Below are 70393 nucleotides of genomic sequence, written 5' to 3' on the forward strand. Positions count from 1 at the left end.
CTCAACAAATAATTTGTATGTTAGAGTAGTAACAGCTTTAACTAGCAAGAGGTACACATGGGGCCACATGTTGGGCCTTAGGTCCGGGGTCCTCCCAGAAAGGGTGGAACACAGCCTTTTCTGCACTCTGGCTGAAAGGATGGATTTGCAAACACATTGCCTCCTTGTACAAGATGCTTCTATTTTGATTCTTGTCATTGCTGAAAAAACATCAGGCTCAAAACAGTTCAGTTACTCATGGCTAGTTGGGTGACCCAGGACAGATTTAAAAGCATTTAAATTCTGGGAATTCCCTGGTGGTCCAGTGGTTAGGACTCTGCTTCCACTGCAGGAGGCAGAGGTTCAATCCCTGCTTGGGGAACTAAGATCCCACATGCCGTGTGTGGCACAACCAAAATAAATTTTTTTAAATTCTGATTTCTCAGTTTAAAAACAAGGGTAGAATGTAAAAGCATTCTATCTTGCAGAATAGAAATACATATAGAATATGCCCAGGGAAGCACGGGGCAAACAGTAGACAATAAATGGTAGCTATTTTTGTCACCACAGTCTAACACTGCTATAATGACTTCTTTGGGCCTGCAACAATATTTTCTCCTCTGGATGGCAGCAGCAACTTGCTGAGATGCCTTTAGACTAACAGGAGGAAAAGAATTTTAGAGCGGGAAAGGCTCAATGATTTAGTACTCAAAATTTCAGCTTGGAGATGATGAAACGGGGGTCCAGCAACAGCTAGCTAGTGACAATATTAGAACCCAAAGACTACTGTAGATTTTGTGTAAAAAGGATTTTATTCTTGGTTCGATTTGAGGGACAAAAGAAATGTTCCTGAGCATAAAATTGAGCTCTTGAAAAAGCCTGCTGAAAGAATGTTTATTGCTTTTAAACGTTGTATTAAAGGAAGTACAACCTATTTTCACCATTTTTCTTTGTATTTATCAAACAATTTCAAGGTAAAGAGATAAGATTTTGAGAGGTAGAGTCTTAGATTCAACAAACATGGCACGAGCCCTGCCACTGACCTTAAGCTGAGGCTGATTACACACCCTCTCTGAATCTATTTCCTTATCTATGAAATGAAAATTGTACCTGCTTTGCAAGGATTCTCATGAGGAATAAAAATAGTATACGTAATGTACCTAGCACAGTGCCTGGAACACAGCAGGTTCTCAATACCATTATTATTAGCCAACGTTTATTGCTTGCTAGTCTCGTTGCTAAGGACTCGACCTGAACTATCTCATTTTATATTTACAGTAACCCTATGAGTTAGGTAATGTTATTGATCCTCATTTTTCCAGACTGTTAGATAGCTAATAAGTGGTAGAGCTAGAATTCACACTCCGGTAGTCTGACACCAGTCTGTGGGCCTAACCACTTTGGTACCCTACCTCTATTGCAAATGTTTTTATCCTTGATCAAGGAATTTAATATATTAGCCTTTTGTGCTCAGAAATGTAGAAGTAGGAGCACATGTTAATTGAGTGCCCATCATATGCATGCACTAGGCTAGACAATTTCAAAAAGATTTTCCCATTTTAGTTACTATTTAATCACTGTCTTTATTACCTCTAAGAATTCATAAAGTTTTCTAGAGCCCTACAGATAGAAGCTGCTTTATTTTATAGTATAATAGTGCAGCTCTCGTTTCCCAGGATTTTTTAATTGCAGCTCTTTTTCCGGAAGGTTATCGCATTGTTATTTATGGAAGAAACATTAATGAGATGCTAGGTTGGCAGATGATACAAAAGATGTGGTACCTTTGCTTAGGAACTTTTATTTTACCAAGTTAATAATGGTCAGACATTAACTTATCGAAGAAGTCAAAATACTGTTTCCACAAGCAGGCATTTTTGTGTGCAGGATACTTTTTTTTGGCAGTACGTGGGCCTCTCACTGTTGTGGCCTCTCCCGCTGCGGAGCACAGGCTCTGGACGCGCAGGCTCACAGCCATGGCTCACAGGCCTAGCCGCTCTGCGGCATGTGGGGTCTTCCCGGACCAGGGCATGAACCCGTGTCCCCTGCATCAGCAGGCGAACTCTCAACCACTGCGCCACCAGGGAAGCCCCAGGACACTTTTTAAAAAAATATTTTATTTGTTTATTTATTTGGTTACGCCAGGTCTTAGTTGTGGCAGGCGAGCTCCTTAGTTGCAACTCACTGGCCAGGGTACTCTTTTTTTTTAAGTTTGATTGGGAGGGAGTGACAGTGGGGGGATTATCAGAGAAGAACAGCTTTGAGGAAAGGCTGTTGTAAAGATTCTGTAATGTAGCTCTCATAAGTACATAGAATCTAAAATCTTAGAATTGGAAAGAACTTAGAGATCATTTAGTCTAACTTTGGACTCATTTTACAGAAAAGAAAACCACACCTAGAGAGAGGAAATGTCTTGCCCAAGGATAGAACTCAGGTTTCTTAACTCCCTAATGATAATAAATTATTAATTATAAATAACCGTATATAACTTGTTTGATAGGACGTTTAGGTAGCAAACTATAGAAGAGTCATGTCGGTATCTTTCTTGGGCAGTTTTAGAATCCCCACTCTGTGTCTGATCCCTCTAATCCAGTATAGTATGTGTATGTCACAGACTGGGCCTGGCAATGAGGAAACAGCATTCATTTTCAATCTTGGTTCTTAGCATAATTTGATATATAACACTACAGTCGATTGTACCCTGGAAAGCTTAAAAGGATGGTATTCCAAGAATTGGTATTAGTGTGAAAAACTAAGTGTTTTGCTCCTCTTTTACTTTTTCACACATGGTTCCTGGGAGCAAAATAGGGGAGATTCACTCTGGTGGAGGGGGGACACTCTGAGTGGAGGGAAGAGCATACTCAAATGCCTAGAGGTTTGAGACCTCATAGGGTGTAATGGGCCCTTTGGGAGAGTCAGACCCGCTGTAGCCCATACACTTTGGACTTTAGCTTGAAGGCAACGGGGAGCTATTGAAGGATTTAGAGCAGGTTTACAGCAGCATTTAAAGCATGAATATAGTTGCTTTTAAGTAATTTTTTGTCACACAATAACATATGGATACATGCTTATATAAATTCAAATACTAAATCTAAAGCCAGCTTCTCCTTCAACACCCCTTCTATTCCCAGTTTCCCCTCAGAGGTAACCACTACTCTGTTTGGTATGTATATGTGTATAAGAGAGAGAGCTAGGATTATTTTGCACATGTGTTTTGAAACAAATATTATCCTGTCAAAAGATAAATTTGAGGAAAAGAGCTTGGGTTTGGGCAATTTTGAGAACCAGCTGGCCACCTGTTTACTTTGCTCGGTGTTCACAGAGTATTTTGTGAACATTCCAGTTTGTAAAGTGAGATTCTCACACAGGGACTGGTGCTGTGGGAACCATCTAGCAGACCCCAACCATGACAGCTGCAGACCCTCCCAGCCATATCCACCAGGTCTGCCTGCACTGTGGCCTGCCCTGGGTTAAAAGTTTGCTTCCTGCAGTTGTGCAGTTACAGGACAGCTGGAATTCACAGATACTAAATGTTTCTTGTTCAGATTAGGGAATGGACAATGTGCTTGCTATGTGTTATGGACCAGCTGAAGATCCAAACATGACCATGGGTTCCTTTTCTAAGGGAAACAAAACATTCATTATTTTGGGTTTGATTCTTTTAATAAAAGTATACATATAACAAAACATATCTACATAGCGAAATAGTTTTCCATTATCAACAGTCAAGTTAAAAATTATTATTACCAAACTAACAGAATAAGGACTTCTAATACATTTGGGCACATCCATAGTTCATGTCTCTTCAGGGCTGATACTCAAGTGAGGTCTGAAGTATGGGATATAAGGAATACAGCTTTAGGAATACAAGCAGATAAATTTCTTTATTTGCTAATTAGTTCATTCAGTACACATTTAGTACTTATTATGAACCAGATCATAATAGCTAAGGCACTGGTTAAATCACTCCGTTCACTTTGCTCTAAATTAAAGCTCCCAGCCCACTGGGGGAGACAGATAAACAATGTAATGAGTACCCATAATGGATTTTACATAGATACAACCAGTGATTTGCCAGGTATTCCATTCATTAAACCTCTCCAAGTTTTTTAGAAAAAGTCCCAAAGTTAAAAATCTTCCACAAAAACATTCCCTGTATAGCAGCTATGTGGTGCTTATAATAGAAGACCATTTTCTGTTACTGACTCAAAATTCCGAAAAGGTGATTTGGGGGAAAAAAAGGCGGATATGTTACTGTGCTCTTGGGAAATTCGTTTGGGATTTGTCCAAGTTCTAGACTGGGAACCAGGGCTCCTGAGCAGGAGGGCAGAAGTCATGATTTAGGATGCAGTTTACTTGGATTCTCCCCTGACCTTAATCCCCAAAACAGTTGTCAGGGTAAAGGCAAAGGCCTTTAATAGGGTACAGGTTTTCCCTAACACAGATGAGGGAGAGGCATTTTCAGCAGGATCTTGTTGAAGGATCATTAAAAAACTTCCAACAAGGAGATTTACATGTTATTCAACCTTTTCATACCTCCAAATATTTTACTGAAAAGGAGAGTCGTGACCTCTGCAACATCTTAAGAAAAATGATTATAAATAGATTAATATTCTCTATTCCTTTAAAGGAAAGTGATGAAGGAGCTGGAGGCTCAGTGGGAGCTGTTCCCGGAAATCCTCAGGACCTCAGCACAAGTCAGGGAAGGGAGGTGGGGGCGTTACAGTGGAGGATTAGGGAGGGCGTCTGTAGCTGTGCCAAAGGAAAAAAATCTTGCCAAGAAAAGAGAGTATACAAAGCCCTGTTCATCAAAGCCTGTAACCCAAAGGGATCCCCACAAAGCTTTACACGGCGGAGAGAAAAGGTCGGCATCTGCTTCCTCCAAGAGGGCGCGAACTGCAGGCGGAGGCAGATCTCAAGGGTCAGGCGCCCCTTTCTTCCAGTCCCACGACCTCTCCCTAGGTGCTCACGTCACATGGGTGACCTAGAACTGACCCAGAGGCTCCTCGGACCTCCTCCCTGCGCCCGCCGCTACCGCCAGAGCCGATGCCGACTCCGCACCCGGCAGGATGTACAATAGAGCGCCAGAGTCTCACCCTGTGGTCCAACCCGCCCCGTCGCCATGGTGACCGCCGGAGTCACGCAGCTCCACCCCTTCCTCGCTGCGTGGCCCCGCCCCTCCGAACGCGGAAACGCGAGGCTTGAGCCAGCTGCGCGAACGATTCGGGAGGAGGGAGGGCGGTGGCCGAGGCTCGCTTGGCTGCGCTCCCCGCCCCTCGGAGGCCGGCCCTCCAGCGCGCCCCAAAGGTCCACAGCGCTTGCGGGTACTGAGCGCTCAAGCCGCCGGCCCCGACCCAGGCCCAGCAGCTTCCCAGGCCCGCACCCGTAGTGGAGGGAAGAGCCGCCTTGGGGAGGAGGGAAAGGGGCCTGGGGGCGGCCACGGCAGGTGAGGGGTGAGCGAGGCCCTGGGAAGCGGGGGATGTGGGTGTGTGACGCGTTTGTGGCTGCAGGTGAGTATGGTTTGTAGTGTGCGCGGCTGCCTCTGTCGGTGTGACTTTGTGAGTGTGGCCCCGAGTGGGTCGGTTCATGTGACCATGCACGTGATTGCATGTCCCTGTGTGTGTCTGAGGTCGAGCCTGAGTTTATGGGGGTGATTGGTGTGCCTGTGCCCCTGCCTTTGTGTAGCTGTCATCAGTGGGCCTGGGAGAAGGTGGAGGTCTGTGTGTGGGTCGCCTGGGGTGGGCAGTGGGGCGCTTGACCTGGGCATACAACTGTAATACCATTTGGGGGCTACAGTGCTGCAGCCCAGGAACATATTTGTCCTGCAAACTTTTAAGAACTCTGAGCAGACTAGTTATTTTGGAGATTGCACCTCAGCCTGAAAGTGATAAATGCCTTTGTCATTGCTGAGTACGGGCCAGGTGTGAGGCTTGTGAAGGAGGCATGAGGAAAGTAGCAGGGCTAGGCTGTCTCACTTTTCCTAGGGAGTCATAAGTTCTGCATTTGTGCTGCTTCTTTGTCTCCACCTACAATGTTCCAGCTCCTGTTGGCACAAAGCTTCAAGAGACTGAGGGGTGATAGAATAGCTGTGTGCAAATTTTCAAAAGCTTTTATACTAAGACAGAGTATAAGATGAGGTGTCACCGTCAAAATGTCAAGTAGTCAGCTTTTCCTCCCATGAGGTTTAGAAGATAATGGAATAAGTTTCTGAAGAAAGGAGGGGTAAATCTTCCCCTGAGGAAACTTAAAAAAAAAATAGCTCTGTACTGGTGTGGTGAGGTATGGAGGCTTGCATTAAAAAGCCAATGGCATTGCCCAGAGACTCTCAGGTTCTAATATTTCGTTATTGCTGGTGTTAATAATAATCACAGATTGTCCATACGAAGATCATATGATTGGGATAAAGGATAAAAACACCTCTGACTAGTTAAACTGGTTAGATGACTTAAACATTTGTGAAGGCAATTTCACTGATTGTAAATTGGCAGGGTCTGTTGAAACCCTGAGGGATAAGTGGACTGTAAACTGGCTGGTTCTGCTGAAACCCTGAGGGATAAGTGCATGCAATGCTTGGTGCACACTCACAACGAGCAGTTTAATTGTCGAGCAGTACAAGGGCCAGAGAGGCCCCAGTGTCCAGAGCACTCCCTGAGGAGGGGTTTCCTTAGGCAAGATTAAGGCAAAATTCCTGCAGCCCTTTTCCCAGCAACATGAACAGGTGCTTTTGTTTTTGTGAAGAATTGTGAGAGATCAAATCAGCATTGAGTTCGTGGTCCACATTCTTTCTTATTTAATACTGACCAGTTGAGTTACAGTCTCAGTGAACTTTTTTTTTTTTTTTTTTTTTTTTTTTGCCCTATGCAGAATGTTCCCCTTGTGACTTGGAAAAGTATTCCCCTGAAGTGGATGAAAGAGAGCTGGGAGAACAAACTTCCTTTTCATACCACTCACAGCTGCTTTCCCTTTGCAGCAGTTTTTTTTTTTTTTTTTTCACTTAAACGTCAGTTGGTCAGATGCAACATTTGGTATCTATCTTAGCTTTCATGTACTGCCAAACTAGCACAAGTGTTAAAATCACTTGCCTCTACAAAAATTTAGTCACAGTTGGGTGGAATCTCTCCATCCAGCAAAATTAGTTATAAAACATTATACTGTTAGGTGGTAGTGGATAATACTGAGGACTGCGGTGAGGAACATCTTTCTACTTACTGCTGAGGGAAGAAGTGGATGACAGTGAATGTGTGTGCCTGTGAATGATGTGTGTATATGTATTTGTATGGTAGTTTGGTTTGTAGATTGCAACTGATTCAAACTATGAATACTTTATTTTATCCCAAGTTTGGTGAATCTAGAAGCATACTTTCTGGCTTTAATTAGCTAAAGTGTTTTATAAATCTGTTGAGTAGGTTTTTTTTCTAAACATGTTTTTGATATTTCCTCCTGTCGAATAGTGATTGTTTATAGTATTGCAATACTAGAAAATGTCTCCATTAGGCAATATTTAGATGATAGAGAAATATTTCAAGTCTGTCTAGGTAGAAAATATTCTGGAATTAACTATATGGGCTAGTTGCTTTCAATTAAAAGCAGTGACCAGCTCAGAGAAAGGCTGTAGTTCAAATGGCTTCAATTTTTAACATGTTAATATTTGTTAAGAGAAAATGAATATGCAAAGAATGATTTTCTTTATTTCAGTATGAATAAGAAATACATCTGTGCACACTGATTTTCAGCATAAGACTGGCTGATAATTTTCTTGATATTTTAGAGCCACTTAAGATTTTAATAAACTTTTCTAAGTACCATCCTAGCCTTGAGAGAAGAGACCATTATTACAGTGTCAAGGTTGTAAACCTAGTTTAATATTGGATGTCTACATTTACCATCTCCTAGGGGTTCAGTTTAGTAACCCCCAAGGTTAGAGGTAGCAGTTGAGATTGCTCAGTGCCCTGCGTACTTGAGGGAGAAGATTTGGAGGGCCAAGGAGGAAGATTCGTTGGTTTTAGAATCCCCAGCTCCTGACCAGTCCAGAGAAGCAGCCCCTCTAAAATGGCAGTTCAGAGTCATCGCAGGAGTTAAGTCCTAGGGTCTCAAACTCATCCTAGCCCTGCTAGGAAAATCCAGGCTTGTGCTGGGGTAGAGGACATGATGCAAACAAGCATTTGAATCCTTCCAAACTGATGGGTGGAAGTTCTCCATTGGGCAATAAGAATCTGCAACGAGGAACTATAATTTTCAGGTTCCTGTTACAACACAACACAGATCCCTGAGCAAAGAGGGGTAGCCTTTAAGTTGAAGATGCCCAGCTAATGGAAAGCTCGTAGGTACCCGGGTTATGGGTTAAAAGGGACTCTAGGATTGCCTAGTTTGGCCTGCTTAGGATGTAGTCATTTATTTAGTCAACAGATAATGCCTGCTCTGTACCAAGCACTGTCCAACGCTTTGGAGAGAGAGTGGTGAAATAGTCACAGATGAGAAAACAGACCCAAAAGGGTCAGTGACTTTTCCAACGTCACAGAGCTATAAAAGCTGGAAATCACTAATCTCACAACAGAAGACCACACATTTTTTCTAAAGGCACATGTTTTGTTTTGTTGCTAGTTATTGTGCCTTCAGGTCTATTCTGGTATCTTATCATGGATCTCTCAGAGTACATTATATCACTTTTAACCACATCCATATGAACAGCAAGTTTTCCTGTATTTTACATTAAAAACTATGTGTGAGTTTCTGAAGCTATGTTCCCCTAGAGTGAGATTTACGGCATTTTATGAATTTATGAGGAAGCAGGCTTACATTAGCTCCTCTTTCTAGTATGGACTGTTCTCTAGAATTTTATCAGACAGGAATATCTTTATTAGCATAGATTCTTAAGATCTTGTCAAAAGATAGGTTATGCTACTGCATTTGGAATCATTTAACTAGGACAGACAGTCAGGTGTCAGAAAAGGCTGTCCGGTGTCTGGTCCTGGTTTTGCAATAGCCGTGGGATCTTGGGTAAGTCATTAGAATTTTTTAGACCAGATTCTTCTTCTGGAGGAACTAAGAGGGTTGGAATAATTCTCTCTTGGGGCCCTTCCTGCTCCATGATTATAGGTTTTCACCAGATTGTTTTCTGTAGTTTAAGTATATGCCGACAAGGTGAAATAGCCCATTTCCTCAGTTTTATCCTTTAAAGTATTGTTGGTAGAGCTAGACCAGACTCTACATTTAGTGCTGATGTAAACATGAATTCTTGACATGAAACATCACATGCTTTTATTTCAGGGTTAACCTCCATTTCAGCTAATCATGGGAGAGATTAAAGTCTCTCCTGATTATAACTGGTTTAGAAGTACAGTCCCCCTTAAAAAGGTATGTATGGTTTTACTACACCTCTTATTTGCAAAATCTTGTAATTGTTTTTATGTGTGATTTAGGTGTTATGTCTTAGTAGTGTTCGAGAGTAAAGGTTATTGCCAAGTATTGTGACTGGGTTGGAGAGCCTAAAGTTCACCCCTTCCCTGTCGAGTACAATCAGCTTTTGGGACTCATTCAAGAGTAAAAGTGAGAATAACTGTACTCATTATTTTATAATTGTTTTTACATATTCAAGCAAGCAGGAATATGTGTACTCCTCTGTATAGTTTAGTAGAAAGCTGACAGCAACTGCAGCTGTACAGTAAGTGCAGTTAGATTCTATTAGAAAGCATTTTCCTGTTCCTCAGATTTAAGATTTACAGTGAGTCACATTATAGGTCCTCTGTTTGCCATGATATATACTCATTCTGCCATAGTCATCTTTTGGAAACTTTATATGCCTGGGATGTCTAAAAACGCTAAACACTTATATTGAAGTTTGTTGACTCTGAGTCCCAAGTTAATCCCAAATGTTTGGGGATCACACTAGACAAAAGTTGTGTCAGAATAAAATCTTTGCTGATCCCCTTGCAGAAATATTAGAGTACTATGATCTGAAGAACATCTATGTCTCTGTTGTAATTATTTTGTCAGGATAGATAGCTGTGGAAGTATCATGCAAGTTTGAACTGATAACAGAATTACACTTCATATAGAAATTTGAGATACAGTCTCCATGTATAGACAGAATACCTGCTATATACCTGGCACTGTTGTAGGAAGTCCCCAAATATCTTATTTAATTCTTTCAACAGTTTAACAGAGTGGATAGTGGTGTGCCCACTTAGCAGATGGGAAAACTGAGGTTCATGGAGGTTAACATGTTAAATTCACACAGTCCAGTTGAGTTTAAATTTAAATCAAGTTAATCTGGCTTCAAAGCCAGAACTGGGCTTCCCTGGTGGCACAGCGGTTAAGAATCCGCCTGCCAGTGCAGGGGACACGGGTTCGATCCCTGGTCCAGGAAGATCCCATGTGCCGCTGAGCAACTAAGCCTGTGCGCCACAACTACTGAGCCTGCGTGCCACAACTACTGAGGCCCGTGCGCCTAGAGTCCATGCTCCGCAACAAGAGTAGCCACGGCAATGAGAAGCCCGCGCACCACAATAAAGAGTAGCCCCTGCTCTCCGCAACTAGAGAAAGCCCGCAGTCAGCAACAAAGACCCAACGCAGCCAAAAATTAATTAACTTCTTTAAAAAAAGAAAAAATTCCTTAAAAAAAAAAGCCAGAACTAATTGGCAGCTTACCAAAGGGAACCCGCCTTTCTTCTTGCTACCCCAGGAACTACTGCTCATGCTAGGAGAATTGCCCCCAGAGTCCCTCTGCCTTGTCCCATCCCCTCAAGTAATTCATGTGAGCTCCTCTTGATGGACTCACTCAGCAAGCTAATCACCAGACCCAAAACAACACAAACTTACCTAAATATTCTTGGAAGTAGTAGTTTCATTGATGTAATTTTCTCCTTTGGTCAGTTTGGCCCACAAGACATGAAAAGTTTGCTTGAAATTTCATAGTGCTAGATTTTCATTTCAGAGATCTGAATATCTTATCTCATATGAATTTTATTATTATAAGGTTGGAATTTACCGCATACCACCATCAGAGGTTACTGAGATTTTTTTTACTACAATCATAGCAAAAAGAAACAGGAAAAGCAAAAAATGTGAGTGGCAAATACAAAGGGCAAAAACATAATCATGAGATATACTGTCACCCGGGGAAGTCCAGAAGGTGTTGGTTAGGGCCCTCTGGGCTTTGCCCTGCCCTGTTTGTCTGCTCCCAGTGATGCCGGTGACCACATTGACACCATGGGCCCCACAGCACTGCCAGTTAGGAGCTCTCAGAAAATAGAACCTTGAACTTTTTAATGTAAAAAGGATAAGCGTTGATTTGCATTGGCAGAAGTTCAAGCAGTTAATGTACTTTTCCAAATACCAAAAAGTCAGCCAAAGAGAACAGAAATTAAACTATCATGCAGTGCATACTGTAGCTAACACTCTTGACACTGTTGAACACTCAATATCTGCCAACCTCTGTGCTAAACACCTGATTTGTCTCAGCTCATGTAATGCTCATCTGTGTCCCTTTTTGGATCAAGAACCACTAAATCAGGAAGGTTTCTGATGACCTTCCTCCTTCTTACCCCCTTTTCCCCCAAAAGCCAGTTTTTCCCTGAGCCCATTCCCCACATTGACTGAATAGTTTGAAACATTCTCTGGGGACAGTGATGCTTATACCTGCCTCGTCCCTTCTCTCTAGCAGAGGTCTCCCCTTCAGAGGCTTGGTCTAGATCAGGCTCCTGAAGCATCTCTTTGAGAGGTCCCATCTCTACCCAGTTTCTCCCTGGAGGCTGGAGTCGTTTCTTCCCCTCACTTCCCCTGGTCACACACTGACCCTGCTGATCCCAGCCCGCCCTCTGGGCCAGCACCCAAGAATGACTCTGCAAATTGTCCTCCTCCTATGTGCACACACACATGCGCACATGCACGTGTGCGTGCGTGCATACACATACACACACACACACACACACACATACACACACAGGCAGAAGTATGGGGAAGAAATCAGATGCCATGTACAGAGTTTACTGTTTAATGGTAAACAATAAATTTCATATAATCATGGCTGGGGAGGAAAATTCAAAACTGATAGAAAAAACAGCTCTTGGGAGAAGTATAAAGCAGTTCCATGGACTATGTCAGCACTGAAGAAGGAAATGGAGACAAAGCCGTTTTTTATATGTGCTAGTCTGGTGTGATCCCCTCATTAGCTTGTAACAACCAAGGCAGTAGTATTAAAATTGTCAGTGAAATTATAGTGCTGAAATAACTATATAAAACCCAATCCATGAGGTTTTTCATTTTGTTTCTTATCATTTTCCCTCCAGATTATTGTGGATGATGATGACAGTAAGATCTGGTCGCTCTACGATGCAGGCCCCAGAAATATCAGGTGTCCTCTCATATTTCTCCCTCCCGTCAGCGGAACTGCTGATGTATTTTTCCGGCAGATTTTGGCTTTGACTGGATGGGGTTACCGGGTTATAGCTGTAAGTATTATTGATTCAGGATTGAAATTAAGTCCACATTTTCTAGTCTGTGTGTGCATGTGCGCTTCTGTTTCTGATTAACTGTAGTAATAGGCGTGTTTTTTATTGAGGTAAGATACTGTTTTCCTTTGTTAAAATGTGAAAGGGAGTTTTTTGAAGGAAGGTGGTGTGGTTCACCAACATACAGAGGCTCAGAGGGGACAAACCTCTATTGGAAGCCTTCTCTACCCTCAGCTTGAACATGCATTTTCTGAATAAGCCTGACCAGCAGGAAGCATTGTCCTTGTTTATAGTTAAGGAGACTGAGGTCCGGACCGTTTTAGTGATCACCGAGGGTCACACAGCCAGTAGGCCATGGAGGGAGAGCCCAGCTCAGTCTTCTGACTCCATTTACCTTCCCCTTTTATTACATTACTGCTTCATGGGCAGCAGAGGGATCAGCTGACATCCAGGGGACGGAAAGCTTGCTTTAATGTGAGTCTTTGATAGGTGAGGTGAAGCTCATTAATTAGTTCATATCCTTCGCATTTGTTTTTTTGTTTCTAATCACTGAGTTACGGATAACTGATAACTGAGTTACTGATAACTGAGTTACTGATAACTCAGTTATCACTGTGTTCGGTCCAAATCTAGTTTCGCATTGATCATTCTCTAAGCTTCCTCTCTGGGAGGTGGGCGTAGGTGGGAAGGCACTGTTTGTTTTTTTGTTTTTGTTTTGGCCACACAGCGGCGTGGCAGCGAGATCTTAGTTCCCTGACCAGAGATTGAACCCATGCCCCGTGCAGCAGAAGCGCAGAGTCCTAACCACTGGACTGCCAGGGAATTCCCAGGAAGGCACTGTTGCTCACAATGGAGTGTTTGGTGTGCCTCGATCGGATCAGGATAATGGACGTTGGTTTCCTAACTTCCCCTGGAAGGAGAGGCTCTGGCTTTGGAGCCAGCAGTTGTTTCTGGGACCTGGAATGTTAACATGTAAACATTACGAAGTACTGCTGTTAGTATACATTTTATTTACTGCCTAGAAGAGAGAAAACGTGGACCAGATCTCTTCTCTTGGTTGATAACTGAAAATTCCAATGGGGTTACCACTAATTGGGGTCATAAAAGATAAATCCAATTCCTCTTCATCCAGGCAGCCCTTCTCTTTCTTGAAAAAACTAGTTATTATCGGTGGCCTACTGCCTTCCGCCCCCAGGTCTTTTCTTCTCCAGCTAAATTTCTGCAGATTCTTTAACCATTCCTCCTATTGTGTGTTTGAATCCCTGCAACATAATCCTCCCTTGTTCTGGGTTTTCAGTAATCCCTCTCAGTGGACAGCATTGCAGGAGAGCAGAGTGGTAACTGCCCTCATTCCAGTCCACTGCAGCCTAAGTCCTGACACTTTCTGTCCTTGTGGTCCCTGTTGATCAGCCAGGGAGGGGGAACCTGAGCAGCCCCTGGGTGTCTGTCTCACTTTAGAGTGCTGTCCAAAGTGAACAGTGTGGTTATCACTCTAAACTGACAGGGCACATAGCCTTGCCTTCTGGCTGGATATTTCTTCTTGCTTCTTGATGTAGGCTTTTGCTATTTATTAGCTAGATAATGAATCAAGAAAAAGGCCAGCAATGTCTTCAAAATTACTTTGTCCTTCTTAAGATTTGATCAGAATGCCCAACCCCAGGAGGTTCTGAAATTTACTAGGTATTTGTTAAATACCTAGCAGTTAAAATGCATGGATCCTCTTTTCATTTACATATTTATTGAGATAATTATAGATTCACATGCAGTAAGAAATAATAGAGAGATATCCCTTATATACTTTGCCCAGTTTCTCCCAATAGTAACATTTTATAAAACTGTAGTAGGATATCTCAACCAAGACATTGATGTTAATGTAATCCACCAGCCTTGTTCAGATTTCCCAGTTTTACTCGTACTCAGTTGTGTGTGTGTGTGTATTAATTTTTATTTTATATTATAGTTGATTTACAATGTTGTGTTAGTTTCAGGTGTACAGCAAAGTGATTCAGTTATACATATATATATATCCATTATTTTTCAGATTGTTTTCCCATATAGATTATTAGAGAATATTGAGTAGAGTTTCCTGAGCTATACAGTAGGTTCTTGTTGATTATCTATTTTATATATAGTAACACTACTATATATATATTTTAATCCCAAACTTCTAATTCATCCCTCCCCCTACCATTTGCCCTTTGGTAACAGTAAGTTTGTTTTCGAAGTCTGTGAGTCTGTTTCTGTTTTGTAAATAAGTTCATTTGTATCTTTTTTTTTTTTTTGCGGTGCGCGGGCCTCCCACTGTTGTGGCCTCTCCCGTTGCGGGGCACAGGCTCCGGATGCGCAGGCTCAGCAGCCATGGCTCACAGGCCTAGCTGCTCCGCGGCATGTGGGATCTTCCCGGACCGGGGCACAAACCCGTATCCCCTGCATCGGCAGGCAGACTCTCAACCACTGCGCCACCAGGGAAGCCCCTGTATCATTTTTTTAACTTCCACATATAAGTGTTATCCTATGATATTTGTCTTTCTGTGTCTGACTTACTTCACTTAGTATGATAATCTCTAGGTCCGTCCATGGTGCTGCAAATGGCATTATTTCGTTCATTTTTATGGCTGAGTAGTATTCCATTGTATATATGTACCACATCTTCTTTATCCATTCCTCTCGATGGACATTTAGGTTGCTTCCATGTCTTGGCTGTTGTGAACAGTGCTGCACTGAACATTGGAGTGCATGTATCGTTTTGAATTATGATTTTTTCTGGATATATGCCCAGGAGTGAGATTGCTGGATAAAATGGTAGTTCTTAGTTTTTTTTTTGTTTGTTTGTTTGTTTTTGTGGTATGCAGGCCTCTCACTGTTGTGGCCTCTCCCGTTACGGAGCACAGGCTCCAGACGCGCAGGCTCAGCGGCCATGGCTCACAGGCCCAGCCGTTCCGCGGCATGTGGAATCTTCCTGTACCAGGGCACGAACCCACGTCCCCTGCATCGGCAGGCGGACTCTCAACCACTGTGCCACCAGGGAAGCCTGGTAGTTCTTAGTTTTTTAAGGAACTTCCATACTGTTCTCCACAGTAGTTGTACCAATTTAAATTCCCACCAACAGTGTAGGAGAGTTCTCTTTTCTCCACACCCTCTTTAGCATTTATTGTTTGTAGACTTTTTGATGATGGCCATTCTGACTCATGTGAGGTGATACCTCATTGTAGTTTTGATTTGCATTTCTCTAATAATTAGCAGTGTTGAGCATCTCTTCATGTGCTTTTTGGCTAACTGTATGTCTTCTTTGGAGAAATGTCTATTCAGGTCTTCTGCCCATTTTTCAATCAGGTTGTTTGTTTTTTGATATTGAGCTGCATGAGCTGTTTGTATATTTTGGAGATTAATCCCTTGTCAGTTGCTTCGTTTGCAAATATTTTCTCCCATTCTGTGGGTTGTCTTTTCATTTTGTTTATGGTTTCCTTTGCTGTGCAAAAGCTTTTAAGTTTAATTAGGTCCCATTTGTTTATTTTTATTTTCATTACTCTAGATGGTGGATCCAAAAAGATATTGCTGTGATTTATGTCAGAGTGTTCTGCCTATGTTTTCCTCTGAGAGTTTTACAGTATCCAGTCTTCATTTAGGTCTTTGATCTATTTTGAGTTTATTTTTGTGTATGGTGTTAGAGAATGTTCTAGTTTCATTCTTTTACATGTAGCTGTCCAGTTTTCCCAGCACCATTTCTCCATTGTATATTCTTGTCTCCTTTGTCATAGATTAATTGACTATAGGCACGTGGGTTTATTTCTGGGCTTTCTATCCTGTTCCACTGATCTATATTTCTGTTTTTGTGCCAGTACCATACTGTTTTGATTATTGTAGCTTTGTAGTATAGTCTGAAATCAGGGAGACTGGTTCCTCCAGCTCCATTTTTCTTTCTCAGGATTGCTTTGGCTATTCGGGTCTTTTGTGTTTCCTTACAAATTTTAAAATTTTTTTGTTCTAGTTCTGTGAAACATGCCATTGGTAATTTAATAGGGATTGCATTGAATCTGTAGATTGCCTTGAGTAGTATAGTCATTTTGACAATATTGATTCTTCCAATCCAAGAACATAGTCTATCTTTCAATTTGTTTGTGTCACCTTCAGTTTCTTTCATCAGCATCTTATAGTTTTCAGAGTATAGGCCTTTTTCCTCCTTAGGCAGGTTTATTCCTAGATATTTTATTCTTTTTGATGCATTGATAAATGGGATTGTTTCTTTAATTTCTCTTTCTGATCTTTCATTGTTAATGTATAGAAATGCAACAGATTTCTGTGTATTAATTTTGTATCCTGCAACTTTACCGAATTCATTGATGAGCTCTAGTAGTTTTATGATAGCATCTTTAGGATTTTCTCTGTATAGTATTGCATCATCTGCAAACCGTGACAGTTTTACTTCTTTTCCAATTAGGATTCCTTTTATTTATTTACTTCTCTAATTCCCGTGGCTAGGAATTCCAAAACTATGTTGAAAAAAAGTGGCAAGAGTGGACATCCTCATCTTGTTTCTGATCCTAGAGAAAATGCTTTCAGCTTTTCACCGTTGAGTCTGATATTAGCTGTGGGTTTGTCATATATGGCCTTTATTATATTGAGGTAGGTTCTATGCCTACTTTCTGGAGAGTTTTTATAATAAATGGGTGTTGAGTTTTGTCAAGAGCTTTTTCTGCATCTATTAGATGATCATATGGTTTTTCTTCTTCAGTTTGTTAATGTGGTGTATCACACTGATTGATTTGTGGATATTGAAAAATCCTTGCATCCCACTTGATCATGGTGTATTATCCTTTTAATGTATTGTTGGATTCAGTTTGCTATTATTTTTTTGAGGACTTTTGCATCTATGTTAATCAGTGATATTGGTTTCTTTCTATTTTTGTGGTATCTTTGTCTGGTTTTGGTATCAGGGTGATGATGGCCTCATAGAATGAGTTTGGGAGTGTTCCTTTCTCTGCAGTTTTTTGGAATAGTTTCAGAAGGATAGGTGTTAACTCTTGTCTAAATGCTTGATAGAATTCCCCTGTGAAGCCATCTGGTCCTGGACTTTTGTTTGTTGGAAGTTTTTTTTTTTTTTTAACATCTTGATTGGGGTATAATTGCTTTACAATGGTGTGTTAGTTTCTGCTTTATAACAAAGTGAATCAGTTATACATATACATATGTTCCCATATCTCTTCCCTCTTGCATCTCCCTCCCTCCCACCCTCCCTATCCCACCACTCCAGGCGGTCACAAATCACCAAGCTGATATCCCTGTGCCATGCGGGTGCTTCCCACTAGCTATCTACCTTACGTTTGGTAGTGTATATATGTCCATGCCTCTCTCTCGCTTTGTCACAGCTCACCCTTCCCCCTCCCCATATCCTCAAGTCCGTTCTCCAGTAGGTCTGTGTCTTTCTTCCTGTCTTACCCCTAGGCTCTTCATGACATTTTTTTCTTAAATTCCATATATATGTGTTAGCATACGGTATTTGTCTCTCTCTTTCTGACTTACTTCACTCTGTATGACAGACTCTAGGTCTATCCACCTCATTACAAATAGCTCAATTTCGTTTCTTTTTATGGGTGAGTAATATTCCATTGTATATATGTGCCACATCTTCTTTATCCATTCATCCGATGATGGGCACTTAGGTTGTTTCCATCTCCAGGCTATTGTAAATAGAGCTGCAGTGAACATTTTGGTACATGACTCTTTTTGAATTATGGTTTTCTCAGGGTATATGCCCAGTAGTGGGATTGCTGGGTCATATGGTAGTTCTATTTGTAGTTTTTTAAGGAACCTCCATACTGTTCTCCATAGTGGCTGTACCAGTTCACATTCCCACCAGCAGTGCAGGAGTGTTCCCTTTTCTCCACACCCTCTCCAGCATTTATTGTTTCTAGATTTTTTGATGATGGCCATTCTGACTGGTGTGAGATGATATCTCATTGTAGTTGTTGATTTGCATTTCCCTAATGATTAATGATGTTGAGCATTCTTTCATGTGTTTGTTGGCAGTCTGTATATCTTCTTTGGAGAAATGTCTATTTAGGTCTTCTGCCCATTTTTGGATTGGGTTGTTTGTTTTTTTGTTATTGAGCTGCATGAGCTGCTTGTAAATTTTGGAAATTAATCCTTTGTCAGTTGCTTCATTTGCAAATATTTTCTCCCATTCTGAGGGTTGTCTTTTCATCTTGTTTATGGTTTCCTTTGCTGTGCAAAAGCTTTGAAGTTTCATTAGGTCCCATTTGTTTATTTTTGTTTTTATTTCCATTACTCTAGGAGGTGGGTCAAAAAGGATCTTGCTGTGATTGATGTCATAGAGTGTTCTGCCTATGTTTTCCTCTAAGAGTTTGATAGTTTCTGGCCTTACATTTAGGTCTTTAATCCATTTTGAGCTTATTTTTGTGTATGGTGTTAGGGAGTGATCTAATCTCATACTTTTACATGTACCTGTCCAGTTTTCCCAGCACCACTTATTGAAGAAGCTGTCCTTTTTCCACTGTACATTCCTGCCTCCTTTATCAAAGATAAGGTGACCATATGTGTGTGGGTTTATCTCTCGGCTTTCTATCCTGTTCCATTGATCTATCTTTCTGTTTTTGTGCCAGTACCATACTGTCTTGATTACTGTAGCTTTGTAGTGTAGTCTGAAGTCAGGGAGCCTGATTCCTCCAGCTCTGTTTTTCGTTCTCAAGATTGCTTTGGCTATTCGGGGTCTTTTGTGTTTCCATACAAATTGTGAAATTTTTTGTTGTAGTTCTGTGTAAATGCCAGTGGTAGTTTGATAGGGATTGCATTGAATCTGTAGATTGCTTTGGGTAGTAGAGTCATTTTCACAATGTTGATTCTTCCAATCCAAGAACATGGTATATCTCTCCCTCTATTTGTATCATCTTTAAATTGTTGGAAGTTTTTAAATCACTGTTTCAAATTCAGTACTTGTGATAGGTCTGTTCTTATTTTCTATTTCTTCCTGGTTCAGTCTTGGAAGATTGTACCTTTCTAAGAATTTGTCCACTTCTTCTAGGTTGTCCATTTTATTGGCATATAGTTGCTTGTAGTAGTGTGTTATTATCCTTAGTATTTCTGTGGTATCCATTGTAACTTCTTCTTTTTCATTGCTAATTTTATTGATTTGAGCCCTCTCCCTTTCTTTCTTGATGAGTCTGGCTAAAGGTTTATCAAGTTTGTTTATCTTTTCAAAGAACCAGCTTTTAGTTTCATTGATCTTTCCCATTGTTTTCTTCATCTCTATTTCATTTATTTCTGCTCTGATTTTTATGATTTCTTTCCTTCTACTAACTTTGGGTTTTGTTTGTTTTTCATTATCTAATTGCTTTAGGTGTAAGGTTAGGTTGTTTGAGATTTTTCTTGTTTCCTGAGATCAGATTGTATTGCTGTGAACTTCCCTCATAGAACTGCTTTTGCTGCATCCCATCAGTTTTGGATTATCGTGTTTTCATTTTCTTTTGTCTCTAGATATTTTTTGATTTCCTCTTTGATTTTTTTCAGCAATCCATTGGTTGTTTAGTAACATATTGTTTAGCTTCCATGTGTTTGTGTTTTTCAGGTTTTTTTCTTGTAGTTGATTTCTAATCTCATAGCATTGTGGTTGGAAAAGATGCTTGATATGATTTTAGTTTTCTTAAATTTACCAAGGCTTGCTCTGTGGCCCAGCATGTAATCTGTCCTGGAGAATGGGCCATGTGCACTTGAGAAGAATGTATATTCTGCTTTCAGATGGAATGTTCTATAAATATCAATTAAGTTCATTTGCTCTAATGTGTCATTTAAGCCTTGTGTTTCCTTATTTGATTTTGTCTGAATGTTCTGTCCACTGATGTAAGTGGGGTGTTAAAGTCCCCTACTATTATTGTGTTACTGTTAATTTCTCCTTTTATGGCTGTTAGCATTTGCCTATGTATTGAGGTGCTCCTATCTTGGGTGCATATACATTTACAATTGTTATATCTTTTTCTTGGATTGATCCCTTGATCATTATGCAGTGTCCTTCTTTGTCTCTTGTAACAGTCTTTATTTTAAAGTCTATTTTGTCTGATATGAGAATTGCTACTCCAGCTTTCTTTTGATTTCCATTTGCATGGAACATCTTTTTCCATGCCCTCACTTTCAGTCTGTATGTGTCCCTATGTCTGAAGTGGGTCTCTTGTAGACAGCATATATATGGGTCTTGTTTTTGTATCCATTCAGCCAGTCTGTGTCTTTTGGTTGGAGCATTTAATCCATTTACGTTTAAGGTAATTATCGATATGTATGCTCTTATTGCTGTTTTGTTAATTGCTTTGGATTTGTTTTCGTAGGTCTTTTTTCTTCCCTTCCTCTTTCGTTCTGTTCTCTTGTGATTTGATGACTATGTTTAGTGTTTTGTTTGGATTGCTGCTGCTTTTTTGTGTGTGTATCTATTGTAGATTTTTGGTTTGCAGTTACCATGAGGTTTTGTTATAGCAGTCTATATATACAAGATTGTTTTAAGTGCTGGTCTCTTAATTTCAAGTGCATTTCTAACATCCTGCATTTGTACTCTCTTCTCACGATTGCTGGTGTTATCTATTTGTTTATTTATTTATTTATTTTGGCTGTGCTGGGTCTTAGTTGCAGCACACGGGATCTTTGTTGCAGCATGTGGGATCTTTTAGTTGTGGCATGTGGACTTCTTAGTTGCAGCATGCAGACTTCTTAGTTGCAGCATGTGGACTCTTAGTTGTGGCATGCTTAGTTGTGGCATGCATGTAGAATCTAGTTCCCCCAGTAAGGATCGAACCTGGGCCTCCTGCATTGGTAGCACAGAGCCTTACCCACTGGACCACCAGGGAAGTCCCATGATTGCTGGTTTTCATATCATATTTGTGTGTGGATGATTTCCTACCTTTACTGTATGTTTGCCTTTACTGGTGAACTTTCCTGTTTGTAATTTTCTTGTTTCCAGTTGTGGCCTTTCTTTTCCATCTAGAGAAGTTCCTTTAGCATTTGTTGTAAAGCAGGTTTGGTGGTGCTGAATTCTCTTAGCTTTTGCTTGTCCATAAAGCTTTTCATTTCTCCGTAGAATCTGAGTGAGAGCCTTGCTGGGTAGAGTATTCTGGGTTGCATCACTTTAAATATATTGTGCGACTCCCTTCTGGTCTGCAGAGTTTCTGCTGTAAAATCAGCTGATAACCATATGGGGAGTCCTTGTATATGATTTGTTGCTTTTAATATTTTGTCTTTAATTTTTATAAATTTGATTAATACATTTCTTGGTGTGTTCCTCCTTGGGTTTATCCTATATGGAACTCTCTGGATTTGAGTGTTTCCTTTCCCATGTTAGGGAAGTTTTTGGCTATTATCTCTGCAAATATTTTTTCAGGCCCTTTCTCTCCCTCGTCTTCTGGGACCCCTATAATGTGAATGCTGGTGTGTTTAATGTTGTCCCAGAGATCTCTCAGACTGTCCTCATTTCTTTTCATTCTTTTGTCTTTGTTCTGCAGCAGTGATTTCCACCAACCTGTCTTACAACTCACTTATTCATTCTTTTATCTCATTTATTTTGCTATCAATTCCTTCTGTTCTATTTTTCATTTCAGTTGTATTGTTCATCTCTGTTTGTTTGTTCTTTAAAGCTTCTAGCTCTTTCTTAAACATTTCTTGTATCTTCTCGATCTGTGCCTCCATTCTTTTACCAAGATCTTAGATCATCTTTACTATCATTACTCTGAATTCTTTTTCAGGTAGCTTGCCTATCTCCACTTCACTTGGTTGTTCTTCTGGGGTTTTGTCTTGTTCTTTCATCTGGAACATATTTCTCTGCATCTCATTTTGTCTAATTTTCTGTGTTTGTGGTCTCTATTCCTCAGGTGTCTCGTTATGGCTTCTTTGCCTTTGGGTATAGAATATCTTTTTTGGTAGGCTCAAGTTTTTTTTTTGTCAGCAGTTAGTTGTGATTTTGGTGTTTTCATAAGAGGAGGTGAGCTCAAGTCCTTCTACTCCACCATCTTGTCTCCAGTTTTTTTTTTTCCCTTTGTGCTTCCAGTCTCACTTGCTCATAGAGTCCTGAATGCATAGGCCTTCCACCTGGTACTTCAAGCCAGAGTTTCTAGTGTGAAATGGCTGTGCTTGACACCTCAGCTCTGCTACACTCTGTAAGGCACAGACATTTTTAAATTAAAAGATTCATAAAAATGTCATCTCCTTTCTTTTAGGCTGTCATCTGACTCAAATTCTCAAATTTGCAGCTAGGAGAGTCTGTTCTCCATCCTGCTTCAGAAAAGTGGAATCCTATCCACAAGTGGAATTTTAATAGTAAAAGTAACATATTACATCATATCTGAAATTATCCCATCATTTACATGGCAGTATCTATCCCAGTGATATGTCAATGGCAAAATGAATCTAAGTGCTTAAAACAGCAAGCCTTTAAGATGGGTTTTACAGGTATTAAAGAGAGGGGAACTCTTAGGTGACAAGCCTGAGTCTCCTAGAAAGGAATTAATGACTTGTGTTTCTTTTTCTTCATTATTGTCAACATTAATAGGCTACTTAGGGTCAAGCATCTGAAATTTTTGGTCACAAACAAAAGTACTACAAGAAATCAGATAGAATGACTAAGTCATTAAAAGTAGAGGAACAATTTTATTGAATACTGCCTTAAAGAAATGCTACCAAAAAGAGAGGAAACTCTCCTTAGAACAGATTTTATTTCTAGTTCTCCTGAGCCATAATTCAGAACGAAATTAGTTTAAAGGGAAAAAAGAATTTCTTTATTTGAATGGGTTCTGCTCTGTTCATCCTTGAACCTCCGAGTTTCTTAGCTATTTGGAAAGGAAATTGATGTGACTTAAAATTGTGTACATAATATCACTAAAGTGTGCTTTTTTATTTTTAAAATTGCTCTATTAGAGAAAATGTGAATTTTGAAGTTGAGGATAAGATGAGAGCTTATTTTCCACATATTTTGAATAAGGAGCAGAGATTAAGCAAATGAGAAATGCTATTATGAAAGTCCTAAATTTTTCAGATATATATGAGTTGTATTTTACCTCTACAGTTTTTAAAATAAATTTTACATTTATTGTTATTATTCTAGTTGCAGTATCCAGTTTATTGGGACCATCTTGAATTCTGTGATGGATTCAGAAAACTTTTAGACCATTTACAGTTGGATAAAGTGAGTCCCTTGAAACTAATTACTCACATGTGATTTTAATGCAACATTTATTGATACATTGTTAAGTCTGGTGTTGTCTTTTATTTTTTAATAACAGCTCTTTTGAGATAGAATTCACATACTGTACAGTTTACCCTTTTAAAGTGTATAATTCACTGTTTTTTAATATATTCACAGTATGTACAACCATCACCACAGTCAATTTTTGAACATTTTTCCACCCCAAAAAGAAACCCCATACTTAGCAGCCACTCCCCACCCTTCCTCCCTGGAGCCCTGTTTCTATGGATTTGCCTATTTTGGATATTTTATGTAAATGGAATGATGTAATCTGTGGTCTTTTGTGACTGGCTTTTTTCACTTAGCATAACACTTTCGGGGTTCATCAGTGTTACAGATTATATCAATATTTCATTCCTTTTTATTGTCAAATAATATCCCATTGTATGGCTATAACACATTTTATTTATCCATTCATCCTTTGGTTTGTTTCTATTGGTTAGGTATTATGAGTAATGTTGCTATGAACATTCTTATACAAGTTTTTGTGTAGACAGATGTTTTCAGTTCTCTTGGGTACATGTCTAGGAGTGGAATTACCGAATCATAGTTTTCTTAAACAGAAATGACAAAGTAGTTTAATTTTCTAATGTAATCTATGAATATTTTTTAACTTGTGTAATTTATATGCACACTTGTATTTTTTCTTGACAGGCTGTAGACATTGCATTTAAATACAATATTTTCTAAACTTCTAACTGCTGTAAATATTTCAGTCTAATGACTGGTGATGACATTGTATTCTGTGGTTGGTGATAATTAAAACAATTTTTTTTGATACTTCAAGATCATTGTTTTTAGGATCCTTGTGTTTGTTTCCAATTAGGTTCATCTCTTTGGGGCTTCTTTGGGAGGCTTTTTGGCCCAGAAGTTTGCTGAATACACTCACAAATCTCCCAGAGTCCATTCTCTCATCCTCTGCAATTCCTTCAGTGACACTTCTATCTTTAACCAAACATGGACTGCAAACAGGTAAGAATGTAAACATTCAACCAACATTTTTTTATTTTCAGTGGAATTTTGAAAGTGTTGGCTTTTGGTTTTTCGATGCATTAGGGAGGGAGAGGCCATATATACTTGTGTCTTTTGAAACCACCCTGGCTTTTAAAATTAGAAACAATCACCTTTGGAAAAGAAAAGAATTGAAAGAGTTCTAAATTCAGTTGTTTCCACTACTCTAAATCATTGTCTAGCTTTATTTACTATACGTTCACATGCCTTTACAGTTTAGTGCATATGTAACTGATACTGTGTTCTGCTTGCTCCACTTAGTATTTTGTGTACACAGTCCTGTTGTAGTTTTTTAAGGCCTTTGGCTTCTCCCAATTTTTCATCATGTTCTACTGTAAATCTTTGTATAAATTACTTTTGTTCCTTCCCTTTCTGAGTTATTTTCCTGAGATATGTTCCCCAAAAGGGAGCGATTAGAGCATTTAGTCTGTCAGCAGATGTTCTGCACATCTTGACACTTTTACAACGTTAGTCTGCTTTTTAGAAAGATGGAAATGGTGGAATGCTTTGCGGGGCAACTAGTGGGGTACCTGTTTGCTCTGAGCCATCCCTTTACTGATTTTATCATTTTAATTAACTTGATAGATGTCTAATGTTACCTTAAAGCTGACTTCATGATATTTCTTTCATTGCTAGCAAGGCTAGGCTCTACCGCAGAAAGCAACCTAGTAACTAGACCTACCTGTGTGATCAGATTGATTTTCATATAATGTTCTAGGTAAACATTGTTTTCATGGTTTTCACATCTACTCAACATTCACTCTGAGTTTTAAAATATTTCTCCTGATATTTTCTCAGTTGTTTACTCAGCATTCATGCAGCAATTTCTTGTATACATCAGACACAGATACTTCATGTCCAGATAATGCACTAAGTCATTGATTATTTTTGATGATTTTTCATGTTTTAATTGTCAGAAGCCAAGACTTCCCCCGCTTCGTTTGTGCTCTTGCATATCAGCTACTTTTTATCAAATGTCTGAGTGCTTACCGTGTGCCACACAGAGGCTGCAGGGGCAAACAGAGCCAAGAGGATGCGCCCTCTGCAGAGCACACCTAGGCAGCATCACCTTTAGAAGATAAGGAGCTGTGGGGTAGAGAACTTAGAAAGATCACTGAAGGTGATTGAAAGATGGCTGTCTGGTCCTTGTGAGGGAAGCCCACTGAGAATATGCATCAGAAGGTGGTCTGCACGTGTTTTGTGGTTTTTTTTTTTGGCTGCGGCCTGTGGGATCTTAGTTCCCCAACCAGGGATCGAACCCATGTGCCCTGCATTGGAAGCATGGAGTCTTAACCATTGGACCACCAGGGAAGTCCCTGGTCTACACCTTTTATAAGTCATTTTCAGCATAGGGTAGAGAAATTCATGTTTACCCTGTATAATGGCTCTCAGTGTAATTAGTGGAGTAAATACTAATGACAGATCACATATAGAAATACATAAAGATTGAATTGCCTTGAATTAGCCCAATTGAACCCAGTAGTAGCAATAGGAGTTATAATAACTCTGATTTTCCTATTTTGAAATCTATCTTTAATCAAAAGGTGATATAAACCTTAAGGTTGATATGGTAAGTGTTCAGTTTACCGCAAATAGGTTAGCCATTGGAATAAGGCCAAATAGAAAATAAAATCTTGGAATCATCAGAATGTCTACCTCTGTAAAGGCATTTTTGAAATATTGCTTATAATTATTCCAAATCCCCAAAAGTTGGATCATATTAAACCATAACTCGGAGCTTGAGAAAATGTATACAAAAACTAGATGCTTCAAAACTAGCTCTTTAAAAGGAAGAGACTAGGTTTTTTTTAATCTCTAGGTCCCAAGTACCTAGCTAATACGAAGCTTCAGTGTTGAATGAATATTTGCCATTTATGTGTAGTCTTGGAAATTTAAATTATCAGGTCTTTTTTTTTTTTTAACAGCTTTTGGCTGATGCCGTCATTTATGCTCAAAAAAATAGTTCTTGGAAACTTTTCATCTGGCCCAGTGGACCCTATGATGGCTGATGCCATTGATTTCATGGTGGACAGGGTAAGGATCATGGCCTTGGGGTGGGGACACCTTGTACTCAGAATTTTCATGTCTGCTTGGTTCCTGAAGAAATACCTGTCTCACTGTGTACCAGAGGTATTTGTTAAGCGTTCTTCCATATTAACTTTACTACATCCAGACAGATATTCCTGCTGCTGAGTAATTCATCAGAATCACTTGGGGGAGCTTTTAAAAATACAGATTCTAAGGCCTCACACCAGACCATTGAACTAGAATCCCTGGCCGAGGGCGCTGGGAATCTGTGTTTTTACCTCACCCCTCCTCTTCCACCTCCCCAGGTAAGTGTGATGGAGCAGGTCTGTGGACTTGCATTTAGGGACTACTGGGATAGATGTTTTTCTTCGGAGGCCTCTACTTAAATATCTACCTGTCCTCTTGGAGCTGCTGGAATTGGCTTGGCGCCCCCAGGCACCTGGTGGAAGAGTCGGCTCAGGTTGAGGGCTGTGGAAGGCCAGATGCCCAGAATAGAAAAATGTCACCACTTGCAAGGCCCAGTTATGGTCTCAAATACACTGTTTCCTCAGTGGTGACCATACTGGCCCCACCACACATAATACCACCTTTCTAAGCACCGATATTATCTGTGGATTTTGTTTGTTTCTTTCTGCAGCTGGAAAGTTTGGGGCAGAGTGAACTGGCTTCAAGACTTACCCTGAATTGTCAAAATTCTTATGTGGAACCTCATAAAATTCGGGACATCCCTGTAACCATCATGGACGTAAGTTTTCTTTTAAGTAAAATAGATGCTTTGCCTTTTCTATGTATGTGTCAAGATCCACCTTATAATTATTTTATGATTTTTCAGTGTGCCTCTTCAAATACTGCCTTGGATTTTCTTTATTTTTACCCCCCAGCTTTTTCAAATCCAAAATAATCTTTTATTGCTTATCCTGTATTTTTCCTGGCAGGAATAACACCATTGAAATCAAAGTAAATTTAAACAAACATGGTAGTCCTGACCCATTTTGGTTTGCTTTGCTATTCTCATCAACAGATGTTGCTCTTTAGCCGAAATTACAAATCTGGGCAGTAAAGTGAAGGTGCCTCGTGAGTGCAGAGAATCATGAATTCCATAAAGTCTAACACAAAAACTTGCTTCTTATATATTTTTTAATTGTAGTGAAATATACATAACAAAATTCACCATTTAAATCACTTTTAAGTGTACAGAGCAGTGACATTAAGTACATTTACAGTCTGGTCCAACTGCCACTGTTATCTATCTCCAGAACTTTCCAGAACTTTCCATCATCCCAAACCGAAACTCTGTACCCATTAAACAATAATTCCCCATTCCTCCCCCCAATCCCTACTACTAACCTTTATCTTACTTTTCTCTATGACTTTGCCTATTCTAGATACCTCATGCAAGTGGAATCATATAATTCTCTTTTTGTATCTGGCTTGTTTCACTTACTTAGCATAATGTTTTCAAGGTTCATCCACGTTACAGTATCATTCCCTTTTAAGGTTGAATTATACTCCATTGTACGTATATACCACCTTTTGTTTATCTTCTCATCTACTGACACATTTGAGTTGTTTCCACCTTTTGGCTATTGTGAACATTGGTGTACAAATATACCCATTTGAGTTCCTGCTTTCAATTCTTTTGGGTAGTGCATACCTAGAAGTAGAATTGCTGAAACATTTGGTAATTCTATATTTAACTTTTTGAGGAACTGCCTTACTGTCTTCCACAGGCGCTGTACCATTTTACATTCCCACTAGCAATGCATAAGGTTTCCAATTTCTCCATATCCTCTCCAGCACTTGTTATTTTCTGTTTTTCTTGATAGTAGTAGCCACCCTAATGGATGTGAAGTGGTATCTCACTGTGGCTTTGACTTTTTATTTTAATCATATAACTGTTCTGTCTCATAATGGATTTATTCCTAAGTGCAAGTAACATGGTATTTTTAAGAACTGATTTTTATCAGGAAATTATCCATTACAAACATGTACAATAACTTATCATTCTACACTATAATTCCAACATTTACCATGACACAGAGCAAGCTTTTTCAATACTCTCAGTGAAATATATGGTCCTCACAGGGCATTTGCTCTGCCTGCCCTTTCAAAGTTGTGTTCACCACTTAGGTACACGGTCACTTAAAACTGTCTACAAGTTTTAGCAAGGTACACGGTCACTTAAAACTGTCTACAAGTTTTAGCAAGGTGGAGATGCACCTATTTTTATTTTCATGGGTTCTTTTGTTTCTTTTAAATTACTTTGAATAATTCTTTGCACGTGCATAAACATAAATTTGTATGAATACTGAAAGATTCTAGAGTCATATATTCCAAACTTCTAACAGTGGCTCCCCCAGAAAAGGGTTTGGACTTCTTATAAAAATTTTTTTTTAAATTCTTTTTCACTGAGTATATGCTACTTATATAACTGTTTTAATTTTTTAAATAAAATTTTCTTTTTTCTCTTTTTTTTATAAATTTTTTTATTTATGGCTGCACTGAGTCTTCATTGTTGTGCCCGGGCCTAGTTGTGGCAAGCGGGGGCTACTCTTTGTTGCGGTGCACGGGCTTCTCATTGCAGTGGCTTCTCTTGTTGCGGAGCACAGGCTCAGTAGTTGTGGTGCATGGGCTTAGTTGCTCTGCGGCATGTGGGAGCATGAACCCATGTCCCTGCGTTGGCAGGCGGATTCTTAACCACTGCGCCACCAGGGAAGTCCCTATAACTGTTTTTAAATTAATAAGTTCTTTTGGGGTTTCGTGATCTTTTTGAAAGTAGTATTGTCAATGATTGTTCGTGGGACTTCCCTGGTGGCTCAATGGTTAAGAATCCGCCTGCCAATGCAGGAATCCGCCTGCCAATGCAGGGGACATGGGTTGGATCCCTGGTTCGGGAAGATCCCAGCCCTGCGCCACAACTCCTGTGCCTGCGCTCTAGAGCCCGTGCTCCACAAGAGAAGCCACTGCAATGAGAAGCCACACACCACAACAGAGAGTAACTCCCGCTCACTGCAACTAGAGAAAGCCCACACACAGCAACGAAGACCCAACTCAGCCAAAAAAAAAAGATTGCTATTAATATTCTGTTAATTTACTTATGTTTGAAAAGATTGCTATTAATATTCTGTTAATTTACTTATGTTTGAGGACAAAGGAAATTCATGGTAGAATTTTTTCTGCTAAACAGTGCAAGAGACATTTGGCAAAAAAATCTGTATTAATGTTTGACATTGGAGTTAGAGTCACCAGGGATGAGCAAGAGGGCTCTAGAAGGGTTCAGCCATGTCTGTTGAAAGGAATGCATGGCGGGTGGGGGGTAAGGATTAGGGTAAGGGTTACAGAACGGGTACAGTTTAGGGTACAGGTAAGGGTACGAAAACGGGTTAGGGATAGGGTACGTGTTAAAGTACGGCTTAGGATTAGGGTATGGGTTAGGGTTAGGGAATGGGTACGGTTTAGGTTACACGTTAGGGTACGACAACGGGTTAGGCTTAGGGTACGTGTTAGGGTACCAACTAGTAGTGTTAGTGTACGGGTTAGGATTAGGGTATGGTTCGGGTAAGGGTTAAGGTAAGGGTTTTGGTTAGGGAACGGGTATGGTTTAGGGTACAGGTTATGGCACAACAGGTTAGGTTATGGCACGACAACAGGTTAGGGCACGGGTACATGTTAGGGTACGGGTTAGTTTTAGTGTACAGGTTAGGATTAGGGTACAGGTTAGGTTAGGGTAAGGGTTAGGGTACGACAACAGGTTAGGCGTAGGGTACGTTTTAGGGTATGGATTAGTGTCAGTGTACGGGTTAGGGTAAGGGTGAGTGTTAGGGTTACGGAACGGGCACGGGTTAGGGTACAGGTTAGAGTACGTGTTAAGGTATGGGCGTTAGTGTACGGGTTAGGATTAGGGTATGGGCTAGGGTAAGGATTAGATTTAGTTTTAGGGTTAGGGTTAGGGAACGGGTACGGTTAAGGTTACAAGTTAGGATACGACAATGGGTTAGGATATGCGTTAGGGCATGGGTTAGTTTACAGGTTAGGATCAGGGTATGGGTTAGGGTAAGGGTTAGGTTAAGGGTTAGGTATGGTTTAGGGTACAGGTTAGGGTACGACAATGGCTTAGGGTACCCGTTAGGGTACGAACTAGTGTTAGTGTACGGTTTAAGATTAGGGTACGGTTAGGGTAAGGGTTAGTGTAAGGCTTATGGTTAGGGCTAGGGAATGGGTACGGTTTCGGTACAGGTAAGGGTACCAAAACGTGTTAGGGTTAGGGTACGTCTTAGGATTAGGGTAAAGTTAGGGTAAGGGTTAGGGAACGGGTACGGTTTAGGGTACAGGTTAGGGTACGTTAGTGTACGGATTAGGTTTAGGGTATGGGTTAGGTTTAAGGTTAGGGAACCGGTAAGGTTTAGGGTGCAGGTTAGGTTATGACAATAGGTTAGAGTTAGCGTACGTGTTAGGGAATGGGTTAGTGTAAGGTTTTGGGTTCGGGTTAGGGTCCGTGTTAGGGTAAGGGTTAGGGTACGGGTTATTGTTAGTGTACGGATTAGGATTACGGTACGGGTTAGGTTAGGGTTAGGGAACGGTTACAGTTTAGCATGTAGGTTAGGATACGACAACGGGTTACTGTACGTGTTAGGGTATTCGTTAGTGTACGGGTTAGGATTAGGGTACGGGTTAGCGTAAGGTTTAGGGTTCAGGTTAGGGTTAAGGAACGGGTACGGTTTAGGGTACAGGTTAGGGTACAACAACGGTTTAGGGTTAGGGTACATGTTAGGGTATGGGTTAGTTTACTGTTTAGGATTATGGTGTGGGTTACGGTAAGGGTTAGATTAAGAGTTAGGGTTAGTGTTAGCGTTGGGTACAGTTTAGGGTACGTGTTACGGTACAGATTAGTGTTAGTGTACGGGTTAGGATTAGGGTACGACTTAGGGTAAGGGTTAGGGTATGGGGTTAGCATTAGTGTATGGGTTAGGATAAGGGTTAGCGTAAAGGTGAGGGTTAGAGTTGGGTTATGGAGCGGGTATGGTTTAGGGTACAGGTTAGAGTAGGACAACGGGTTAAGTTTAGGGTATGTGTTAGGGTGCAGGTTAGTGTACGGGTTAGGGTTAGCGTAAGGGTTAGGATAAGGGTTAGGGATAGGGATAGGGATCAGGTACCATATAAGGTACAGGTTAGGGTACGACAACGGTTTAGGGTACGTGTTAGGGTACGCGTCAGTGTTAGTGTACTGGTTATGATTAGGATACAAGTTAGGGTAAGGGTTAGTGTTAGGGAACGGGTACAGTTTAGGGTACAGGTTAGCATATGATAACTGGTTAGGTTTAGGGTATGTTTTAGGGTATGGATTAGTGTTAATGTACAGGTTATGATTAGGGTATGAGTTAGGGTAAGGGTTAGGGTTATGGTTAGGGAACTGGTATGGTTTAGGGTACAGATTAGGGTACGACAATGGGTTAGGGTATGTGTTAAGCTACAGGTTAGTGTTGTTTTACGGGCTAGGATTAGGGTACCAGTTAGGGTTAGGATAAGAGTTAGAGTTACAGTTAGAGAATGGGTACAGTTTAGGGTGCAGGTTAGGGTACAAAAACGGGATAGGATTAGGGTACGTTTTAGGGAATGGGTTAATGTTAGTGTATGGATTAGGGTAAGGGTTAGGGATAGGGAACGGGTACGGTTAAGGTACAGCTTAGGGTACGACAATGGGTTAGGGTTAGGGTTAGTTTTAGCGTATGGGTTACGATTAGGGTAAGGGTTATGGTAAGGATTAAATTTAGGGTTAGAGCCAGGGAACGGGTACGGTTTAGGGTACAAGTTAGGGTATGACAACGGGTGAGGGTTAGGGTATGTGTTAGGGTATGGGATAGTTTTAGTGTACGGGTCAGGGTTAGGGTTAGGGAATGGGTACAGTTTAGGGTACCGCTTATGGTACGACAATGGGTTAGGGTACATGTTAGTGTATGGGTTAGTATTAGTATGTGGGTTACGATTAGGGTACAGGTTAGGATAAGGGTTAGGGTTAACGTTACTGAACGGGTACGGTTTAGGGTACAGGTTAGTGTATGACAACGTGTTAGGGTACATGTTAGTGTTAGTGTACAGGTTAGGATTAGGGTATAGATTAGGGTCCGGGTTAGAGTAAGGGTTAGGATTATGGTTAAGGTTAGGGAATGGGTAAGGTTTAGGTTACCGGTTAGGGTACGAAAACGGGTTAGAGTTAGGGTACATGTTAAGCTATGGGTTAGTGTTAGTGTACGTGTTAGGGTACAGAATAGTGGTAATGGACGGGTTAGGATTAGGGTACTGGTTAGGGTAAGGGTTAGGGTTACGAAACGTGTGTGGTTTAGGGTACAGGTTAGGGTACGACATTGGGTTAGGGATAGGGTATGTGTTAGGATATGAGTTAGTGTTGCGTACGGGTTAGGATTAGGTTACGGCTTAGGGTAAGGTTAGGGTTAGGGAATGGGGTATAGGGTATGACAATGGGTTAGGATTAGGGTATGTTTTAGGATATGGGTTAGATGTAGGGTACAGATTAGTGTAAGGGTTAGGTTTAGTGTAGGGAATGGGTACGGTTTAAGGTACAAGGGTACGACAACGGGTTAGGGTACATGTTAGGGTATGGGTTAGTGTTAGTGTATGGGTTAGTGTAAGGGTTAGGGATAGGGAATGGGTACAGGTTAGGGTACGACTGAGTTAGGGTAAGGGTTAGGGTACAGATTAGTATTAGTGTACAGGTTAGGTATGGGTTAGTTTTACTTTACAGGTTAGGGTTAGGGATAGGGATAAGTACGGTTTAGGGTACAGCTTAGGGTATGACAACAGGTTAGGCTTAGGGTATATGTTAGGGTATGGATTAGTGTTAGTGTACAGGTTAGGATTAGGGTACGGTTAGGGTAAGGGTTAGGGAACGGGTATGGTTTAGGGTGCAGGTTAGGATACGACAACGGGTTAGGCTTAGTTTATGGGTTAGGGTAAGAGTTAGGTTTAGGGTTAGGGAACAGGTACGGGTTAGGTTACAGTTTAGGGTACGACAATGTTAGGGTTAGGGTAGGTGTTACGGTACGGGTGTTAGTGTACCGGTTAGATTTTGGTACGGGTTAGGGTAGGAAATGTGAATGGTTTAGGGTACAGGTTAGGGTATGACAACGTGTTAGGGTATGGGTTAGTGTACAGGTTAGGATAGGGGTACGGGTTAGCGTAAGGTTTTGGGTTAGGGTTCAGTTTGGGGTACAACAGTGGGTTTGGGTTAGGGTACGTGTTAGGGTAAGGGTTAGTATTAGTATATGGGTTAGGATTAGGGTACTGTTTAGGGTACAGGTTAGGGTATGGATTAGTGTTAGTGCATGGGGTAGGATTAGGGTACTGTTAAGGTAAGGATTAGGATTATGGTTAGGGAATGGGAATGGTTTAGGGTACAGGTTAGGGTACTACAACGTGTTAGGATTAGGGTACTGGTTAGTGTTCGGGTTAGGATTAGGTTACGGGTTAGGGTAAGCTTTAGGGTATGGGTTAGGATATTGGTGTGGGTAAGTTTAAGGGTAAGAGTAAGGGTTAGAGTTGGGGAATGGCTACGGTTTAGGGTACAGATTATGGTAGAACAACAGGTTAGGTTTAAGGTATGTGTTAGGGTACGGGTTAGGATTAGGGCACCATTTAGGGTACAGGTTAAGGCACGACAACAGGTTAGGGTACGTGTTAGGGTACATTTTAGTGCTTCGGTTACAATTAGGTTAGGGAACGGGTATGGTTTAGGGTACAGGTAAGGTTATGACAATGGGTTAGGGTACGTGTTAGGGTTAGGGTACAGGTTAGTGTTAGTGTATGGTTTAGGATTAGGGTATGGGTTAGGGTAAGGGTTAGGGTTATAGGGAAAGGAAAGGGTATGGTTTAGTGTACAGGTTAGGGTACAAAAACGGGTTTGATTTAGGGTACGGGTTAGTGTATGGTTTAGGTTAGGGTACTGGTTAGGGTAAGTGTTAGAGTAAGGATTAGACTTAGGATTAAGGTTCGGGTTAGGGAACGGATACGGTTTAGAGTGCAGTTTACGGTATAACAAGGGAGTAGGGTTAGGGTGGGTTAGGGTACATGTTAGGGTAAGGGTTAGTGTTAATGTACGGTTTAGGGTACAGTTAGGGTAAGGGATAGGGTAATGGTTAAGTTTAGGGAATGGGTATGGTTTAGGGTAAAGGTTAGGTTATGACAATGGGTTAGGCTTAGGGTACATGTTAGGGTACAGATTAGTGTTAGTGTACGGGTTACGATTACAGTACAGTTTAGGGTACAGGTTAGTGTACGACAACTGGTTAGGTTTAGGGTACGTGTTAGGGTAAGGGTTAGGGCTAGGGAATGGGTACAGTTTGGATACAGGTAAGGGTATGACAATGTGTTAGGATTAGGGTAAAGTTAAGGTAAGGCTTAGGGTAAGGGTTAGCGTTAGGGTTAGTTTTAGGGAACGGGTATGGTTTAGGGTACAGGTTAGGGTACAGCAATGGGTTAGTGTACAGTTTAGGGTGAGGATACAGGTTAGCGTAAGGTTTAGGGTTCGGGTTAGGGAATGGGTACAGTTTGGGGTACAACAATGGGTTTGGGTTAGGGTATGGGTTAGTATTAGCATATGGGTTAGGATTAGGGTACTGGTTAGGGTAAGGGTTAGGGAACAGGTACGGTTTAGGGTACAAGTTAGGGTACCAAAACAGGTTACGCTTACGGTACGTGTTAGGGTATGGGTTAGGATTAGTGTACAGTTTAGGGTACAGGTTAGTGTACGACAGCAGGTTAAGCCTCGGGTATGTGTTATGGTATAGGTTAGTGTACGGTTTAGGATTAGGGTACGGGTTAAGGTAAGGGTTAGGGTGAGGGTTTGGGTTACGGAACGGTTTAGGGTACAGGTTAGGGTATGACAGCAGGTTAGGGTACGGGTTAGTGTACGATTTAGGATTAGGTTATGGGATAGGGTTAGGGTTATGGATAGGGAATGGGTACGGTTTAGTGTACAGGTTAGGGTACGAAAACGGTTTTGAGTTAGGGTACATGTTAAGGTATGGGTTAATGTACAGTTTAGGTTAGAGTACCGGTTACGGTAAGTGTTAGAGTAAGGATTAGATTTAGGATTAAGGTTCAGGTTAGGGAGCGGATACGGTTTAGAGTGCAGTTTACGGTATAACAAGGGAGTAGGATTAGGGTACGTGTTAGGGAAAGGGTTAGTGTTAGTGTACGGCTAGGATTAGGGTATGGGTTAGGGTACAGTTAGGGTAAGGGATAGGGTAATGGTTAAGTTTAGGGAATGGGTATGGTTTAGGGTAAAGGTTAGGTTTTGACAATGGGTTAGGGTATGGGTTAGTTTTAGTTTATGAGTTAGGATTAGAGTATGGTTTAGGGTAAGGTTTAGGTTAAGGGTTAGGGTTAGTGTTAGGGTACAGGTTAGGGTGCGACAATGGGTTAGGCTTAGGGTACGTGTTAGGGTACAGATTAGTGTTAGTGTATGGGTTAGTATTACGGTATGGTTCAGGAAAGGGTTAGGGAACGGGTACGGTTTAGGGTACAGGTTAATGTACGACAACTGGTTAGGTTTAGGGTACGGTTTAGGGTAAGGATTAGTGTTAGGGTTTGGGTTAGGGCTAGGGAATGGGTACGGTTTGGATACAGGTAAGGGTATGACAACATGTTAGGGTTAGGGTACGTCCTAAGATTAGGGTAAAGTTAGGGTAAGGCTTAGGGTAAGGGTTAGAGTTAGGGTTAGTTTTAGGGAATGGGTACAGTTTAGGGTACAGGTTAGTGTATGACAATAGGTTAGGGCTAGGGTACATGTTGTGGTATGGGTTAGTATTAGTGTATAGCTTAGGATTACAGTACGGGTAAGAGTAAGGGTTCGGGTTAGGGAACAGGTACAGTTTAGGGTACAGATCAGTGTTAGTGTACAGGTTAGGATTAGGGTCTGGTTAGGGTAAGGGTTAGGATTAGGGTTAAGGTTAGAGAACGGGTAAGGTTTACGTTACCGGTTAGGGTATGAAAACGGGTTAGAGTTAGGGTACGTGTTAAGTTACAGGTTAGTGTTAGGGTAAGGGTTAGGATTACTGTGCGGGTTAGGGTAAGGGTTAGGGTATTAGGGTTAGGGTATGTATACGTTTTAGGGTACAGGATAGGATATGACAATGGGTTATAGTTATGGTATGTGTTGGGTATGGGTCATTGTTAGTATACGGTTTAGGATTAGGGTACACGTTAGGGTAAGGGTTAGGGCACGGGTGCGATTTAGGGTACAGTTTAGTGTATGACAGCAGGTTAGTGTTAGGGTACAGGTTAGGGTAAGGGTTCGGGTACGGGTTAGGGAATGGGCATGGTTTAGGGTACAGGTTAGGGTACTACAACGAGTTAGGTTTAGGGTATGTGTTAGGGTACGTGTTAGTATACGGATTAGTATTAAGGTACGGTTTGGGGTAAGGTTTAGGATAAGGCTAGGGTTAGCGTTAGGGAACAGGTACTGTTTAGGGTACAGGTTAAGGTACAACAACGGGTTAGGATTACGGTACATGTTAGGGAATGGGTTAGTGTTAGCATATGGGTTAGGATTAGGGTACAGCTTAGGGAACAAGTACAGTTTAGAGAAAACGTTAGGGTACGAGTTAGTGTTAAGGTACGGGTTAGGGTTAGCGTACGGGTTAGGATTAGGGTACAGGTTAGGGTAAGGCTTCTGGTAAGGGTTAGGTTAAGGGTTAGCGTTAGGATTAGGGAAAGGATAGGGTTTAGGGTACAAGTTAGGGTATGACAACAGGTTAGGCTTAGAGTATGTTATGGGTACCAATTAGTATAGTGTATGGGTTAGGATTAGGGTACGGTTCGGGTAAGGGTTTTGGTTAGGTTTAGAGTTAGAGAACTGGTACGGTTTATAGTACAGGTTAGGGTACAACAACGGGTTAGGGTACGTGTTAGTGTACGGGTTAGGATTAGGATAAGCATTAGGGTAAGGGTTAGGGTTAAGGTTAGGGAACCGGTAAGGTTTAGGGTACTGGTTAGGGTACGAAAACGGGTTAGAGTTAGGGTATGTGTTAAGTTACGGGTTAGTGTTAGTGTACAGATTAGGATGCGGATTAGGGTAAGGGTTAGAGTAAGGATTAGGAATAGGGTTAGTGTTAGGGAACGAGTGTGGTTTAAAGTACAAGTTAGGCTATGACAACGGATTAGGGTTAGGGTACAGGTTAGTGTTTGATTAGGATACAGATTAGGGTTAGGGAACGGGTGCGGTTTAGGGTACAGGTTAGTGTGTGAGAACGGGTTAGGGTTATGGTACGTTTTAGGGTACAGGTTATTAGTGTATGGATTAGGATTAGGGTACGGGTTAGGTTAGGGTGCAAGTTAGGGTATTCGTTAGTGTTAGTGTACAGGTTAGGATGAGGATACGGGTTAGCATAAGGTTTGGGGTACAATGGGTTTTGGTTACGGTACGTGTTGGGTAAGGGTTTGTATTAGCATATGCGTTAGGATTAGGGTACGGGTTAGGGTAAGGGTTAGCGTTAGGGTTAGGGAACGGGTACGGTTTAGGCTACAGGTTATGTACAACAACGGGTTAGGCTTAGGGTATGGATTAGTGTTATTGTATGGGTTAGGATTAGAGTACAGATAAGGTAAGGGTTAGGAAATGGGTATGGTTTAGGATACAGGTTAGGGTACAACAACGGTTTAGGGTTAGGGTACATGTTAGGGTATGGATTAGTTTTAGTTTACGGTTTAGGGTTAGGGTTAGGTATAAGATTAGGGAATAAGTACAGTTTAGGGTACGAAAACAGATTAGGGTATGAGTTAGGGTACGGTGTTAGTGTACGGTTTAGGATTAGGGTACAAGAACGGGTTAGGGTACATGTTAGTGTATGGGTTAGGATTATGTTACATGTTAGGGTAAGGGTTAGAATTAGGGTTAGGGAACGGGTATGGTGTAGGGTACAGTTTAGGGTATGACAATGGGTTAGGATTAGGGTACGTTTTAGGCTACGGGTTAGTGTTAGTGTGTGGGTTAGTATTAGGGTACGGGTTAGGGTTAAGGTAAGGGTTAGAGTTAGGGTTACGGTTAGGGAATGGGTACGGTTTAAGGTACAGATTAGGGTACGACGGTTTAGGGTTAGGGTATGGGTTAGTGTTAGTGTACTGGTTACGACTAGGATACAAGTTAGGGTAAGGGTTAGAGTTAGGGAATGAGTATCGTTTAGGGTACAGGTTAGGGTATGACAACAGGTTAGGGTTAGGATAGGGTTAGGATACAGGTATGGTTTAGGGTATGGGTTAGTGTTAGTGTACAGGTTAGGATTAGGGAATGGGTAGAGTTTAGGATACAGGTTAGTGTAGGACGTGGGTTAGGGTATGTGTTAGGGTACAGGTTAGTTTTGGTGTACAGATTAGGATTAGTGCATGGGTAAGGGTTAGGGATCGGGTACAGTTTAGGTACGGGTTAGGGTAAGAGAACAGGTTAGGCTTAGGGTACTTATTAGGGTACAGATTAGTGTTAGTGTATGGGTTAGGATTAGGGTATGGTTCGGGTAAGGTACGGGTTAGTGTTAGGGTACGTATTAGGGTACGGGTTAGTGTTAGTGCACAGGTTAGTATTAGGTTACGGGTTAGAGTAAGGGTTAGGGAATGGGTGAGGTTTAGGTACAGGTTAGTGTACAACAGCTTAGGGTTAGGGTATGTGTTAGGATACGGGTTACTGTTAGTGTACAGGTATTAGGTTACGGATTAGAGTAACGGTTAGATTTAGGGATCAGGCTTGGTTTAGGGTACAGGTTAGGGTACGACAACGTGTTAGGTTTAGGGTACTGTCAGGGTACATGTTAGTGTTAGTATTAGGGTACAGGTTGTGGTAAGGGTTATGGTTAGGGTTACGGAATGGGTACAGTTTAGGGTACAGGTTAGGTTACGACAGCTGTTTAGAATTAGGTCCCATGTTAGGGTACGAGTTAGTGTACAGGTTAGGTTTATGTTACAGGTTAGGGTAAGGGTTAGAGTTAGGATTAGGCTTAGGGAATGGGTATGGTGTAGGGTACAGTTTAGGGTACGACAGTGGGTTAGGGTTGCGTTGCGTTTTAGGTTACGGGTTAGGGCAAGGGTTAGGGTAAGTGTTACGATTAAGGTAAGGGTCAGGATTACGGTTACTGTTAGGGAACGGGTATGGTTTAAGGTACAGGTTAGTGCACCATAACAGTTTAGGGTATGTGTTACGGTATAGGTTAGTGTTAGTGTACTAGTTACAATTAGGATACGAGTTAGGGTAAAGGTTAGCATTAGGGTTAGTGTTAGAGAATGGGTATGGTTTAGGGTACAGGTTAGGGTATAACAACGGGTTAGGCTTAGGGTATGTGTTAGGGTACTGGTTAGTGTTAGTGTATGGGTTAGGATTAGGGTACGTGTTACGATAAGGGTTACGGGAAGGATGAGGGTTAGGATTATGGTTATGGAACAGGTACGGTTTAGGGTACAGGTTAGGATACGACAACGGGTTAAGTTTAAGGTATGTGCTAGGGTACATGTTAGTGTTGGTGTACCAGTTAGGATTAGCGTACAAATTAGGGTAAGAGGTTTAGGGTTAGGGCTAGGGAATGGTATGGTTTAGGGTACAGGTTAGGGTACGTGTTAGGGTACAGGTTAATTTTGGTGTACAGGTTAGGATTAGTGTATGGATTAGGGTACGGTTTAGGGTACAGGTTAGGGAACGGGTACAGTTTAGGGTAGGGGTTAGTGTATGGATTAGGGTACGGTTTAGGGTACAGGTTAGGGAACGGGTACAGTTTAGGGTAGGGGTTAGTGTACGGGTTAGGATATCGGTATGGTTAATGGTAAGGTCAAGGGTAAGGGTTAGGGAACGGGTAGGGGTTAGGGTACAGGATAGGGTATGACAACAGATTAGGGTTAGGGTATGTGTTAGGATATGGGTTACTGTTAGTGTACAGGTTAGAGTATATGTTAGGGTAAGGTTTAGCGTTAGGGTTAGGGTCTGGGTTTGGGTTAGTGTTAGGGAACGGGTATGGATTAGGGTACAGGTTAGGGTACGACAACAGGTTAGGGTTAGGGTATGTTTTAGGTACGGGTTAGTGTTAATGTACGGGTTAGATTCAGGGTACAAGTAACAAAGTAAGGGTTAGGGTTAGAGAACGGGTATAGTTTAGGGTACAGGTTAGTGTACAACAACAGGTTAAGTTTAGGGTATGGGTTAGTGTACAGGTTAGGATCAGGGTCCGGCTTAGGGTTAAGGTTAAGGTTAGGGAACAGGTAAGGTTTAGGTTACCAGTTAGGGTACAAAAACGGGTTAGAGTTAGGGTACGTGTTAAGTTACGGGCTAGTGTTAGTGTACGGGTTAGGATTATGGTACAGGTTAGGGTAAGTGTTAGGGTTAGGGAACATATACGTTTTAGGGTACGGGTTAGTGTAAGGGTTAGGGTACGGGTACGGTTTAGGGTACAAGTTAGGTTATGACAACGGGTTAGGCTTAGGGTACGTGTTAGGGTTAGGGAACGGGTACAGGTTAGGGTACGACAACAGGTTAAGCTTAGGGTTCGGGTTAGGGTACGGGTTAGGATGAGGGTACGGTTTGGCGTAAGGTTTAGGGTTATACTTAGGATTAGGGAACAGGTGCAGTTTAGTGTACAGTTTAGGGTACAACAAGGGATTTGGTTTACAGTATGGGTTAGGGTATGGGTTAGTATTAGTATATTGGTTAGGATTAGGGTATGGGTTAGGGTAAGGTTTAGGGTAAGGATTAGAGTTAGCATTAGGGAACGGGTACGGTTTAGGGTACCAGTTAGGGTATGAGTTAGGGTATGGGTTAGTGTTTGTGTACGGGTTAGGATATTGGTGTGGTTAACAGTAAGGTCAAGGGTAAGGGTTAGGGAATGGGTACGGTTTAGGGTACAGGATAGGGCATGACGATGGGTTAGGGTATGTGTTAGGGTATGGGTTAGTGTATGGGTTAGGGTAAGGGTTAGGTTTAGGGTAGGGAATGGATACGGTTTAGGGTACAGGTTAGCGTGCGATAACGGGTTAGGGTACGTGTTAGTGTTAGTGTACAGATTAGGATTAAGGTACGTGTTAGGGTAAGGGTTATGGTAAGGGTTAGGTTTAGGGTTAGCGAACGGGTATGGTTTAGGGTACAGGTTAGGGTACGACAGCGGGTTAGGGTATGTGTTAATGTACGGGTTAGTGTTAGTGTATGGCTTAGGATTAGGGTATACGTTAGGATAAGAGTTAGGGTAAGGCTTAGGGTTAGGGTCATGGTTAGGTTTAGTGTTAAGGAACGGGTATGGATTAGGGTACATGTTAGGGTATGAGTTAGTGTTAGCGTATGGGTTAAGATTAGGGCACGGGTTAGTGTAAGGGTTAGGGTTAGGGAACGTGTACGGTTTAGATCACAGTTTAAAGTACAACAACGGATTAGGGTATGTGTCAGCGTACAGGTTAGTGTTAGTGTACGGGTTAGGATTAGGGTACGTTTAGGGTAAGGGTTAGGGTTATAGTTAGGGTATGGGTACAGTCTAGGATACCAGTTAGTGTATGACAACAGGTTAGGATTAGGATACGTGATATGGTACGGGTTACTGTTAGTGTATGGGTTAGGATTAGGGTACGGGTTAGGGTAAGGGTTAGGGTATGACAATGAGTTAGGGATCGGGTACATGTTAGGGTATGGGTTAGTGTTGCTGTACGGGTTAGGATTAAGGTACAGATAACGGTAAGGGTTAGGGTAAGGGTTAGGGTTAGGTTTGGTGAATGGGTGCGGTTAAGGTACAGATTAGGGTATGACAATGGGTTAGAGTATGGGTTAGTATTAGTGTACAGGTTAGGATTAGGGTACGGGTTAAGTTTAGGTTAGTGTTAGGGAACGGGTACGGTTTAGGGTACAGGTTAGGGTCCGACCACGGGTTAGGTTTAGGATACGTATTAGGGTACCGGTTAGTGTACGGGTTAGGATTAGGGTACGGTTAGGGTAAGGGTTAGGGAGCGGGTACTGTTCAGGGTACAGTTTAGGGTATGACAACAGTTTAGAGTTAGGGTATGTTTTAGGGTTAGTGTTAATGTATGGGTTAGTATTAGGGTACGGGTTAGGGAATGGGTAGGGTTTAGGGTACAGGTTAGGGTATGACAACGGCTTAGGGTTAGGGTACGTGTTAGGGTACGGGTTAGTGTACGGATTAGTATTAGTGTATGGGTTAGGGTAAGTGTTAGGGAATGGGTAGGGTTTACGGTACAGGTTAGGGTATGACAATGGATTAGGGTACACGTTAGGGTACAGGTTAGTGTTCGTGTATGCGTTAAGGTTAGGGTTAGGGAACGGGTATGGTTTAGGGTACAGGTAAGGGTACGACAACGGGTTAGGGTTAGGGTATGGGTTAGTGTTAGTGTACAGGTAAGGGTTAGGGTAAGGTTAGGGTAAGGGTTAGTGTTAGGGTATGGGTACGGTTTTGGGTACAGGTTAGGGTATGACAACGGGTTAGGGTTAGGGTACAGGTTAGTGTTAATGTACGGGTTAGGATGAGGGTAGGGGTTAGCGTAAGGTTTGGGCGGGGGGCAGTCCTTTGCTGAACATGCAAAGAACACACTGAAATAACAGTTTGGGCCTCATGTTCTGTTAAAGGTGTTTGACCAGAGTGCACTTTCAACTGAAGCTAAAGAAGAAATGTACAAGCTGTATCCTAATGCCCGGAGGGCTCACCTGAAAACAGGAGGCAATTTCCCTTACCTGTGCAGAAGTGCAGAGGTGAATCTCTATGTACAGGTAGGTCCTAGGTTGGATCCCAGAGCACTTTGAACATGGAATCTGGTTTGAAACATAAAGTTTTATTTATTTTCTGGTCGTCGAGTAAGAGAACTACAGAATTCTCTGTAGGAATGAAGCATTGACTTGATAAATCGGTCCACATTAGTAACTTACAGGAGAATTCAAGCATATTAGAGCCACCTGAGGGACTCTATGCCCACTATCCCTTTTCTAAGAACCACAGGCCTGAACTCACACACTGAAGCAGCCGTTTGGTACAATGGGACCTTGGCTCCTGGACGCAATGAATTCAGCCAGAGCAGGACACCAGACTTAAATGGAGTCAATCTGAATCCCATGAAGTGACTTCTTGGTCTAATTTTAATGCATTAAAACACACGCACACAAACAAACACTACTTCTTCTAATACCTGCCTAAATGGATATTAGAATAGTGGTGAGAAATGGTTGCTTTGCAATTTGGCAAGTAGTATCAACAGCCTTAAAAAACCAGTCACGTTCTTTGATCCTGTTGTCCACATGTGGCAACAGATCCTGAGGAGAGGATCATAAATACAAAAAAACTTGATTCCCAGAGATAGTCATTACAGTGCTAGAACAGCAGAAGATGGGAAGGACCTGATTCGTAGCAGCAGAGGGGAAGGGTAAACACCGACTGGTGAAGCAGCATGTGGCAATTTAAGGTGTTAACAACAATTTGTAGTTACCTGGAAAGACTGGTTACATATTAAGTGAGGAACAAAGATCCCAAATTGTGGTTTTGGTTTGTTTTTGTGTTTTTTTGTTTTTTGCCTGCATTGAGTCTTCGTTGCTGCACGCGGGCTTTCTCTGGTTGCAGCAAGCAGGGGCTACTCTTCGTTGTAGTGTGCGGGCTTCTCATTGTGGTGGCTTCTCTTGTTGCAGAGCACAGGCTCTAGGCATGCAGGCTTCAGTATTTGTGGCGCACAGGCTCAGTAGTTGTAGCTTGCGGGCTCTAGAGCACAGGCACAGCAGTTGTGGCGCACGGGCTTAGTTGCTCCACAGCATGTGGGATCTTCTCAGACCAGGGCTTGAACCCATGTCCCCTACATTGGCAGGCGGATTCTCAACCACTGCACTGCCAGGGAAGTCCCCAAATTGTGGTTTTTAAAATTTTTTTGACTTTTCTGTTTTCTAATTTTTCTAATTAGTATGTATTACTCTAATGTTTTAGTGTATATATTTTTATTGAGGTATAGTTGATTTATAATATTAGTTTCAGGTGTTCTATATAGTGATTCAACAATTTTATAGAATATACTACATTTAAAGTTACTATAAAATATTGGCTATATTCCCTGTGCTGTACAATATATTCTTGTAGCTTATTTTATACATGGTAGTTTTGTACCTTTTAACCCCCTGACCTTATCTTGCCCATTCCCCCAGCACTCTGTAATTTTAGAACTAGAAACCATTAATGCACAACAGTGATGTTTAAAATAATTATTCTGCATTTCTGCAGATACATTTGCTGCAATTCCACGGAACCAAATATGCGGCCATTGACCCATCGATGGTCACTGCTGAGGAGCTCGAGGTGCAGAAAGGCAACCTTGGCATCAGTCAGGAGGAGCAGTAGCTGTTAGAGTTGGCTCTTAGTGATGAGCGATCCAGTGTGTCCGTACAGTGACATCAGTGCCCACCAGTCGGCCTCTCTCTTCGGTTCGTCAGGTTCACCGGTTATCACTGTGTTTGGAACTAGGACTGATTGTCATCTTCGTGACAGGCGGCAGCTCTTCTAAGCCAGTGTAACTATTCCCTCTTCAGTTTTTTTAGCTTTTGAACTTAACGAAGTACTTTTGAAGATTCCCATTTTAAGAATTGTGAAAATTTTGCTACCAAAAGTCTTCACCACTGTGTTGTTAAGTGAAAGTTAATTTCTGAATTTGGGGATTCTGTGGATTTTTTTCCTTTCCTTTCTTCCTGTTATTTGCTGTAAATGCTGCACATCCACATTGTGTATCAGAAGGACATTGGTTATTTTTATGCTTTCTTGGTTATAACTTATCAGAGTGCCAAGGCTGTCACCCACTGTTTGCTCTCCTGCAAATGAACTACTTCTAATTTCCAGTTAAGCAGATTGTTTTCAGTTTGGGCTGTTGTCTTTATACCCATTACAGTCTTTGGAATAAAAATTCAATTTGAGTGAGTGGCTTTTGTGATTATCACAGCTGCCAACTGGGCTACCTACACATAGGACTCTCTGAGAATCAGACTGATGTTTGCCAAGCCTGTGTGTCTTTCTTTGGGTTAAGTTACTTAAGCTCTCTAAAGTGCAGTTTGCTCATTGTTAGATTACAGAAACAATCCTTTATTGAGCTGCTGCTATGTGCAAGGTACTTTTCATACCTGCTTTTTTTTCCCCCTCAGTGGAAGATTTTAAACACACATAAAGTACAGAAAATAGTATAATGAACTACATCCACATTACCCAGTTTCAAAAATTATCAACTCATGGACTGTGTTGTATCATCTCTTATCCAACCCTCACTTTTTCCACACATACTCCTATGAATGAATGATTTTAAGGCAATTTCTGGTACCTTACTTCATCTGTACATTTCTGTATGTACCTTCAAGAGATAAAATAATGCCATTATCACACTAAAAAATTCACCAACAATTCCTTCATACTAACATCCAGTCAGTGTTCTTATTTGTGATTATCTCATAAATGTCTTTTTACAGTTGACTTGTTCTAATCAGCTTCCAAAGTTGACACTTTGGAAAGACCAGAACCTACCAAAAAGGTCTTCTACAACTAAAGATAATATAAAGAAGGAACCACAACAAGATGGGCAGGAGGGGTGGAGTCACAATACAGCCAAGTCCCATATCCCCAGGTCGGGGACTGACATACAGGAGAATTGCAATTGCAGAGGTTCTCCCAAAAGAGGGTTCCAAGCCCCAAGTCAGGCTCCCCAGCCCAAGGGTCCTGCACTAGCAAGATGAGCACCCAGAGCATTTGGCTTTAAAGGGCAAGAGGGGCTTATTTTCAGGAGTACCAGAGGGCTGGTGGAAACAGAGACTTCACTCTCAAAGGGCTCACAGAAAATCTCACATGCTCCAGGACCCAGGGCAGGAGCAGTGATTATATAGGAGCCTGGTGCTCTTAGATAATCTCCTGGAGAAGCAGGAGGCAACTGCAGCTCACCCTAGGGATATAGTCACTGGCAGCAGCCATTCTTGGGAGCTCATTCTACCATGTGGACACTGGTGCTGGCAAGTCATTGTGGAATCCTCCCTCCAGCTTATTAGCCCCAGCACCCAGCCTGGCCCTGGCCCAACAGCCTATAGGCACCACTGCTGGGATACCATAGGGCAAGCAACTAACTGGGTGGGGACACAGCTCCACCCACCATCAGATAGGCTGCCTTGAGACCCCCTGAGCCCCCAGCCACCTCTGGACATGGCCTTGCCCACCATAGGGCCCAGCTCCACCCATTCATGGGCAGGCACCAGTGCCTGGGCCACAGTCCCACATTCCAAGGAGTCTGCTCTAGCCTCCAGACCAGTCTCACCCACCAGAGAGCAGACACCAACAGCAAGAAAACCACAGCTCTACAGCCGATGGACCTGGACACTCCACCAGCAGGCCAGATCCTGCACTAGGACCAGCTGGGCCTGGCCCCACCCACTAGCAGGCCATCACAAACTTCAGGATGCGCTGGACTCTGCACTCAACCATGTCAGGAATGGGCCTCACCCACCAGCGACCTAACACCAGCTCAGGGACCCCGGGTCACTGGGACTAGATTCCAGGGTCTAGCTCTGCCTACCAGTAGGCTGGCACTAGCCCCAGGACCTGGGTTCCCCCACCAGTGGGTGGGCAACAGCCCCAGAGTCTCCTGGACCTTGACTCTGCCCACCAGTGCCTAGCACTAGTCCCAGGCCTCCTAGGTTCCACAGTCAGCCACCACGTGACCTGGTCCCACCAACCAGAGGTTAGCACCCCCCACACAAGGCAAGGCCTGGCAATCAACTGAACCTGGGGCCAATCAAGCCTACCAAACTACCCACACAGCCTGCCACAACAGAGGGACCCATGCACCCCTCATAGGGTGAACCCCTAGAGGACATACAGCTTGGGTAACAAGAGGGGGATGCGTTGCTGGGATGCATAGGACATCTCCTACAGAAGGCTGCTTCTCCAGGGTGGGGAAATGTAACCAATCTGCCAGATACATTAAAAAAAAAAAAAAAAAACTCGGCAAAGTGAGGCAACAGAGGATTATTTTCCAAACAAAGGAATAAAATAAAACCCCAGAAGAAAAACTAAGCAAAGTGGAGATATGCAGTCTACTCAAGAAAGAGTTCAGGGTAGTGATCATAAAAATGATCAAAGAACATGGGAGAAGAGTGGATAAACAGTGAGAGAAGTTGGAAGTTTTAAACAAAGAGTTGGAAAATGTAAAGAACTAAACAGAGATGAAGAATACACTAACTGAAATGAAAAATATACTAGAAGAAACCAACAGTAGACTAAATGGGACAGAAGAATGGATCAGCGAGCTGGAAGATGGAGAAGTGGAAATCACTGAAGCTGAACAGAAAAAATAAAAAAAAAGAAATGAGGACAATTTATCAGAACTCTGGGACAACATCAAGTGCACTAATATAGAGGTCCAAGAAGGAGGAAACAGAGAAAACGGAGCCGAGAACAAACTTGAAGACATAATAGCTGAAAACTGGCCTAAAATGGGACAGGAAACAAACATCCAATCCAGGAAGTACAGAGTCTCCACAGGATTAACCCAAAGAGAAACACACCAAGACACGTTGTAATCAAAATGGCAGAAATTAGAGATGGAGAGAATATTAAAAGCAGCAAGGGAAAAACAACAAATGAAATACAAATAAAGTCCCATAAACCTATCAGCTGACTTTTCAGCAGAAACTCTGTAGGCCAGTAGGGAATGGCACAATATACTTAAACTGATGAAAGGGAAAAACCTACAACAACCAAGAATACCCAGCAAGGCTCTCATTCAGATTTGATGGCGAGATCAAAAGCCTTACAGACAAGCAAAAGCAAAAAAAGTTCAGCACCACCAAACAAGAAATGTTAAAGGAACTTCTCTAAGCAAAAAAAGAAAAGGCCATAACAGGAAACCCGAAAATCATGAAAGGAAAAATCTCATTGGTAAAGGCAAACAGTAAAGGCAGGAAATCACACACACACAAAGCTAGTAGGAAGGTTAAAACACAAAAGTAGTAAAATCTACATCCACAGTAAGCAGTAAAGAGATACACAAAACAATTAGATGTAAAACATAATATCAAAAACAGTAAACATGAGGGGAGGAGAGTACAAATGCAGGGTTGTTAAAAGGCATTGGAAATTAAGAGATCTGCAACTTAAAACAATCACATATATATATCAATTGATATATAAAAACCTCATGGGGGACTTCCCTGGTGGTCCAGTGGCTAAGACTCCATGCTCCCAATGCAGGGAGCCCAGGTTCAATCCCTGGTCAGGGAATTAGATCCCACATGCATGCTGCAATGAACATCCCACATGCCGCAACTAAGACATGGCGCAGCCAAAATAAATAAATATTTAAGAAAAAAAACCTCATGGTAATCATACACAAGATCTGTAATAGACACACACACTCAAAAAGAAAAAGGAATCCAAACATAACACTAAAGATAGTCATCAAATCACAAGAGAACAAAAGAAGAAAGGAACAAAAAAGACCTATAAAAATAACCCAAGGGCTTCCCTCGTGGCGCAGTGGTTGAGAGACCGCCTGCGGATGCAGAGGACACGGGTTCGTGCCCCGGTCCGGGAAGATCCCACGTGCTGCAGAGCGGCTGGGCCCGTGAGCCATGGCCGCTGAGCCTGCGCGTTCGGAGCCTGTGCTCTGCAACGGGAGAGGCCACAACAGTGAGAGGCCCACGTACCGCAAATAAAAAAAAAACCCAAAGCAATTAACAAAATGGCAGTAAGAACATACATATCCGTAATTACTTTAAATGTAAATGGACTAAATGCTCCAATCAAAAGACAGAGTAGCTGAATGAATAAAAAAACAAGACCCACATATATGCTGGCTACAAGAGACTCACTTGAGATGTAGAGACACACACAAGCTGAAAGTAAGGGGATGGAAAAATTTCCATTCCATGCAAATGGAAATCAAAAGAAAACCAACGTGGCAATAGTCATTTCAGAAAAAATAGACTTTAAAATAAAGACTGTTACAAGAGATAGAGGAGGACATTACATAATGAACAAGGGATCAATCCAAGAAAAAGATATACCAATTGTAAATATATATGCACCCAACATAGGAGCACCTAAATACATAAAGCAAATATTAATGGACATAAAGGCAGAAATTGATAGTAACAATAGGGGACCTTACCACACTTACATCAATGGACAGAACATCCAGAGAATCAATAAGGAAACACTGGCCTTAAATGACACATTAGACCTAATGAACTTAATAGATACATATAGAACATCCCATAAAAAGCAGTAGAATACACATTCAAGAGCTCATGGAACATTCTCCAGGATAGATCACATGCTAGGCCAGAAAAGAATCCTTGGTAAATTTAGGAAAATTGAAATCATATCAAGCATCTTTTCCAACCACAATGCTATGAAACTAGAAATCAACTACAAGGAAGAAAACCTGCAAAAAACAAACAGGTGGAGGCTAAACAATATGCTACTAAACAAGCACTGAATAAATCAAAGAGGAAATAAAAAATACATAGAGACAAGTGAAAATGAAACACAATGATCCAGAAATATATGGGATGCAGCAAAAGCAGTTCTAAGAGGGAAGTTTATAGCAATACAAGCTTACCTCAGGAAACAAGAAAAATCTCAAACAACCTGACCTTACACATAAAGGAACTAGAAAAAGAACAACAAACAAAACCCCAAGTCAGTAGAAGGAAAGAAATTGTAAATCAGAGCAGAAATAAATGAAATCAAGATTTTAAAAAAATCAATGAAACTAAGAGCTAGTTCTTCGAAAGGATAAAATTGATAAACCTTTAGCCAGACTCATCAAGAAAAAAGAGAGAGGGCCCAAATCAATAATATCAGAAATGAAAAAGGAGAAGTTACAGCCAACACCACAGAAATACAAAGGATCATAAGAGACTACTACAAACAAGTATATGCTAATAAAATGAACAACCTAGAAGAAATGGACAAATTCCTAGAAATATACAACTTCCCAAGACTGAACCAGGAATAAATAGAAATTATGAACAGATCAATTACCCATAATGAAACTGAATCAGAAACTTTAAAAACTCCCAACAACACCAAAAATTCCAGGACCATGTCACTTCCCAGGAGAATTCTACCAAACATTTCTACAAGAGTTAACACCTATCCTTCTGAAACTATTCCAAAAAACTGCAGAGGAAGGAATACTCCCAAACTCATTCTATGAGGCCAGCATCACCCGGATACCAAAACCAGACAAAGGTACCACAAAAAAAGAAAATCGCAGGCTAATATCACTGATGAATATAAATGCAAAAACCCTCAACAAAATATTAGCAAACCAAATCCAATGATACATTAAAATAATCATATAATATAATCAAGTGGGATTTATCCCAGGGATGCAAAATTTTTTCAATATTCACAATCAATGTGATACACCACATTTAACAAACTGAAGAATAAAAACCATATGATCATCTCAATAGATTCAGAAAAAGCTTTTGATAAAAACTCAATATCCGGGCTTCCCTGGTGGCGCAGTGGTTGAGAGTCCGCCTGCTGATGCAGGGGGACGTGGGTTCGTGCCCTGGTCAGGGAGGATCCCACATGCCGTGGAGCGGCTGGGCCCGTGAACCATGGCCGCTGAGCCTGTGCGTCCGGAGCCTGTGCTCTGCAATGGGAGAGGCCACAGCAGTGAGAGGCCCGCATACCGCAAAAACAAACCAAAAAAACCCCTCAATACCATTTATGATAAAAAAACTCTCCAGAAAGTGGGCATAGAGGGAAACATAACTCAACATAATAAAGACCATATATGACAAGCCCACTACTAACATCATGCTCAACAGTAAGAAGCTGAAAGCATTTCCTCTAAGATCAGGAACAAGACAAGCATGCCCACTCTTGCCACTTTTATTCAACATGGTATTGGAAGTCCTAGCCACAACAATCAGACAAGAAAAGAAAAGCAATCCAAATTGAAAAGGAAGAAGTAAAACTGTCATTGTTTGGATAAAACATGATTCTATACATAGAAAATCCTAAAGACACCACCAGAAAACTAACAGGGCTCATCAATTAATTCACTAAAGTTGCAGGGTACAAAATTAATATACAGAAATCTGTTGCATTTCTAAACACTAAGAATGAACTATTAGAAAGAGAAATTAAGGAAACAATCCATTTACTGTCACATCAAAAAGAGTAAAATAGGAATAAACCTACCTAAGGAGGTAAAAGACCTGTACTCAGAAAACTAACGCTGATGAAAGAAGTTGAAGATGACACAGACAGATGGAAAGATAGACCACATTCATGGATTGGAAGAATTAATATTGCTAAAATGACCATACTACCCAGGTGATCTACAAACTCAATGCAAACCCCATCAAAATACCAAGGACATTTTTCACAGAACTAAAACAAACACTTTTAAAATTTGTATGGAAACACAAAAGACCACAAAAAGCCAAAACAATCTTGAGAAAGAACAGAGCTGGAGGAATCACACTCCGTGGCTTCAAACTATACTACAAAGATACAGTAATAAAAACAATAAGGTACTGGCATAAAAACAGACACATAGATCAATGGAACAGAACAGAAAGCCCAGAAATAAACCAACACACCTATGGTCAATTAATCTATGCAAAAGGAGATGAGAATATACAATGGAAAAAAAGTCTCTTCAATAAATGGTCCTGGAACAAATGGGGCCTAATGAAACTTAAAAGCTTTTACACAGCAAAGGAAACTATAAACAAGATGAAAAGACAACCCTCAGAATGGGAGAAAATATTTGCAAACAAATCAACGGACAAAGGGTTAATCTCCAAAATATATAAATAGCTCATGCAGCTCAATATTTTAAAAAATAAACAATCTAATCAAAAAATGGGCAGAAGACCTAAATAGACATTTCTCCAAAGAAGACATACAGATGGCCAAGAGGTACATGAAAAGCTGCTCAACATCACTAATTATTAGAGAAATGCAAATCAAAACTACAATGAGGTATCACCTCACACCAGTTAGAATGGGCATCATCAGAAAATCTACAAATGACACTGTGGAGCAACTAAGCCCATGCGCCACAACTAAGCCTGTGCTCTAAAGTCCGTGAGTCACAACTACTGAGCCCATGTGCCACAACTACTGAAGCCCTCGTGCCTAGAGCCCGTGCTTTACAACAAGAGAAGCCATCGCAATGAGAAGCCCGTGCGCCACAACGAAGAGCAGCCCACACTCGCTACAACTAGAGAAAGCCCACATGCAGCAACAAAGACCCAACGCAGCCAAAAATAAATAAATTAGTAATTAAAAAAAATATATGTATGATTTACATGGATAACAGAGTCACAGGTTCTGCTAATACTATTATGGTTTGCTGCCTACATTCATAATAGAAGGAAATGCTAATTTTCAGTTTGACCAGTATACATTTTTTTCCCACTCAAGTTCATGGACCTCCTGCATTACACCATGGACTCGAGTTCAAGAACTCCTTTTCTAACGAAGCCTTCTCCTGCCAGCACCAGATCGGATGAACCACTCTGGGCCCCAGCCACACTCTGTTTAAAATGCTGGCTTAGCACCTTTCACACAGCCTGCCTTGTTAACATCTCTAAATCACTGAGAGACCCCAGTCTTCTTCCTTTATTTATCTTCACTATCTTAGACAGCTATGGCCCCTCGGATGCACTTAGCAAATCCCCATCAGCAGTCTGTGATGTACACAGGCGAACAGAACTCTCAAAATCAGCCTGGAGCTAGTGAGTAGGTAATGCAAAGACACTGACCAGGAGGCTTCTGCCTTCCCTTACTTGTTTTTCCCTTAGATCCAAGCCCCAGGGCAAATTCAGACAAACAGATACACCTGCTTGGGATGTCCACTCTAAGATGCTCCCTGGACTGTGGCACTTCAGGAGCTCAGGTGTCCACCTTTCCTCTAACCACCTGTCCTGGATCCTTGCACAGCCTGCTCTGCCAGGCACCTGTCTCACACCATGTGTGCCCTGCCCTGCACTAGGATCGCTCTCTCTGAAGCAAGTGTGGAAGACTGGGTCACCTGCTGACCTCCTATATGGAGGATAAAGGGCAAAGGAAAGCAGAGGCCAGATCTGTAACAAGTGCTCCACGACAATGCCTTTCAAACTCAACTCTTCACGATCCTCCAGGACTGCACTTTGCAAACTTTAGAGTTTTTAAAAATCACAAGATATTGCTAAAACAGACTGCTGGATGCCACCTCCAAAGATTCTGATGCAACAGCTCTGCAGTGGAGCCCAGGGATCTGTATTTCTAACAAGTTTCCAGGTGATGCTGATACAGCTGCCCCAAGGACCACCCTTTAAGCAGCAAGTGCTAAGATACTCTGCTGATTTCCAAGGTTTCCAGGGGCTTCTAGTTTGTACAGAATTTCCTTCTGGTTCCTCCTCATGTCCCTGACCTCCAAGAGTTAGGGCTGCCTCAGATTCAGTCCAGGAAGTTCTTCTCTATCTCGACTCATCACTCTCTTGGTGAACACATTCAACTTCATGACTTCAAAGTGCATCCATATGCTGACGACTCAATGCCAACTTGACGGCTCCAGTTGGGTGTCTAAAAGGTGTCTCAAACATGCCCCAAACTAAACTCCACATTTGCCTCTAGAGGTCCCTCTACCCTTTCAATTGAGCAGGCGATATATTCTGGAGCAATCCTTGATTTCTCTCTTTTTCATACTCCACATACAATCAGCAGCAAGAACCTTAAAATTATAGCCAGACTCAGACCAATTCTTCTTGCTGTCACCATCCAAACCACCATCTTCTCTGCCTGAAATACTCCAGTAGCCTCCTAACTGGTCTGATTCTATTCCAGTCCCGCCTGCAAGTCTGTTTCCTACAAAACAGCCAGAGTGGTCTCTCTCTTTTTCTTTTAGTTAAAAAATACTTGATTGTTAAAAAGTGCTAGCCATCATTAAAAAAAAAAAAGAAAATCTACAAACGACAAATGCTGGGGGTGGGTATGGAGAAAAGGGAACCCTCTTGCACTGTTGGTGGGAATGTAAATTGATACAGCCACTATGGAGAACAGTATGGAGCTTCCTTAAAAAACTAAAAATAGAATTACCATATGACCCAGCAATCCCACTACTTGGCATATACCCTAAGAAAACCATAATTCAAAAAGACATATGCACCCCAGTGTTCATTCCAGCACTATTTACAATAGCCAGGTTATGGAAGCAACCTCAATGCCCATCGACAGACAAAAGATAAAGACATGTGGTACATATATACAATGGAATATTACTCAGCCATAAAAAGGAACGAAATTGGGTCATTTGTAGAGACGTGGATAGAGCTAGAGATTGTTATACAGAATGAAGTAAGTCAGAAAGAGAAAAACAACTATCATATATTAATGCATATATGTGGAATCTAGAAAAATGGTACAGATGAACCAGTTTGCAAGGCAGAAATAGACACAGATGTAGAGAACAAACATATGGACACCAAGGGGGTAAAGCCGGGGGGTGATGGGATGCATTGGGAGATGGGGATTGACATATATACACTAATATGTATAAAATAGATAACTAATAAGAACCTGCTGTATAAAAAAATAAAATTCAAAAGAAAAAAAAAAAGAACAGGGCAAAGTGAAAAAATAAAAATAAATGGTCCTGGGAAAACCAGGCAGCTTCATGTAAAAGAATGAAATTAGAACATTGTCTAACACCACATACAAAAATACACTCAAAATGGATTAAAGACCTAAATGTAAGGCAGGAGGCTATAAAACTCCTAGAAGAAAACATAGGCAGAACACTCTTTGACATAAACTGTAGCAATATTTTTTTGGATCTGTCCCCTACAGCAAAGGGTAAAAAAGCAAAAACGGGGCTTCCCTGGTGGCACAGTGGTTGAGAGTCCGCCTGCCGATGCAGGGGACACGGGTTCGTGCCCCGGTCCGGGAGGATCCCACATGCCACAGAGCAGCTAGGCCCGTGAGCCATGGCTGCTGAGCTTGCACGTCCGGAGCCTGTGCTCTGCAATGGAAGAGGCCACAACAGTAAGAGGCCTGCGTACCACAAAAAAAAAAAAAAAAAATCTTGATTAGTTGCCAATAAAAAAGAAAAAACAAACAAATGGGACTTAAATAAACTTAAAAGCGTTTGCACAGCAAAGGAAACCATCGACAAAATAAAAAGACAGCCTACTTAATGGGACAAAATATTTGCAAACCATGCAACTGAGAAGGGCTTAATATCCAAAATATTTATACAGCTCAGACAGCCCAACATCAAAAAACAAACAACTAGATTGAAAAATGGGCAGAAGACCTGAATAGCCATTTTTCCAAAGAAGACATGCAGATGGCCAACAGACACAGGAAAAGATGCTCAAGATCATTAATTATCAGAGAAATGCAAATCAAAACCACAATGATGTATCACACTTCACTCCTGTTAGAATGGCTATCATCAAAAAGAACACAAATAACAAATGTTGGTGAGGAAGTGGAGAAAAGGGAACCCTAATACACTGTTGGTGGGAATGTAAATTGGTGCAGCCACTGTAGGAAACAACACTGAAGTTTCTCAAAAAACTAAAAATAGAACTACCATATGATCCAGCAATTTCACTACTGGGTATCTACCTGAAAACACAAAAACATTAATTTGAAAAGATACATACACACCATGTTCATGGCAGCATTCTTTACAATTGCTAAGGTATGGAAGCAACCTAAATGTCCATCAACAGAAAAATGGATAAAGAAAATATACACACAATGGGACACCACTCAGCCGTGAAAAAAAGAATGAATTTTGCCATTTGCAGCAACCTGGATGGACTTGCAGGGTATTATGCTTAATGAAATGAGTCAAAGAAAGAAAAATACTGTATGATATCACTTACATGTGGAATCTAAAAAATAAAACCACCTACTAAATATAACATAAAAGAAAGAGACTCACAGGTATAGAGAACAAACTAGTGGTTACCAGTGGGAAGGGGAAGGGGCAAGATAGGGGTAGGGGACTAACAGGTACAAACTACTATATATAAAAATAAATAAGTTATAAGAATATACTGCAATAGAATTAGAAATGAAAAATGAGAAGTAACAACTGACACTGCAGAAATACAAAAGATCATGAGAGATTACTACAAGCAACTCTATGTCAATAAAATGGACAACCTGGAAGAAATGGACAAATTATGAGAAATGCACAACCTGCCAAGACTGAATCAGGAAGAAATAGAAAATATGAACAGACCAATCACAAGCACTGAAATTGAAACTGTGATTAAAAATCTTCCAACAAACAAAAGCCCAGGACCAGATGCCTTCACAGGCGAATTCTATCAAACATTTAGAGAAGAGCTTACACCTATCCTTCTCAAACTCTTCCAAAATATAGCAGAGGGAGGACCATTCCCAAATTCATTCTACGAGGCCACCATCACCTTGATACCAAAACCAGACAAAGATGTCACAAAGAAAGAAAACTACAGGCCAATATCACTGATGAACATAGATGCAAAAATCCTCAACAAAATACTAGCAAACAGAATCCAACAGCACATTAAAAGGATCATACACCATGATCAAGTGGGGTTTATTCCACGAATGCAAGGATTCTTCAATATATGCAAAACAATCATTGTGATAAACCATATTAACAAACTGAAGGAGAAAAACCATATGATCATCTCAATAGATGCAGAGAAAGCTTTTGACTAAATTCAACACCCACTTATGATAAAAACCCTCCAGAAAGTAGGCATAGAGGGAACTTTCCTCAACATAATAAACGCCATATATGACAAACACAAAGCCAATATCATCCTCAATGGTGAAAAACTGAAAGCATTTCCACTAAGATCAGGAACAAGACAAGGTTGCCCACTCTCACCACTCTTATTCAACATAGTTTTGGAAGTTTTAGCCACAGCAATCAGTGAAGAAAAGGAAATAAAAGGAATGCAAATCGGAAAAGAAGTAAAGCTGTCACTGTTTAAAGATGACATGATACTATACGTAGAGAATCCTAAAGATGCTACCAGAAAACTACTAGAACTGATCAATGAATTTGGTAAAGCCGCAGGATACAAAATTAATGCACAGAAATCTCTGGCATTCCTATACACTAATGATGAAAAATCTGAAAGTGAAATCAAGAAAACACTCCCACTTACCACTGCAACAAAAAGAATAAAATATCTAGGGATAAACCTACCTAAGGAGACAAAAGACCTGTATGCAGAAAATTATAAGACACTGATGAAAGAAATTAAAGATGATACAAAGAGATGGAGAGATATACCATGTTCTTGGTTTGGAAGAATCAACATTGTGAACATGACTCTACTACCCAAAGCAATCTACAGACTCAATGCAATCCCTATCAAACTACCACTGGCATTTTTCACAGAGCTAGAACAAAAAATTTCACAATTTGTATGGAAACACAAAACACCCCGAATAGCCAAAGCAATCTTGAGAACGAAAAACGGAGCTGGAGGAATCAGGCTCCCTGACTTCAGACTATACTACAAAGCTACAGTAATCAAGACAGCATGGTACTGGCACAAAAACAGAAAGATAGATCAATGGAACAGGATAGAAAGCCCAGAGATAAACCCACGCACATATGGACACTTTATCTTTGATAAAGGTGGCAGGAATGTACAGTGGAGAAAGGACAGCCTCTTCAATAAGTTGTGCTGGGAAAACGGGACAGGTACATGTAAAAGTATGAGATTAGATCACTCCCTAACACCATACACAAAAATAAGCTCAAAATGGATTAAAGACCTAAATGTAAGGCCAGAAACTATCAAACTCTTAGAGGAAAACATAGGCAGAACACTCTATGACATAAATCACAGCAAGATCCTTTTTGACCCACCTCCTAGAGAAATGGAAATAAAAACAAAAATAAACAAATGGGACCTAATGAAACTTCAAAGCTTTTGCACAGCAAAGGAAACCATAAACAAGACCAAAAGACAACCCTCAGAATGGGAGAAAATATTTGCAAATGAAGCAACTGACAAAGGATTAATTTCTGAAATTTACAAGCAGCTCATGCAGCTCAATAACAAAGAAACAAACAACCCAATCCAACAATGGGCAGAAGACCTAAATAGATATTTCTCCAAAGAAGATATACAGACTCCCATCTAACACATGAAAGAATGCTCAACATCATTAATCATTAGAGAAATGCAAATCAAAACTACAATGAGATATCATCTCACACCTGTGAGAATCATCATCAAAACCAGCCATCATCAAAAAATCTAGAAACAATAAATGCTGGAGAGGGTGTGGAGAAAAGGGAACACTCTTGCACTGCTGGTGGGAATGTGAATTGGTTCAGCCACTATGGAGAACAGTATGGAGGTTCCTTAAAAAACTACAAATAGAACTAGCATATGACCCAGCAATCCCACTACTGGGCATATACCCTGAGAAAACCATAATTTAAAAAGAGTCATGTACCAAAATGTTCATTGCAGCTCTATTTACAATAGCCCGGAGATGGAAACAACCTAAGTGCCCATCATCGGATGAATGGATAAAGAAGATGTGGCACATATATACAATGGAATATTACTCAGCCATAAAAAGAAACGAAATTGAGCTATTTATAATGAGGTGGATAGACCTAGAGTCTGTCATACAAAGTGAAGTAAGTCAGAAAGCGAAAGACAAATACCGTATGCTAACACATATATATGGAATTTAAGGAAAAAAATGTCATGAAGAGCCTAGGCGTAAGACAGGAATAAAGAAACGGACCTACTGGAGAACGTACTTGAGGATATGGGGAGGGGGAAGGGTGAGCTGTGACAAAGCGAGAGAGAGGCATGGACATATATACACTAACAAACGTAAGGTAGATAGCTAGTGTGAAGCAGCCGCATAGCACAGGGATATCGGCTTGGTGCTTTGTGACTGCCTGGAGGGGTGGGATAGGGAGGGTGGGAGGGAGGGAGACGCAAGAGGGAAGAGATATGGGAACATATGTATATGTATAACTGATTCACTTTGTTATAAAGCAGAAACTAACACACCATTGTAAAGCAATTATACCCCAATAAAGATGTTAAAAAATAAAAGAATATACTGTACAGCACAGGCAATATAGCCAATATGTTATAATAAGTATAAATGGAGTATATCTTTTAACAATTGTGAATCTTTGGGCTTCCCTGGTGGCACAGTGGTTGAGAGTCTGCCTGCCGATGCAGGGGACACAGGTTCGTGCCCCGGTCCGGGAAAATTCCACATGCTGCAGAGCGGCTGGGCCCGTGAGCCATGGCCGCTGAGCCTGCACGTCTGGAGCCTGTGCTCTGCAATGGAAGAGGCCACAACAGTGAGAGGCCTGCGTACCACAGAAAAAAAAATTGTGAATCATATGTACACCTAAAAGTTATATAATATTGTACATCAACAGTACTTCAACTAAAAAAAGTTACCTCAGCTCTGTGCTGTCAGTCCCTCCACCTCCCTCCTCAGAGACAGAAAGGAGGATCAAGATGGCAGAGTAGGAGGACATAGAGCTCACCTCCCCCCCACAAACACATCAAAAATACATCTACATGTGGAAAAATTCTTGTGGAAAACCAACTGGAAACTGGCAGAAGAACGCCTATATAACCAAACCTGCGAGAAAGGTTTCCATGTAACTGGGTAAGACAGGTAAAAAAGCCATTGGATTGGGACCCTCGCCCTGGAGAGCAAGCAAGTTGAGCCACAATCTGGGTATCCCAGTCCTGGGGGTCTTGCATGGAGGACACAAGCCCACTTGCCTGCTGGGAAATCCACTGGGATAGACAGAAGGGCTGGAGAAGCCCAGACTCCACTCACAAGGAGTATGCTCATGCTGGCTCACTAACAATCAGGGCAGAGAGAGCCTTGCACTGGCTGCTGCCACCTCACCACACTTCCCAATCCAAAGGGGTCAACACCTCAGCTCTGCCCACTCTGCACCACAGCTTAGTGCTGGATCTGGCAGACATGTCCTGAGAGAAATCTGCCACAGAGGCAGCCCAGATCTCTGGGGGTCAGTGCAGCCACCTCAATTCCTGCAGCCACACATCACAACCCCCAGCCTCAGCCTGCTCCACAGCATAGCCTTGCAGTAGATCTGATACAAACACAACTGAGAAAGGGACACGACTTTGGGCTGTTTCTGAGCAGAACTGTGGATGCATACACAGGTAGCACATAGGTCCCCTGTGACTGCATGGGCCTCACTTGCTCCAGCAACTACCTCATTTGCAGCAGGGCACGTGCCCAAAGGCAACAGAGCCTGACTGAACCCAACCCTCAGGGCTTCTACTTCAACAACTGAGGAGCAGACCCCACCCCTGACAGAGCTGTGACAGCCGTGGAGCAGAGGGGAAGTCCTGCCTCACACCCTGCACAGGCTTTAGATACTCCAACACCAACCACACACCCCTATCAAGGGGATAATGGCCAGCACTTCCTGAGGGAAGATGTGGCTGTCATCCATACCGAACCAGTCCTCGCACCAAAAACACTGGACACACACGGTCTACACATGGACACTCCCACAAAAAAATGCCTCTTCAAGACCACAGTAGATAACTGTTTCTCCTAAACGTTAAGTCAAATGAAAAGGCAGAGGAATTACTCCCAATTAAAAGAGCAAGAGATATCCTCTGAAAGAATAATGAAACAGAGCTCACCAGTCTAGTAGACACTGAGTTCAAAAAGGTAATAAAAATGCTAACTGAATTAAGAAAGATTATCATTAGAAACACAGATCACTGTAACAAGGAACTAGAAGCTACAAAGATGAACCAATCAAAAATAGACAATTCAGGGACTTCCTTGGTGGTGCAGTGGTTAAGAATCCGCCTGCCAATGCAGGGGACACAGGTTCGAGCCCTGGTCCGGGAAGATCCCACATGCCACAGAGCAACTAAGTCTGTGCACCACAACTACTGAGCCTACGCTCTAGAGCCTGCATGCCACAATTACCGAAGCCCACGCACCTAGAGCCCATACTCTGCAACAAGAGAAGCCACTGCAATGAGGAGCCTGTGCACTGCAAAGAAGAGTAGCCCCTTCTCACCACAACTAGAGAAAGCCCGCATGCAGCAATGAAGACCCAACACAGCCAAAAAATAAATAAATAAAATTTAAAAAAACAGACAATTCAATTGCCGATATGAAAACCAATGTTGAAGCAATCAAGTCAACTAAATGACACAGGAGAATGAATAAGTGATTTGGAAGACAGAATAATGGAAATCACCCAATCAGAAGAGCAGACAGAAAGACAAATGAAAAAAAAAAATGAAAGTGACATACAAGACTTATATAAAACATGCCAACCTACACATAATAGGGGTTCCAGAAGGAGAAGAGAGAGAGAAGGGGATCAAAAATGCGTTTGAAGAAATTAAGGCTGGAAACTTCCCAAACCTAAAGAAGGAAACAGATATCCAGGTACAGGAAGCACAGAGGCTCCCAAAAAAGATAAACCCAAAGAGACCCAGACCAAAACATATTATAATTAAAATAGCAAAATTTAAAGAGCAGATTCTAAAGGCAGCAAGAGAAAAACAAAGAGTCAGTTAAAGGGACCCCCCACCACATAAGGCTCAGTTGATTTCCCTGCACAAACTTTGCAGGCCAGAAGCGCGTAGCATGAATGTAGTCCAAGTACTGAAAGGGAAAAACCTGCAACCTAGGATACTCTACCCAGCAAGAGTATCATTTAGAATAGAAGGAGAGAGAAAGAATTTCTCAGATAAACAAAAACTAAAAGAACTCAGCAATACTAACCCTACCCTAAAAGAAATATTGAAGGGTCTTCTCTAATAGAGGAAAGACAAAAATCTACAGGAAAGAGAAAATCATAATAGGAAAGGCAAATATATAAAAAGATTGAAGATCACTTAAATAAGCCAATACATAGATTAAAAAACAACTTAAAAAATTGTAAAAGTGACTTTAGGGCTTCCCTGGTGGCACAGGGAAGCGAATCCGCCTGCCAATGCAGAGGACACGGGTTTGAGCCCTGCTCCGGGAGGATCCCACGTGCCGTGGAGAGGCTGAGCCTGTGCACCACAACTACTGAGCCTGCGCTCTAGAGTCCGTGAGCCACAACTGCTGAGCCTGCGTGCCACAACTACTGAAGCCCACGTCCCTAGAGCCCGTGCTCCACAACAAGAGAGGCCACCGCGATGAGCCCGTGCACCGCAGCGAAGGGTGGCCCCCGCTCGCCACAACTAGAGAGGGTCTCATGCAGCAGCGAAGACCCAATGCAGCCAAAAATAAATTAACTTTTTTAAACAGTGACTTTAACTATCAACACAATAAACAGTAAAAGGATAAGCATGAAGATGTAAAATAGGACATCAAAATCACAAAATGTGGGTAAGGGGAGTATAAAAATGTAGATCTTTTAGAGTGTGTTTGAACTTGAACGACTATCAGTTTAAAGCAAGTAGATTTAGTTATGGGTCAACATACTTGACCCCATGGTAACCACAAATCAAAAACATACAACAGGGGCTTCCCTGGTGGCACAGTGATTGAGAGTCCACCTGCCGACGCAGAGGACACAGGTTTGTGTCTCGGTCCGGGAAGATCCCACATGCCGTGGAGCAGTTGGGCCCGTGAGCCATGGCCGCTGAGCCTGCGCGTCTGGAGCCTGTGCTCCACAACGGGAGAGGCCACAACAGTGAGAGGCCCACGTACCGCAAAAAAAAAAAAAAAAAAAAACCATACGACAGATTCACACAAACCAAAAAGAAAGGAACTCAAACATACTACAAAAGAAAATCATCAAACCACAAAAGGAAAAACAAACAGAAAGAAATGAACAAAGAAGAGCTACAAAAACAACTGGAAAACAAGGATTAAAATTCCCCGCAAACAAAAGTCCAGAATTGGACGGCTTCACTGGGGAATACTACCAAACATATAAAGAACTTATACCGATCCTTCTCAAACTATTCCAAAAAACTGAAAAGGAGGGAACACTCCCAAATTCATTCTATGAGGCCACCATCACCCTGATATCAAAACCAGACAAAAATACTACAAAAAATGAAAATTACAGGCCAATGTCTTTCATGAATATAGATGCAAAAATACTCAACAAAATATTGGCAAACTGAATCCAACAATACATAAAAGGGATCATATACCATGATCAAGTTGGATTCACTCCAGGGTTGCAAGGATGGCTCAACATATGCAGATCAATCAATGTGATGCACCACATCAACAAAAGAAAACACAAAAACCCTGATCATCTCAATAGATGCAGAAAAAGCATTTGACAAATTCAACATCCATTCATGACAAAAACTCTCATCAGAGTATAAAGAGAACATATCTCAACATAATAAAGGCCATTTACAACACACCCACAGCTAACATAATACTCAATGGTGAAAAGATGAAAGTCTTCCCAATAAATTCAGGAACAAGGCAACGATACCCACTCTCACCACTGTTATTCAACATACTATTGGAAGTTCTAGCCACAGCAATCAGACAAGAAAAAGGAATAAAATGTATCCAAATTGGAAGGGAAGACGTAAAACTGTCACTATTTGCAGATGACAAGATACTCTATACAGAGAATCCCAAAGTCTCCACACAAAGACTACCAGAACTAATAAATGAATTCAGCAAGGTAGCAGGATAGAAGATTAATATACAGAAATTTGTTGCATTTCTTTATATGAACAATGAAATATCAGAAAGTTTAAAAAAATCCCATTTAAAATCATGTAAAAAAAATACCTGGGTATAAACTTAACCAAGGAGTTGAAAGACCTATATGCTGAAAACTACAAGATACTGATAAAGGAAACTGAAGATGATTCAAAGAAATGGAAAGATATTCCATGTCCTTGGATTGGAAGAATTAATATTGTTGAAATGGCCATACTACCCAAGGCAATCTACAGATTTAATGTGATCCCTATCAAATTACCTGTGACATTTTTCACAGAACTAGAACAAATAATCCTAAAATTTATATGGAACCACAAAAGACCCAGAACTGCCAAAGCAGTCATGAGGAAAAAGAAAAAAGCCGGATGTATAACCCTTCCAGGCTTCAGACTATACTATAAAACTACAAAACAGCCTGGTATTGGCACAAAAACAGACATATAGATCAATGGAACAGAATAGAGAGCCTACAACTAAACCCACACACCCATGGCCAATTAATTTATGCAAAGGAGGCAAGAATATACAATGGAGAAAAGATGGTCTCTTTAACAAGTGGTGTTGGGAAAGCTGGACGGCTACATGTATATCAAATGAAATTAGAACACTCCCGCACACCATACAAAAAGTAAACTCAAAATGCTTTAAAGACCTAAATGTAAGACATGACAGCATAGAACTCCTAGAAGAGAACATGGGCGAAATACACTTTGACATAAATCATAGCAATATTTTCTTACATCAGCCTCTCAAGGCAAAACAAATAACAGCAAAAATAAACAAATGGGACCTAATCAAACTTAAAAACTTTTGCAGAGCAAAGGAAACGATTGGCAGGAACCAAGATGGCAGAGTATTAGGACATGCTCTCACTCCCTCTTGTGAGAACACCAGAATCACAACTAGCTGCTGGACAATCATTGACAGGAAGACACTGGAACTCACCAAAAAGGATACCCCACATCCAAGACAAAGGAGAAGCCACAATGAGAGGGTAGGAGGGGCACAATCACAGTAAAATCAAATCCCATAACTGCTGGGTGGGTGGCTCACAGACTGGAGAACACTTATACCACATAAGTCCACCCACTGGAGTGAAGGTTCTGAGCCCCACATCAGGCTTCCCAACCTGGGGGTCCGGCAATGGGAGGAGGAATTCCTAGAGAATCAGACTTTGAAGCCTAGTGGGAATTGATTGCAGGACTTCGGCAGGACTGGGGGAAACAGAGACTCCACTCTTGGAGGGCACACACAGAGTAGTGTGTGCATTGGGACCCAGGGGAAGGAGCAGTGACCCCATAGGAGACTGACCCAGACCTACCTGCTAGTGTTGAAGGGTCTCCTGCAGAGGCGGGGGTGGCTGTGTGGTTGTGGCTCACCATGGGCACTGGCAGCAGAAGTTCTGGGAAGTACTCCTTGGCATGAGCCCTCCCAGAGTCTGCCATTAGCCCCACCAAAGAGCCCAGGTAGGCTTCAGTGTTGGGTTGCCTCAGGCAAAACAACCAGCAGGGAGGGAACCCAGCCCCACCCATCAACAGTCAAATGGATTAAAGTTTTACTGAGCTCTGTCCACCAGAGCAACAGTCAGCTCCACCCACCACCAGCCCCTCCCATCAGGAAACTTACACAAGCCTCTTAGATAGCCTCATCCACCAGAGGGCAGACAGCAGAAGCAAGAAGAACTACAATCCTGCAGCCTGTGGAACAAAAACCACATTCGCAGAAAGACAGACAGATGAAAAGGCAGAGGGCTATGTACCAGATGAAGGAACAAGATAAAACCTCAGAAAAACAACTAAATGAAGTGGAGATAGGCAACCTTCCAGAAAAAGAATTCAGAATAATGATAGTGAAAATGATACAGGACCTTGGAAAAAGAATGGAGGCAAAGATCGAGAAGATGCAAGGAATGTTTAACAAAGACTTAGAAGAATTAAATAACAAACAGAGATTAACAATACAATAACTGAAACGAAACCTACACTGGAAGGAACCAACAGCAGAAAAACTGAGGCAGAAGAACGGATAAGTGACCTGGAAGACAGAATGGTGGAATTTACTGCTGTGGAAGAGAATAAAGAAAAAAGAATGAAAAGAAATGAAGACAGCCTAAGAGAACTTTGGGACAACATTAAATGCAACAAGATTCACATTCACAACAACATTCATTATAGGGGTCCCAGAAGGAGAAGAGAGAGAAAAAGGACCTGAGAAAGTATTTGAAGAGATTACAGTCAAAAACTTCCCTAACATGGGAAAGGAAATAGCCACCCAAGTTCAGGAAGTGCAGAGAGTCCCATACAGAATAAACCCAAGGAGAAACATGCCGAGACACATAGTAACCAAATTGGCAAAAATTAAAGACAAAGAAAAATTAATGAGAGCAACAAGGGAAAAACGAAAAATAACATACAAGGGAACTCCCTTAAGGTTTACAGCTGATTTCTCAGAAGAAACTCTACAAGACAGAAGGGAGTGGCATGATATAATTAAAGTGATGAAACGGAAAAACTTACAACCAAGATTACTCTAGCAAGGCAAGGATCTCATTCAGATTCCATGGAGAAATCAAAAGCTTTACAGACAAGCAAAAGCTAAGAGAATTCAGCACCACCAAACCAGCTCTACAACAAATGCTAAAGGAACTTCTCTAAGTGGGAAACACAAGAGAAGAAAGGACCTACAAAAACAAACCCAAAACAATTAAGAAAATCGTAATAGGAACATACCTATTGATAATTATCTTAAACGTAAATGGATTAAATGCTCCAACCAAAAGACACAGGCTTGCTGAATGGATACAAACACAAGACACATATATATGCTGTCTACAAGAGACCCACTTCAGACCTAGGGTCACACACAGACTGAAAATGAGGGGATGGAAAAAGATATTCCATGCAAATGGAAATCATAAGAAAGGTGGAGTAGCTATACTCATATCAGATAAAATAGACTTTAAAATAAAGAATGTTACAAGAGGCAAGGAAGGACACTACATAATGATCAAGGGATCAATCCAAGAAGAGGATATAACAATTATAAATATATATGCACCCAACATAGGAGCACCTAAATACATAAGGCAACTGCTAACAGCTATAAAAGAGGAAATCGACAGTAACACAGTCATAGTAGGGGACTTTAACACCTTACTTACCAATGGACCAATGACAGATCATCCAAAATGAAAATAAATAAGAGAAGCTTTAAATGACACAATAGACCAGATAGATTTAATTGATATTTATAGGACATTCCATCCAAAAACAGCAGATTACACTTTCTTCTCAAGTGCGCACAGAACATTCTCCAGGATGGATCACATCTTGGGTCACAAATCAAGCCTCAGTAAATTTAAGAAAATTGAAATCATATGAAGCGTCTTTTCTGACCACAATGCTATGAGATTAGAAATGAATTACAGAGAAAAAAACCGTAAAAAACACAAACACATGGAGGCTAAACAATACATTACTAAACAACCAAGAGATCACTGAAGAAATCAAAGAGGAAATCAAAAAATACCTAGAGACAAATGACAATGAAAACATGATGATCTAAAACCTATGGGATGCAGCAAAAGCAGTTCTAAGAGGGAAGTTTATAGCTACACAAGCCTACCTGAAGAAACAAAAATCTCAAGTAAACAATCTAACCTTACACCTAAAGGAACTAGAGAAGGAAGAACAAACAAAACCCAAAGTTAGCAGAAGGAAAGAAATCATAAAGATCAGAGCAGAAATAAATGAAATAGAAACAAAGAAAACAACAAAGATCAATAAAACTAAAAGCTGGTTCTTTGAGAAGATAAACAAAATTGATAAACCATTAGCCAGACTCATCAAGAAAAAGAGGGAGAGGACTCAAATCAATAAAATTAGAAATGAAAAAGGAGAAGTTACAACAGACACCACAGAAATGCAAAGCATCCTAAGAGACTACTACAGGCAGCTCTATGCCAGTAAAATGGACAACCTGGAAGAAACGGGCAAATTCTTAAAAAGGTATAACCTTCCAACACTGAACCAGGAAGAAACAGAAAATATGAACAGACCAATCACAAGTAATGAAATTGAAACTGTGATTTAAAATCTTCCAACAAACAGAAGTCCAGGACCAGATGGCTTCACAGGTGATTTCTATCAAACATTTAGAGAAGAGCTAACACCCATCCTTCTCAAACTCTTCCAAAAAATTGCAGAGGAAAGAATACTCCCAAGCTCATTCTATGAGGCCACCATGACCCTGATACCAAAACCAGACAAAGACACTACAAAAAAAGAAAATTACAGACCAATATCACTGATGAATATAGATGCAAAAATCCTCAACAAAATACTAGCAAACAGAATCCAACAACACATTAAAAGGATCATACACCATGATCAAGTGGGATTTATCCCAGGGATGCAAAGATTCTTCAATATACGCAAATCAATCAATGTGACATACCATATTAACAAACTGAAGAAGAAAAACCATATGATCATCTCAATAGATGCAGAGAAAGCTTTTGACAAAATTCAACACCCATTTATGATAAAAACCCTCCAGAAAGTAGGCATAGAGGGACCTTTCCTCAACATAATAAAGGCCATATATGACAAGCCCACAGCCAACATCATCCTCAATGGTGAAAAACTGAAAGCATTTCCACTAAGATCAGGAACAAGACAAGGTTGCCCACTCTCACCACTCTTATTCCACATAGTTTTGGAAGTTTTAGCCACAGCAATCAGAGAAGAAAAGGAAATAAAAGGAATCCAAATCGGAGAAGAAGAGGTAAAGCTGTCACTGTTTGCAGATGACATGACACTATACATAGAGAATCCTAAAGATGCTACCAGAAAACTACTAGAGCTGATCAATGAATTTGGTAAAGTAGCAGGATACAAAATTAATGCACAGAAATCTCTGGAATTCCTATACACTAATGATGAAAAATCTGAAAGTGAAATCAAGAAAACACTCCCATTTACCACTGCAACAAAAAGAATAAAATATCTAGGGATAAACCTACCTAAGGAGACAAAAGACCTGTATGCAGAAAATTATAAGACACTGATGAAAGAAATTAAAGATGATACAAAGAGATGGAGAGATATACCATGTTCTTGGATTGGAAGAATCAACATTCTGAAAATGACTCTACTACCCAAAGCAATCTATAGATTCAATGCAATCCCTATCAAACTACCACTGGCATTTTTCACAGAACTAGAACAAAAAATTTCACAATTTGTATGGAAACACAAAACACCCCGAATAGCCAAAGCAATCTTGAGAACGAAAAACGGAGCTGGAGGAATCAGGCTCCCTGACTTCAGACTATACTACAAAGCTACAGTAATCAAGACAGCATGGTACTGGCACAAAAACAGAAAGATAGATCAATGGAACAGGATAGAAAGCCCAGAGATAAACCCACGCACATATGGACACTTTATCTTTGATAAAGGTGGCAGGAATGTACAGTGGAGAAAGGACAGCCTCTTCAATAAGTGGTGCTGGGAAAACGGGACAGGTACATGTAAAAGTATGAGATTAGATCACTCCCTAACACCATACACAAAAATAAGCTCAAAATGGATTAAAGACCTAAATGTAAGGCCAGAAACTATCAAACTCTTAGAGGAAAACATAGGCAGAACACTCTATGACATAAATCACAGCAAGATCCTTTTTGACCCACCTCCTAGAGAAATGGAAATAAAAACAAAAATAAACAAATGGGACCTAATGAAACTTCAAAGTTTTTGCACAGCAAAGGAAACCATAAACAAGACCAAAAGACAACCCTCAGAATGGGAGAAAATATTTGCAAATGAAGCAACTGACAAAGGATTAATTTCTGAAATTTACAAGCAGCTCATGCAGCTCAATAACAAAAAAACAAACAACCCAATCCAAAAATGGGCAGAAGACCTAAATAGACATTTCTCCAAAGAAGATATACAGACTCCCAACTAACACATGAAAGAATG

At 41.2% G+C, this 70393-nt stretch overlaps 1 protein-coding gene across 2 annotated transcripts; it reads left to right on the top strand.

Annotated features, from left to right (window-relative positions):
* Positions 1 to 5128: 5128 nt before the first annotated feature.
* On the top strand, positions 5129 to 45620 carry SPG21 (SPG21 abhydrolase domain containing, maspardin). Of its 2 annotated transcripts, none has more exons than XM_032624789.1 (9): positions 5129 to 5422; positions 9244 to 9330; positions 12264 to 12425; positions 23518 to 23598; positions 24485 to 24630; positions 26595 to 26703; positions 27335 to 27442; positions 43307 to 43447; positions 44934 to 45616. In XM_032624789.1, exons 2-9 carry the CDS (start codon positions 9268 to 9270, stop codon positions 45048 to 45050), a joined length of 927 nt encoding a protein of 308 aa, XP_032480680.1. In that variant the 5' UTR covers positions 5129 to 5422; positions 9244 to 9267; the 3' UTR covers positions 45051 to 45616. The 2 variants fall into 2 exon arrangements, with proteins under 2 accessions (XP_032480680.1, XP_032480679.1); XM_032624788.1 differs by having other exon boundaries at positions 5131 to 5486; positions 44934 to 45620.
* Positions 45621 to 70393: the final 24773 nt, after the last annotated feature.

Source organism: Phocoena sinus, chromosome 2, assembly GCF_008692025.1.
Source record: "Phocoena sinus isolate mPhoSin1 chromosome 2, mPhoSin1.pri, whole genome shotgun sequence".
NCBI classification, from domain to species: Eukaryota; Metazoa; Chordata; class Mammalia; order Artiodactyla; family Phocoenidae; genus Phocoena; species Phocoena sinus.

Excerpts from the sequence above, each read along its gene's own strand:
- SPG21 (XM_032624789.1), top strand. The coding sequence starts at position 9,268 with ATGGGAGAGATTAAAGTCTCTCCTGATTATAACTGGTTTAGAAGTACA. Across the intron at positions 23,599-24,484 it reads ACCATTTACAGTTGGATAAA|GTTCATCTCTTTGGGGCTTC; the intron begins GTGAGTCCCTTG and ends GTTTCCAATTAG. Across the intron at positions 24,631-26,594 it reads CAAACATGGACTGCAAACAG|CTTTTGGCTGATGCCGTCAT; the intron begins GTAAGAATGTAA and ends TTTTTTTAACAG.